This window comes from Cricetulus griseus, chromosome 10 (genome assembly GCF_003668045.3).
Source record: "Cricetulus griseus strain 17A/GY chromosome 10, alternate assembly CriGri-PICRH-1.0, whole genome shotgun sequence".
NCBI lineage: Eukaryota > Metazoa > Chordata > Mammalia > Rodentia > Cricetidae > Cricetulus > Cricetulus griseus.
In genome coordinates this window covers 2,909,147-2,981,235 of record NC_048603.1, presented here as the reverse complement: position 1 = coordinate 2,981,235, position 72,089 = coordinate 2,909,147, and positions in this window count along the sequence as shown.

Genomic DNA, 72,089 nt, shown 5'->3' with positions numbered 1-72,089 from the left:
GCCGTCCCTCCCCTGGAAGTTACAGATAGGGGCTCAGCCCCGAAACTCCAGATAGGAGCGCAGCCCGGCTGCTTCCTTGCGTTCTGCCTGGTGAGATCCTGTGGGATCCGGCCTCAATCAAGCACAAGATGGAACATTTGTAACTTTCTAAGATACAGGCATCAGAACATCATATGTTGGTTCCATTGTTGAAAGGAACTTCAGAGTTCTTCTAGTGCTACTGTGATGACGACGGGGCCAAGGCCAAGGCCAAGGAAGCGACTAACGGCGTCACAGGCTCGGTGTCCCACATACTCCAGAAACAGTGTTTCCATGTGGAAACAAGGAGAAGAGAACAATGGGCTATTGACATAATCATCATCATTTTACGCAGGAAAGCAAATTCAGGGGAATAAAGGAGCTCCACCAATGCCTCATATTTAGGGCTGTGGATTTTATTTGTCAAAGTATAAAAAAGTATATTTACAGGTATAAAAACAATGCATGCCATGAACTAACTCTGTGGAGCCCAATTTATATGGAGAGATACCTTGCTCAGACTAGGCACTGGATGTGTGTGGGGCTGGGCTTGATCCTGCCTCATGGAGGTAATGGGAGACATAGTTGATTTCCTTAGGGGAGGCCTTACCCTCTCCAAGGAGCAGACGGGAGGTGGGGCCGGGGAAAGGTGAGGGGTGTGGAAGGAGAGGAAGGAAGGGGACCTGACATTGGAATGTAAAAAATAAATTCAAAAGCAATGCATGCGTGTGAACAATAATAAAACTATGTTTCACAGAGGCAAGGAGGACTTGGGGGTAGAAACGCCAATTGCTGGTGTGTCCTACAACATTTCTCTTGAACCTGTTCCAGGAAAGACTTAAATTTTGCTAAACACTGCTCTTATGTGTTGAAATTTTAAACATTGCTCATCTGACACTTACTAAGAAGGTGCTTGTATTTTCTGTACTCTGAATGGGAAAGTCATCTAATACATCCACAAGGCCCTGGATCTAGGATCTGAATCCTGTGCTATCTGGGTGTAGACTCTGTGTTTGTTTGTGACGGCCATGTTTGTGAGCACTCCACTGGGATACTCATGGACACTTAGCCTACTTTTACGAGGGAGCAGCTGATACTCAGTTGGCCGTGTAGCACTGATGGGTTTACAGTGAGGCTGGAATGTGTGCCGATGTGGGCTCTAAGACCTTGTTGCTTTCTGATAAAAATTTCCATCTCAGAAAAGCACTGTCCATCAAAGGAAGAGAACTCAATGACTCCTGCTCCTGTTTGTGGCTGGAGAAAGAAAAAAGAGGAGGGAAAAAGGAAAGGGGGGGGGTTGAGAATAATACATATTTCTAACATTTCAATTAAACTTTTTTCATGTTAAGAAAACAAACTTTATTGGAATATATTTTTATAACATTTTCTTGGCACATAAAATAAACTGTCTTTTATGTTCCCATTTCTTAAAAAAAAATCTAGTGGGGTTTTAAAGGACAGAAATCTGTTTCTCTGCCTGTTAACAATGTGCTGTGGCTTCCCTGCAGCCTGGAGGAGGAGACCTGACCTCCAGAGTTGAGCATCGCTGTCTCACTATAATAGTGTTGTCTCTGCAAATATTGACCGGAGCTGGTTTCCCTTGCTCTTAGCTTTCCCTGATCTGTTGTAGGTATTTTCAGACTAACTTCACCATCTTAGGCATCCTTTTGTGAAACTAAAACAGGCTGGAGGGAGACAGGAGAGTAGCAGAGGAATTGTTAATATAAGCAAGGATAAGCCACAGGTGAAATCAGTCCACTCGGTCCCAACAGCCATCACTCTGTGAGCCAGGGAAGCTGGCCAGCTTGGACTCCTTAGGTTTCCCATGGATGATTTCTTGGATCAAAAGTGTTCTATGCAGAAAAAAAAAAATTCCCACCATGGTTTGGATAGGAAAGAATGTAGAATTGCAGGTTTAGGGCCCAAGAAAGGAATGAAATAAAAATATCACTCAAAATAATGAGAAAACAAGGCACACGTACCTTGTTTTTAGGTACGTAATGTACCTAAATGTGATTGCTTCACCCTGGGGAGATTTGGGAGACTGACCACCTAGTAGTAAGGGGAAAACAGCGCTGTGTTAAGTTAGGTAAAATGTGCTTTGGAGAGAGTGTAAAAGAAAGCTGGACAAGGTAAAGATTAAGTGGATGAAATAGACAGACCCAGTTCTCTTCCTGAGGAAATAGTTGCTTAATAACCGAATTCATTGCAGACTGGGAGGGGTGACGTTGGAGAGCTCCAGAGCAAATCCCTGTTGAACTTGGCTGGAACAAGCACACAGTGGAAGAGCCAGACTGCCATCCTGAGGCAGAGTTCAGGGAAGCAGAGCCGGGAGTGTTTGTGGAGCTCGTGAGCCCAACATGGCACCTTGCATGCTACCCGAATACCCCAAAGTCTTTTTCTCTCAAGGTTAATTGCATAAAGTTTTCTTGAAAAACTAATGCAGATATATGGTAAGAGAATGCAAGTGATCCAGGAAAATTTGCACAAGGCTTTACTTTAGCACCTGCATTTTCCTTTCCAGAAATAACCAGTTTCTAGTTTCGTGCATATGACACGCTTTTTCATGTGTGTGTGTGAAGTCTTTGAATTCGGTAATGATGTCTATCATTTTAAGACTTGATTTCAAATCACTGTAGCAGTGGGTCTTGGGAGTGATTTCCTTGTTTATATTATTTATTTGTGTGTGTGGGGGGGGAGACCTTGTGCCTTTATCTGCGAGGGTCAGAGGACAGCATTCAGGAGTTGGTTCTCCTTCCACTGTGCGGGTCTCCTGGATGGGACTAAGGTGTCCAGGTTTTGTGGCAAGTCCCTTTACCCATTGTGCCACCTTGCCAGCCCATCCTCCTTTTTTTATAAATTGCATAATCATTTTGGCTGAACATTCTGGAACATTATCATCCCTGCCCCGAGGCACATCTGCTTTAAGTATTTTGCCACATAAAATGTTGCAATGACTATATTTGGCCATAGATCGTTGTAATGTAGGTACTTACAGAAAAATATTTGAAGTGTACATAGATGTGTTCGGTATATGAATTAAAATTTCCACTAGATCCTAAAAATGCACTGGAAAGAGACGGAGTAATGCCATGTTCTCATCAACCACACCTGCCAGTACCCAGTGTGCCACACTTTCAGAAACTTCATTCAAACTGACCTCAGTTTTTTTCTTTATTTCTGTGTCTTCTGTCTTTTTTTCAGTGTAATTGTGAGGCCAGTAAGATGACCTTAAAAGGAAACAGGCTGCTAGGACAGTGCAAACACTTCAGAAGTGTTTCTCAAACCCTTTGCCCTGGTGGTCTCAAAGGATCTCCGAGAAACCATCAGAAATCCTTCTTTGCTTTAGGACTCTGAAATGGATTGTTGTTGATGGGGATGCTGTCAAGGACCAAGGGATGAGCTAAGTGTCACACATGAGTCGTAAAGGTGGGAGAGATACAGTGGGCATGGCTGAAAGGATACAGCCCCGGCCCAGAACTCAGAGAATTCATGAAGATTTATAGTTTTATTGTTAGACACTTAAGCATACCTATTGTGTACCAGACCCAGCGCTCCATGGGTGGAATAAGATCTATTTTCTGTCTTACGTTCAGTTTTCTTTCTCATCCTTTTAAACATCTCTTATGAGAGAAGGCATGTTTTCTTGACAACAGCAGGTACTTAAGTTTAGAGAGCTGACATGGTGTGCGCTTTTATCTCCTTTATAGTAGAGCAAAGTGTCCTAGCAAACAAGTGTTTCTTCTGAGTTTTGCTACTTTCTGTTTCCACATTTTTTTTTTTTTCCAGAGACAGGGTTTCTCTGTGTAGCTTTGGAGCCTATCCTGGCACTCGCTCTGGAGACCAGGCTGGCCTCGAACTCACAGAGATCCGTCTGCCTCTGCCTCCCTAGTGCTGGGATTAAAGGCGTGCGCCACCAACGCCCGGCTGTTTCCGCATGTTTTATAGAGCAAAAATCTAATCCTCACCCATGCCCTTGAGGATCCTTCAGATACTTGTAGATCTGGTAAAATATGACTCATGCCAGAAACAACTTGAAATGTAGCTGTCTTTCATTTGTTTCTCCCGACCAAGGTTTGCCTCTTTCAGGACAGAGATGATACGGTAACCTATTAAGAATATTCTCTACCCAAGAGGTCCCTTAATGGCAATTCTTGGGCTCTACTTAGCCAAACAACACATTGCTTTTGGTTTCTTTGTCCTTTTTTGGACTAGTATCCAGGCAGTGGGTGTTTAGTTAAGGAAACCTTTCAAAATGCTATGTGAGTTATAGGGCAGGCTCTGGGGCCATTTTTGATGGATTTTGAATTTTTTTCTAGTCTCTGGACCTTTGCATAAATCACCACAGTATGCCCGCAGTAACATCTGAAAATAAGATCCACTGCATTCCTCCAACTGGGGTGGCTTGTCTGTGTGCATACATTCACGGACATTACCCACACAAACACTGCAGCATGCTGAGCCTGAGTCTTCAGACGTCATTTCCCTGAATGCCTGTGACCAATTCAACACACAGGCGACCTTAGATAATCTTCTCATACAAGAGAAGGAAGCAATTTGTGACCTAACAGGAGGGTTCCCACCAGCTGGTCATAGTTTAGTGAGTTTAATTACTGGAATTTCTATATAATAACACCCCGAATGACATCTGGCTTGGAACTGAGCATGAGATTCCTTTCGGGTGAGCGGAACACAGCAGGTTTGGCCAAAGCTCTGCTCTGTCTAATCCTTGTGCTGATCACACGACTGAAGTGACATTTCTGAGATGGATCTGTGCTTAGCCAAGAGATGAGCTTTTTAATGAAATTGCAAGATAAAATTGGCATCAGCCACTTTGAACAAGAAAGTAAAATACACACTTGGCACAGAGGAATGAAAAAAAAAAAAAACCACTTTAACGAAAAAGATCAAAGAATTCCTCCGCACTTCCTGGCTTAACCAGTGTCCATTTTCCTCCTTAAGAAGGGCTGAAGTTAGAATGGAAAGGGGAGTTCTTTTTAATGGATATTTTGAATTAGGTTAATTTCGAAAGAGTTAAGAGCAAGCAAGCACACATTGAATTTCAAGAAGTCCCTCTCGGTGTGAATAGGCAGCTACCCTTTTCACGCCTGAGTGTGAATGGGCCCCGTAGTTTGTGTCCCCAGTGTCATTTAGAACAGTGGTCCTCACCCTTCCCAAAGCTGAGACCCTTTAGTACAGTTAGTGCCTCATGGTCCAGTGACCCCCATCCATAAAATTATTTCATTGCTATGCCATAATGGCAATTTTGTTACTGTTATGAGTCACAGTGTAAATATCTGATATGCAACTCTCTGTGAAAGGGTCATTCGACCTCCAAAGGGTCACGGCCCACATGGGGAGAACCACTGATCTAGAAGCCTTTCAGAAATGCAGTCTTAGATCACAATAGGTGTGCCTATTGGAATCCATATTTAGAAAGACCACCCGCTGCCAAGAGACTTTTGTGCACATGGAAATCAGGACTCATTGACCCATAATGCTAAGTTTCTGCTTCAAGGCTTTGTCTCACATAGTCACTGAAGGACCCGAGTGACATAGACTGAGGGCCAGACTTGAACATTTTCCAGCTACAAAGGAATGCAAGGATGTACGCCAGATCCCACAGTGCCAAACCGAACAGTGTGCCATTTGCTCTGACTGTTTTATTGCCCCGAAACTATGCACTTGGCTTCTTCTGCGCCTTCCAAAACACAACGGATCCGAAGGAAAATAAATAATGTAAAGATTTCTGAGGCTCTTGGCAGCTGAGTGGATTACTGGTGGGAGTGGTTGTCCAGCTGAGTTGAGGTGAAGGAGGAATTCAGACGTGAGGTAGAAGGGGTGTCCTCAGCTCGTGTTCAGGTTTCACCATCTAGACTGAAGGAGAGATCTGGATGTAACAGATTCTAGGACCTGCCTTTAAGAAGTTCTGGCTACTGACTGGGTGAGGGCCTAAGTCTTTCAAGCAAACATCCATTCCACACTGGTTTCTTTGTGTTTGAGGACTCCAGTGTTTTGGTGAGAAGTGAGTTGCTTCTGCCATCTATAGTAAGATCTATTTCAGTTTGTGTCTTCGCCGCCCCCTCCCCCTTGGTATTTTCCTTGCAACCACAGACAGCTAAAATATTGGCCAGTGAAGGAAACAGATTTCCCAATGAATAGCTCTACACTATGAGAAAATGAGATTAGAGGGATGCCTAAACTAATTTCAGGTTATTACACTCTTCATCCCCAGCCTAATTCTCTTTACTTTCATTTCTGGTTTATGGACAGAGATTTAAAGGCAGTACATTTTATCATCTGTATCATTTAGTTCCCTTTTGAGTGAAGCATTGCAATGTCCTCTTTAATTTCCATGAGAACGAATTCCACCTTTATTACATTCAAAGACAATTATGGTGTCTCCATGAAAAATGATGTCACCCCGATACCAGCAATAAAACAGCCATGCTCTAATGCCAATAAATGTAGGAGCCGTATCAGTCAGCTTTCGGCTTTGCTGGCTTTGTTTTGAGAATCACAGAAACCTTCAGGTTTTCTAATTTGTGAACTAAGGCAGAAGTGCAGGAGCGCTTTATATCTTCCACTGGTTGAATGGTCAGGAAATGGAGCAGGATTACTTGGTCAAGGCCTAAATCAGACAAAGTACCACACCCCATCATCTTTATCTATGTCTCTGTCTCTGCCTCTATCTCTGTCTCTGTCTCTCTTTCTCTCAGGTTTTTCGAGACAGGGTTTCTCTGTGGCTTTGGAGGCTGTCCTGGAACTAGCTCTGGAGACCAGGCTGGTCTTGAACTTACAGAGATCCACCTGCCTCTGCCTCCCATGTACTGGGACTAAAGGCATGCTCCACCACCGCCGGGCTATCTCTGTTTCTCTTATTCTCTGAGTGTGAATATGATTTTGTGTGTGTGTGTGTGTGTGTGTGTGTGTGTGTATGTGTGTGTGTGTGTGTGTGTGTGTAAGAGACATACACACACTGACAAAAAGTGACTGTAGACTCAGAGGCTCTCTGGGCTGGAGCCGGAGATTACCATGGTTTATTACGGCTTACTTTCGAAGACCTACTTTGGGCTGCACTCTCTGGGGAAGCATTGAATGTCTATTCAAGTGTGAGGGCACAATCCTCCTGGCATCAGTCAGGAGGTCTCTTAGAGCCACAGTTCTTTCTCTCTTCCAGTGCAGGTACTGCTCAGATTCGGCATAGGATAATAATAGATCATGTTGGCATTAATTTGGGGCTATGGATGAGTCATTTCATAAGATAACCTACTTTACAGGAACCAGTTTGGAGAGTGTTGTCGAATGTCTAGGGTCATAGTAGAAACTTTGTAAAATATAAAAGATGGATAGCAAAAAGCATCCCTTAGGTAGCCTGCTTTTGACTGTTTACAGGCAGGAAGCAATTAGAATAAGGGATGCATGCATGTTATACTTCTAGTTAGTATAGAATGTGTGTCCTAGGTCCTAGCAAGATCCATGCCACATAGTTTGGATCCTGATTTAGCAGTCGAATTTATACACAATTCAGGGCTATGCATTCAGAATTCAGAGATGGACATCGGTGGGGTTTTCGTGGTGAAAGGAGGCTTCTCAACAAAGAGAACGGAAGCGGATTTATGAGGTCCACTGGCATGTGGATGAACAGAGAGACCTCAGGGAGGTCAACCTAAGCCATTGTAATGAATCGTAAAAGTGAGGGGAGAGCGACAGACATCACAGCGTTTGGCACACCTGGCAGGGGGAGAATACTAATTGGGCGATAAAGATGACCCGTTAAATGATGGCCAATTTTTAGAATGACTTCATGTCAAGCAGGGATGTTTGAACAGGATTTTGTAATATGTAATACCCTTTTCTCCTTACAAAAAAATACACTAAGGATGACATTGTGAGACAAACTCCCATAAACCACCGAGAGGCTTTCACAGTTGTCCCCCCCGCGCCCCGCCACCACGTTTTAACACATACTAGTCTTAATTCGCGGTTGTAAGGCAAATTTTTAGTTTGAGTAACTATCGAGTAGTCAACTTTATACTGTGGGCAATAGCGAGTTGCAAGGTTAGAAGTTCTGACACGAACTCCGGGGAGAATGTGAGCCACCAGGATGGAGAATGGCAGCTCATTGGCCTTGGCTTTGATAGCTAACAAAGGTAGAGACACTCCGATAGAGAACCCAAGGGACTGGCGCCATCACCTGCCTGAAGAGACGCAGACAAGTGCTTTAGGTGGGAAGTAATAGCGCCCCCAAGGCACTGGGTGCTGCAGCCGCAGCCAAGAACTCACCCCTGCTTTCTAGACTGTTGTCATAAGCCATTGGAACTTGGTGCGGAAGGGACTGTGACGATATTAATCCGCACCAAGGCTGTTTGTCCTTAGCAGGGGATGTAATTATCTGAAGAGGGATAAAAATGGAAAAATCCACTCAGTAAAGGGAACCAAAAAAAAAAAAAAAAAAAAAAAAAAAAAAAAAAAAAAAAAAAAAAAAAAAAAAAAAGGCAAACTTAAGACCCCTTTCGATAAGCCAGCCAGTTTGAGAGGGCATTTAGAGCAGATGATTGGTGTTCAATAAACCAGCAATTTGGTTGGGAAGAGAAGATGCAAACACCCCCAGGGACGCGGCTCCCCTGCAGTGTGCCTCAGCAGCACAAAGTCGAGCAAACATTGCTCCGAGAGCAAACGCGGAGGGCTTTTTTTCAGAGCACAGGTCTGTCTTCGGGGTATAATTATTTGGCCCACTTTATACAAGTCGCAAGCAGGCCAGCCTTTGAAAAATAGGGCCGCTCCTCTTTTTAGCAGAGCTTGAACAAAGGGAAACTTAAAATCAATTAGAGGGAAAGAGGAAGCCTATTTCTGTCCTTTTGGAGACAAAAAGGCGAAGCACAATTGGTTAAAATTCAGAGGACTGAAACCTCTTGGGCGGTTGGGGGAAGTTTCGGAGAGCCACAGCAGGGATGCGGAGCCAAACGCAGGCTCGAGCTGCCATCTAGCGTTGGGAAGGCTGCTGGCATGCCAGGCCCGGCTGCTGCGTCGGCCTCAGCCCCAAGGCTCTCGGGTTTCAGAAGGACGCATTAAATTACTATTTATTACTATTGTTATGGTTATTATTATTAAATAATTACTAAGCTAAACAGGGAGCTTAACACTTCGTGTCTCCCAGGAATTAATTTTCCCACTGACAGCATCCCGGCCTCAGGATTCGGTTGCCTTCTGTTTGAAGGGGCAACTTTTTTCATTCTTCAGGCAATCTAACCAGGGGCAAGCATAGCACCCAGTGACCGAGCCACAGTTTGACCTTTGCAGCCAGGTTGGAAGGTGGCAGTCTGGACCATTAACCTTGTGGAAGGCCCTGGTGTTTGCATAGGCACAAGCTTCCTCCCCAGGGCTATTTCACAGTGAAATGCTATATAAAGCTGGGAAGGAATACTTTTGTCTTCTCACTGGGCTCTCGTTTTTATTGAATTGAGGTCTTTCATATTGGAAAGATAATTGGCAATTCAACAAATTACCTTTACTTAATTAAACAACTAATTTACTGCCAATCTGATATTGATTAGAGGCCCTGAATTGCCAATTACTTCTCCCACCGCTGTCCTGTTGCTGGGAATTACAAACCTTAACCAGGCTTAGCTAATATTGTTTGCCAACTGTAGGCAGGAGCTTTGATGTTCCACAGCTCACAGGGTCTCTGTCTCACCATGGGAAAGCAGGCTGTGGCAGCCTGCGAGCCTTGGGAGATGGCTATCACAGACCTCCAGCTCCCACGGTTGCTCTGTTGCATGGTGTTGGAGTCCCTGACCTAGAGGGCCGACTCCAAGCGACTGCAGTGTCCTCCTGGGCCACAGCCTCTGCTCTCAGCGGCAGGTCTTTTCAAACAGAGCTCTAAAAGCAGTAAACATCCCCGAGAGGAGCCATCGGCTTGTTTCACATTTGGGCTTGAAAGCAAACCTGATCTTACAGACCCTTCGACACCTGGTGGCCCCGGTGATCCCCCCATCGATTCCCTGTAATGCTTTGCTCTTGTAAGGAGGGAGTATGGGCATGATTTTCCCCTGCCTTTTTTTTTTTTTTAAAAGCCGACAGAGGAAAATAATCCCCAGAATTAAAGCTGCCTTTGGCTGAGCTGTCAGTATTCCCGTGACAGGTGATGGTGAATGCAAAGTCGGAGGACTGAGCAGGCCATGGGGACAAACACGTTCCTGCAGCCACAGGAGAGCTGCAGGAAGAGCCGAGCTCTGAATCCTCTCTTAGTCTGGGCAGATCCCCAGGGGAATAAACAAAGGAGAATCTCAGACCTTACTGCTTGTCTCTGCTGTGAATGCTGGAGTTGGGTGGTGCTGATGAGAGTTAAGGGATGGGGAGACCTCCTTGGAGCCGTTTGATGAGTGTTCTGCTATTGCCCTAAACATCCTTGTCACCTCTTGGCCATCCCTGTGTGCTTCTCATCTCCCTGTCCAATGCCCAGAAAAACACAAGCACCATTTTGGAAGATTCGAGGTCAGCGCTCAATACGAGGGCGTACAGAAAATGCTTAGCCCACCTTAGGTGGACAAGACTTCTTTAACCGAGTCTGTGCATTAAGGAATGGGCACCCTCACCCCTGTTGAGACAGACAGTTGAGTGTACTAGTGAATCAGGCAAGAGAAGCAACGTTTATCTAGTGCCTAATCAGAACCCTTTGTTCTAGCCAGGTCATCCCCTTGAGAAAGACACTATTGTAAGGCTCTCTCCCACTAAGCGGATTCAGCCCCAAGGCTCTGGAACCTGCAGGAAGCTGCGTCCTCTCCTCAAGGTCTTTCTGTTTTCTGTGTCTGCTTTGTTCTCCTCTTTCTGCACCAGCCTTTCTTAATCTCCACTTCAAGTACTTTCTGCCTGCTCATAAATTATGCCTGGCCATGACTTTGCAGTTTGCCACGGCAGGCAGCGAGGCAGACATTAGCTCCTTTTGACTTTCTTGTTCATTGTTAACTATCTCAGTCTCCCTCTTTTCTAAATGTAATAGTCCAGGAAGAAGAACTCCATGGGCCCAGCTTGTCAATATATTTGCTTTTGAGCCAGGCCTTTTGGTCATGGCTGCCAGCCGTCCTTTGGATTATTTGATTTTGCTTAGGTTGCCCTGTTGGTCTCATTATTATGGATGAGTAGGAAGTAAGGTCACAGGTCACCAACATGACACTTGGACATCAAGGATTATGAGAGGACAGTCTCCAGTAGGAGGGCATGTGGAAACTGGAAACGTATCTAGAAACCCAGGGAGTAGGCACTTAGCAACAGACTGCGGGTCAAGTAAGTGGCTTGTTCATCGTTTTGCAGGCTTCTGAACAAAGGAACTGATTGGCGGAGGTGACTGGACCCTTAGCATCTCAGATCTGCTTGATGAACATGGTGCATCAGCATGCCAGCTGCAAGCCTGTCTTCCTGCACTACGTTCTTCCATTTACATTCATTCAGGCTTGCTTCGCCGGTTGTGAAAAATGACACCAAGAACCACCAGCCGCTCTCAGCACCTAGCAGGAAATGTATCATCAGGATAAGAACGGGCACCGCCCACTGTGGGAAAAACTGGCTAAGAACTGCAGGCAGCAGCCATGGAACCAGTAATGGGAAACAACTTTAAAACTCGTCAGATGGGTTAGGGTAGCTCTGCTGGATGGGCTGCTCTACGTGGGTCTTGGAGCGCAGTGCGACGCTGTGGCTTGAGAACGGCTGATGAGATCAGGACTACTGAAAAGCAACTGGGATTTAGCCTCAGTGTGTGAAGGACAGAACTCATTTTCTCTCTGTATAAAACAGGAACTGCTGCTCTCAGGAATTCACGATGAGAGGCTTTTGAGTGATGGCTGGCGCCTTCTTGGCTGCCATGATTGGACCTCAGATGCGCGAATGCTCAATACCACCCGAGCATCGTCTCTGTCCAAATCATCTTGAGTGGTGGCTACATTCTGGTGTGATGGGTATAGTGATGGCTCCTCTGATTATTTTGGGGTTGCGGGGAAGAGCAGCTCTTTTTCTCAGAGCTGGATGTGCCACACTTGTGGGGGCCTGGCTCCTGTGGCCATGTGTGAGTTTTATTGAGTCTTCATTTGAAGGCTGTGATTCTTCCGCGTTGCACTGTGGCTGCTGCTACCTTGTGCTCAGTGGGAGTTGTGCTGGGTGGTTCTTTTCAGGATGCTCCTGTTATAGGAGTCTCAGAAAGTCACCAAATATATGCACCTAGTACAAATGGATGAATTAAGATGCCACTTATTTGATCTTTAGAATCTACAGAGATATATTAAATGTATTTGTGTGTAATTGCAACTATGCAATTGGAAGTGACAGAAAGAGATGAGGTCACAGCTTTTTTTTTAGTTTTGTAACTTTATTTCTTCTCTTTTTTTTTATTAATTCAAGTTAGGGAACAAGCTTGTTTCACATGTAAGTCCCTTCTCCCTCTCCCTCCCCTCACCCCCATCTCTCCTCCCCCACCCCCAACCTACTCCCACCCCATCCACCCACCACTCCCCAGGCAGGGTAGGGCCCTCAACAGGGGCTCTGCAAAGTCCACCAAATCTTCCTGTGCTGGGCCTGGCCCTTCCCCATGTGTCCAGGGCCAGAGTGTAACCCTTCATGTGGGATGGGCTCTCAAAGTCCCTTCTTACACCAGGGAAAAATGCTAATCCTCTTCCAGAGGCTCCCTGGAGTGCAGAGGCCTCCTTATTGGCATCCATGTTCAGGGGGCTGGTTCAGTCTTGTACTGGCCTCCCAGATAGCGTCTGGGGTCGATGTGCTCTCCCTTGTTCAGGCCAACTGTTTCTGTGGGTTTCTCCAACCTGGTACAGATCCCTTCGATCTTCATTCCTCCCTCTCTTCAAGTAGGTTCCAGATTTCAGCTCAGTGTATTTCTGTGGATGTCTGTCTCTTCTTCCATCAGCCACTGGATGAGGGCTCTAGGATGGCATAAAGAGAAGTCATCAATCTCATTTTAGGGGAAGGGCTTTTAGGTTATCCTCTCCACCATTGCCTGGATTGTCAGATCGTGTCATCCTTGTAGGTCTCTGGAGATCTCCCTAGTTCCAGATCTCTTCTTGGAGGTCACAGCTTTTGACCTCTCTGTTAATCACATATCTGCATGTCTTTCTTGTTGAACACAGGGTGGGTATCCTTTTTGAAACAGTATAATTTATTTACTTTTATTTTCTGTGCATCGGTGTTTGTGAATGTATGTGTGTGTGAAGATGTCAGATCTTATGGAACTGGACTTACAGATAGTTGTGAGCTGTCTTGTAGGAGCTGGGGATTGAACGTGGGTCTTCTGGAAGAGCAGTTATCGCTCTTAACCACTGACCCATCTCTCCAGTCAAGATGGACATTCTTGGAACTATTCCTGAGAGAAGAGAAGCATGGAGAAACAATGCTTTGGAGTAGTGTAGGATGTTAGATTCAGGTGAAAGTACACATGAGCTCCTCCATGCTTTTGCCAAATTTTGTCCTGCTGATGATTGGGAGGGTGTAGCAAAGTACTGTTTTAGTTTTGTTGTTGTTGTTGTTGTTGTTTGTTTGTTTTTGGTAGAATAGGAATCCAAGTATCAGGTATGGCAAAAATACCTACTTAAATAATAGGTCCTGGTTTAAACTTCAAAACATATCCCCAACTTTTCTCTAAATGAGATGGCATGTCAATAATATTTGTAAAAATATTTTCAGGTCCAATGTGGTTCAGGGATTTAGAGGCTGGAAACCCCTCTAAAGACTAATGTTATTTGGTACAGTTTCAGGTTGACTGATATCAATCCAAGTCCACCATGCTAGATAACCTGGAAAGGTCGCCACATAGTTTTTTATTATCATTAGAACTGGGATGTAACAAGGAACAGGAGGCGAGGGTGTTTATGTTGTTACTATTTGGGCATCTGGACTGACCCGCCTTTGGGGTTCTGACAGGATCTGCCCTCAGCTGCAGCCACTAAGAGTACCACCTGTGCACATTCACTATGTTCCCTTTTAAAAGGGCCCCTCCCACCTCCTATTCCCCCCCCTCTCCTGCTGCTCCTGTCCCCAAAGGCCAGTCTTCTCCCTCCCCTTTCCCCTTTTTAATATCCTTTTCCCCTAATCAAAAACCCCTCAGCCCAAACCCTGTCGCATGGTGTCTTTCTCTCATCTGCTGCTTTTCTTAAATTACAACACTGGCTGCAGATCCTTTCTGATCTTGGATCACTCTGTTCCAAGAATGGTCACACTGGATGTGTTCAGTGTGAAATTTCAAAAATAAATAAATAAATGAAAAGTGGCTTGAAAAAACATATGATTCCATTTAAAGCAGTGGTTCTCAACCTGCTAGTTATGACCCCCTTGGTGGGGGGCATCAAACAACCCATTCACTGGGGTGGTGTAAGATAGTTGGAAAACACAGATATTTATATTATAGTTAACAACAGTAGCAAGATTACGGTTATAAAGAAGCAATGAAAACAATGTTATGGTTGGGCTCCCCACAACATGAGGGCTGCAGCATGAGGAAGGCTGGAACCACTCACTGATTTAAAGTGACAGAGAGCTCTTGTATCAGACCAGGTGACTTCATAACATTTTGGAGTGGGATAAACAAGGTGAAAATAGGGACATAGTGATGGAAGAGAAATCTTTATCCAAATACATGGCAGCTACAGTGTCAGTGAGAACGAAATCCCCTACAAGGGAAATTTGAAGCATGAATTTTCTGCATTCCTAAGATTAAAACACATGGAACCCCATCTCTACTTTATCTACTCTGTACCAGTTTCTATAGATTTCCTAGTTTTCCTGGCTGATCCTCCATAATTTTGTCCATATGCCAGCCTACTGTAACCTACAACACCCTCTCAATACTCTTGTGAAGTACGTGTACTGTAGTCATAGCAACAAATGAAGAGACTGCTCGGCTTTCCCAAGGTGACAAATAGCATGCCTGTCAGATGGTAGAGTGCCGTCTAGGTCATGATGGCATCTGAACACACCTGCAGCCAAGCCTTCCAAAGGCTCTTTTCCCATGTAAAGCGGTGCAGCTCCACCATTCCAATTTGGATGCTGTAAAGTTACACTGAGCATTTCAGAGCCCCCAGAAACCCACCAGACTTCTGGAAGCTTTGGAAATATTCTTTTTACAAACTGACATCTTCTTTACTCACTTCCCATGTTCATGTCCAAGTGGACGCTCTTGAAAACACCCAACAAATCCTCTGCATCCTTCCACTGAAATGGTAGGTCTGTTTGTCAGAACAAGTAAGAACCCATCTTCCCGTTAGAAAATGACTTTTCTGGAAGTGAGAGCTGACACTCAGCATGAGACTGGCTAACCACGATTAAGAACAAGTCCATTGTCACTCACATAGGTGGCACCCTGCGTCAGTTTCCACAGGTTGCCTCTCTTGGTCTATGAACCAGTCTTCATGATCTATTGGGCTGTCTAGTATGGCCTCTGTTTTGCAGTGTTTGATGTATCCCTGGAACAAGTGCTCTCTTTGGCTCTGTGTCTCTTCTGTCTGGTGTTTCACTAAAACAGAGGGAAACTGCCAGGGCCCAGCACAAATTGCACTGACATGACCCTTGGAAGACAGCAGCCTCTTCTATATCATTCATTACTTTTTATTGTACCTCTGCCAGCGACAGAGACTGGAACCACAGTGTACGGCTTGTTCCCTGGCTGAATGACTGACCCTGCTTTGTCACGTCTGAGAGTGTTCATGACCTGCTAAGATATCTGAGCAGGTGCAAAGATCAGCTCTCAATGGCAAAGCAAGCCTTAGAGTCTAAGGGCTAAATTGTGGAGGATTATGTAAATTAAGGAAGGAGAGAGCTTGAATGAATGGAAACCCATTTCAGGCTTCTCCTCTGTCACTGACTTCCTTCTAAAGGTATAGCTAGGTGCAAAGCAGGGATCTGAGTTTTTGCCTGTCTTCCCACCTATTCTTTCCTTAAAAAGGCTAACGAAGGCCGGGGTTGCATAGGGAAATAGGAGGAGCAGAGCAGGAAAGTGACGTTTTTGGTGGATGGGGTTTCTGTTTCCCAGATGGTTGCGGATGAGTTTGGATGAGTCACGTGCTCTCATCTTGTACACTTTTTATTTTCTTGTGAAATGGAATTCAGGTTCAAGTTATTCATGATGAGGGGTCTAATGTAGACTGATGGTGGCAGAGGAAAGTTCTTAGAGGAGCCGCAGCTCCTCCCACCACCCTGCATAAGAGTTGTAGCTCCTCCCACCAGGAGCAGAAGAATTGTAGCTCCTCCCAGCATCCAGCGGAAGTGCTAATGCTGTCAGAATTTAAGCTGAAAACATAATTTGATTTACAGGCAGAGATGAAGTTTTGCCCAGCAGTTTTTAGAGTGAAGTAGGGGTCAAGAGAAAAGGGAAAACATATGAAGGTAGCTTGTAGCTTCGTGGTTATGTTAAGCTTCCACTGACTCATGGGGAAATGGGCGCTCTAGGGAGTGCTTCTGAAATTTGTGAGGCTGTTTTGGGTGCCATAGCCAGGAAGGCTCTTGGTTATATGAGGCTGGAGTGCTAGGGATCCTTTGATATGTGAAAGTCTTGCCAAAAAATTAATTCTAGATCTGCCTAGTTTCAGGTGTACATAAGGGGATTTATTAGAGGAATAAAGTGTTTTTATCCAAGCCTGAGATGTCATTACCAAGCCAAAGAACTGTGCTTGATGTGAGCACAATAACTTTTGGCATAGTTTCAGCGCACATTGAGTTTTCTACGAATGCGGCCACCGAATGAATTGAGATAATGTCAGACTTTTGCCTTATTCAAAACACCATTAGAATTTGTTTGTTTTGGAAAAGCCCATCACAAATAGGAATACCCCTTCCAGTGGTAGTGTTGTTGAAATTACAGCCTTGTGGGTGAGCTGGACTGTGTAGAGCTGAACGGCTCTGCTGACATCATCAGGCCTCTCGAGGTTGTCACCTCCAAGATTCTGTTTTAATGATTTCCCCCTTTATGTCTCCTTTATAACATAGTCAAGCCATTTTATTTATTTTAAGAAACATCATAGAGCAGGTAGCTTCTAATCTCTGAGTTTTATTTCAGGATGATAGGTGTGTGATGCCTTACTTTTATTGTGGCCAGTTGTACTTTGCAGTGGTTCTTCATTTATTAAGACTTTGATTTTATTTTTAAAATTACTTCTTTTATTTTTTTGTGATTATAATATAATTACATCATTTCCCTCGTCCCTTTCCTCCTTCCAAACTCTCCCATTTACCCCTCCTTGCTCTCTTTCAGATTTATGGCCTCTTTTGTCATTAACTGTCACACAAACATAGATACACACAGTTCTCTACCATCTATCTGCTTCTCTGTCATCTATCTATTATATATTATCTATCATCTATCTGTTGTCTATCTATCTATCTATCTATCTATCTATCATCTATCTACTATGCATATATAAAATCTTCTCAGTCTGTATAATGTCACTTGTATGCATGTTTTCAGGGCTGGCCATTTGATTAATTGGTGAGACTTCAACCCTACACAAAGAACTACAGGCAAATAAAAAATGCTGAGTGTGGGGACAAGACTTTTGTTCACTAAGGATCTGCTATTTTTTCTTACAATCTGGTTTCCATCGATACTGAACCATTCAGAAAGTCATGTCTGTATAAAGTAGTCTTTCTCTTATCTGTAGTTTAGCTTTCTATGGTTTCAATGACCTATAGTCAACTTCAGCCCCAAACACAAGTTTAGAAATAAATAATTCAGCCCCAAACACAAGTTTAGAAATAAATAATTCATACATTTAAAGTTACCATTACAAGTAGCTTGATGAAATCTTATGTTGCCATAGGCTGTCCTGCCTAGGATACGGAACATCCATTTGTGTGGTAGAATTGTTCTTTATATACTACCAACTTCATGGCTGTCAAGATAGATAGATGGCTAGTCATCAAATTTGCATAAATTTTATTATTACAGTGTATTTTTAATTGTTATATTATCACTTGTTTAATTTTTTACTGTACCTAATTTATGTTAAACTTTATCATTGGTATGTGCATACAAAAGGATGTTATCTGAAATGTAATGTCCAAAGATAGCATCTATCTAAAGTTTGTATGCATCCATTTAGCTTCCTTGGATAAGAGGTATTTGAGCTGTGCTCATAGATATGGATAATTTTTCCCTGTGTGCTTTGCAAGTAGATTGTAAGTACGAAGTGTTGGCTGTGTTGCCTAGATTCTCATGCTGGTGGTCTGAGATCAGCCCCTACTCAGCTCTTAAGGGGCCTCTATTATAAGACACTTAATGACCATACCTATAAAATGGAGACAACGAGGCTCCACAAGGCAAACCTGTGATAGGACTGGAATTGAAGCCTACTGTGTTTTAGCTTCATACTCTCCAACATGAAGGTAATGAAGTTAGTGATGTAATGATGACAGCAACTGAAAAAAAAAGTCACTCACCTTCATACATGACTGTTTCAAATAGACCTGCAAACTACCAATATATTTGATTCTTCTTAAAAGTTTGAGAAGATTTAATAGATACCAGAACTCACAGCAGAGGGAGAACATTTATATCCAGTCTGGAACCTAGGTATCTGCATCAACTCAAACCTTAAGTTCTTTCCACTCTAATGCACTAGAGATCTAAAGTGGCCCTGTGTAGATGCTAGCCAATGGGGAAAAATAGCTAAACCAGAGACTGTGGCCTACATCTATAATCCCAACACTAGGAAGGTAGAAGCCAAAGAATTGTGGGTTCAAGACTACCCTGGGCTACATTACAAGATTCTTTATATAAAACAAACCCAAGCAAGCAAACAAACAAAAATCCAAATGAACAGTATGTGACAAAAATTGTATCTAAAAGCTGGGGCAGTGGTGGTGCACACCTTTAATCCCAGCACTTGGGAGGCAGAGGCAGGTGGTTTTCTAAATTCAAGGCCAATCTGGTCTACAGAGTGAGTTCCAGGACAGCCAGGGAGACACAGAGAAACCCTTTCTCGAAAAACCAAGAAAAAAAATTGGTAGCTAACACTTAACAGACTCTCAACACACACCACATTCATTCCTAAATCCTTTTTATACATTTTCTGGTTGAATTCTGTGAGCTTAAAACTCATTTTGCAGTCGGGGCAACCGCTGAAATCCAACTCTCTGAAATTCTAGTAGAACTCAGTTTGTCATTGTCAGTGTGAACACAGACAGCACACCCAAACCCTCTCAGCCAGTGCAATGAATAGCACTTGACAGATTTCTACCTGTGATGGATAATAATCCCCTCTGACTTTCATCACGGCAAGGCGTCAATAATGGAGGATGGGTTAAACTTGCTGGAGGCAACACCAAATAGTGTTGGGATGTAAGGTTTCCCAGGAAAGTGGTAAAGGGTTGCAGATGATAAGAGACAGAGTTTTATCCCAATCGGAGGAGGTTGTTTTCAATAGCGTGACAAAAGGCTTTAGATAACAAAATCTCACTTGGATTCTGTGGAGCATTTTACTCAGAGCCCTAACCCTCATGCTATATGTCTGACTTAACTGCAATTCTGTCACAATATTTTGATGAAGGGGGAGAGAAAATGAGAGAGAGAGAGAGAGGGAGAGAGAGGGGGGAGAGCAGGAGAGAGGAAAGGAGGCAGAGGGAGGGAAGGAGGGAAGGAGGGAAGGAGGGAAGGAGGGAAGGAGGGAGAGGGAGAGGGAGAGAGATTTTTAAAGGGCAAGCTCAGAAACCTTCGGTTCAGTAGTTGTGAGACGTTGCCAGCTAGCAAACCTCACTGGACCTTAATTTGGCCATCTGTGAAATGGGGTGGATAAAATTGAGCTGCAGAATCACTTTGGCAATAACAAGCTTCAATCAGTGCTTGGAATTGCTCAGTCCCTCTCCAGGGTGCAGAGCTTAGAATCGAGCCGAGGCTCAGAGCTGGCAATTTTCAGATATGGCCGGTAGGTGATCATTTCTTTCTACTTGATGAACTCTCTAATTGCAAAAAGATGACAGAGAGCAGAAAAACTGTGGCGTGCACCCGAGGCTTCTGCCAGGGGGACAGAAATCTCCTTGCTGATGTGATTGTGGAGTGTTCAGTTTCAACCCCCAATGCCTTTACTCTTAAATTACAGCTACTGAAGCAAATCTCCAATCGAGCCCCCTAAAGACGGCAGCAGTTGTTGGGCTGTACAACACAGTTTCTAATATCAGCACCAGCAATCACGGGGCCAGCAGGGTACCCTTTCCAGCTCTTCTTAAAATGTCATTTTGATGTAGAGTCCAAAAGCTACTTTGAGAGCCACATTCCTTGACTGTTTTTTTTTTTTACCTTCAGGGTTATATTTCTTTATTTTCCAGATTCTAGATGTTCTGACAGCAATGCAAATAACTCTAATTAACAGAATAGCCATCATCTGGTATCCCTTATGAAGTGATAAGATAGTGGGAAAAAATGGCCATTGGTGTAATGAATGCTTGTGTAATGGATGCATGCATTTGTCCTCTAGTAAGGACTTGTTGTGGGGCCTGGGATCCTGTAGCATTTAGGGATGAACAGAGAGAGATTCTGCATATATGAGCTGGTTATTGAACCGTAGATTGGCTAGTGCTATGGAACCCTCATGTACAGATTCTAACGGTGGTCCACGCTGACTTTGTAGCCATCCCTTAACATTTCCTGAGTAGGCATTTAGAGGTTTTTCTTTTCCCAATGAGATCTTTGGGACTTTCTCAAACAGGCAGAAGGACATGAACAACACAGTTGAAAGCTTATTTTTCTTTTTTACTTATTGAATGTTTATAGGAGTGATGTCTACCCGGAAATGCTGATGCCTGCCCTCAGGGAGAAACACAATTCAGAATTGTGTTGGGGGGGTAAGGAATTGCAAATGTAAGTTATCAACAAGGGGGAGACAGTTAAATCTTCGGTAGCTTTCAAATCTAGAAATGCAATATGAAGAAGGGAAGTCTGTGCTATGTTTTCCATAGCTGAGGGTAAGGTGTTGGGCCGAGGGAGAGAAGACTGCAAATCCAAGTCTTATGGGAGGCAAATGATATTTAACACACAGAACTCTGGTGACAGAAAGGACGACTAATGACAATGGGAAAACTTATTGCTCATAAGGTCTCAGCCCACTATGGAAGGCTAGACAATGTTAGCAGCCATTCCAGTTTTCTTACAATGTTGGTAGTAGCTAGGTCTATGGGGCACATAAGCTAAAGCAAGCCCAAGGTTCATGAAAAAGAATCCCTCAGGAGGACAAAAGGACTGAACCGTTTCTGGTCCTCCCCATTCCAGGATGCAGGAGCATGAGGAAACCCTTGATACACAGAGCTACTTAGTGAGTATCCCACTAAAATAGTATCAGTCACTATAGAACACTAGGTGCATTGTTGTTAGCAGGTCATTGGATGCCACTAAAGATTTTGTTGGTTAGATATCCTATCTTTATAGTCATAATACTTGATACAGCCTTGCTCTGATATGCTGGCCAATCCTTATACTTACACAAAAGGTGAGAGTGTGGTCTGCTTTTGTAAGACTGTCTTTGAATTGTTTCTTGGAAGATGAACTCTCCTCTAGTTGTAGAAATCCCAGACAGGAGCAGCTAAATCCTAAGAAGAAGGAAAATAATGCTTATCTTAGACAGTTGCTGGCCAGCCATGATACTGGTGACATAATCTTTAAGCAGCTATAGCCCAAAACGCAAGTCAATACAGGTCCACCATTTCTAGCCTGGGTCAGATAAAGGTGTAATTACAGCCACAGAGCAAGAAGAATCTGAAGATTTCAGTAATCTTCATGTTCTTCTTGGTGGTCTGACTCTGTGTGTGTGTGTGTGTGTGTGTGTGTGTGTGTGTGTGTGTGTGTGTGTGTGTGTGTAATACGACTAGAACCAGCAGGAATAAAGGTCCTAAATAGGGAGGTGTTGAGTGGGGAGACTGGGGATAAGAAATAAAGAGGACAAAAGCTGGGACAAGGAGGTCTTGCATAAGCTGATGACTGATGCCAATCAAGTTTATTAAGAAGTATATCATATATAGGCCTTGCAGGGAGAAAACGGCGGCCAAAGTAAGGAGGGAGCTAAGTCAGACAATGCTGGCAAAGAGAACGCAGGGAACCTCAGGTGCAGCTGCCTTAGGACTGATCACCACAGCCCAGGAAAGAGTCAGGTCACCAGAAGTTGTAACCTTGACTCCTCCGAGGCACTTGCTCGAGTATCAGACAGACCTTGCCAAATTCATTCCTGGGCAAGGACATGGAGCTAAAGTTCCCCTTGTCTTGTCAGCAGGGGAATGTCCTGGGACAGTATGGATGCCCACAACAATAATCTCATGTCCACACTCGGTATTTACCTATTCAGAAATAACACATATTTGATATAGTGGTTTCTTTCTGTTAAATCCATTTCTTAATCCTGTCTCTTTCGATTTCCAGTCTTTCAGTGTTGCTCAGTGCCCTCCCCAAGCCAACAAAGCGTCTTTGCAGATGCTGTATAACATCTCATCAAGGGCAATCAAATCAATACCATTTGGAGGAATCCTTCAGGTTCAGATTGCTTCTGGAATGATGGTTCTCCTTCTCTCTCTCTGGATACCTTCATTGCCTTCCGACATGATGGTGACCAGTGGACATTCTCACTTCTCAGCGCTCACTTTCCATCTCCACAGAGAGGGTTGTGAGGATGAGTGAACTTCTAGACATGGCCGAAGCTCTGTGGTTGCCCTTCCACTGAAGTCACCATGGGGTGTGGCATGGATCTGTGTCTGCCTTCTCTAAGGGCACCATCGTGATCCTAAGATATTGGGAATATTTTGGGAGTGACAGAAGCTTAGTTTTTTTTTTTTTGCAGATTTTTTTATTTGAATTAGAAACAAGATTGTTTTACATGAGAATCCCAGTTCCTTCTCCCTCCCCTCCTCTCCTACCAACCCCCCAGCTAAAACCCTACCTATCACATATCCTTTCTGCTCCCCCTGGATGTTGAGGCCCAGAAGCTTAGTTTTTGTCACCCTCCTTGCATCCCTTGTCCCCTTCATTTTCCTTTTCCAATTTCCTTCATTCCGTCTCCTATCTTCTTTCTTTATTGTTTGCTCATTTATTTATTTGATGAAATCTGTCTAACTCAGTTTTCCTTCATTCTTCTTTTGCTAAACTGTTAAAACTGCAGTCCATGAAGGAGACTGGAAAAGAAGCAAGCACAGGGAAGTTTAGCGGAAGCCTAGTTGGTTTTACTATTAACCCTGATGCCATCTTATATGATTTCAGACACAAGTCATATCAACTTTTGAGCCACAGAAGTGTCACCTATAGAGTGAGGAGAGCTCTTCTTTTGGTCCATTCTCATGGGTATAAGAAAATGCCATATGTTTTGTGAGGTATAACAACAGGTCTTTATTTCTGATGGGTTTAGAATAGGAAGAAAAGCCCATGATCAGGACATTAAGAGATTCGGTGCCTGAACATTTCCTGGCTCACAGATGGCGACTTCTTACTCCATGCTCACAGAGTGGAAAGTGCTTTTAAAGGTTTTGCATTGGCAGAGATTGTCTAATTTGAAGGCATTCACAATGGCTAAGACTGTAGGTGTGAATAATATCATAGTAGACATGGGAGTGAGGGTAGTGTTTTATGTTTGGATCTAAACCCCTTGGGATGTAGACTCATAGGTGGGGTTGTATGAGGACTTGATATCATTGCGCACTGTATGATGACCGTAAATTAATTAATAAGCCTGTTACAGATCTGCTTATAATGGATGCCTATGATTTGTTTATCTCTTAAAAAGATTTATTATCATATATATATTATATTATATATTATCATATATATATATATATATGCCTTTGTGTGGGTATGTGAAAGTACATCTAAAAGAGCATTCAGACACTTTGGGACAGAGGTTGGAAGCAACTGTGAGCCACCTGATGCAAGTGCTGGGAACTTAACTTGGGTCATCTGAAGACCAGTGTGCTTCTCAACCACTGAAACATCTTCCCAGCCTGGAACTTGTGTGATAGCTGGAATTTGTTCCTCTGATTCACATCTTCCAATTTCTTCCATCCCTTAGCTCCTACAAATAGTATTAATTTTGCTAACTATGAGTTTAGCTTGTTTGGACTGCATGCATGAGCAATATCACATGATTTGTGGTAGGAAGCCAGAGTGGAGTTGACTGGTTGCAGCAAAGAGTACATGGTGTGGAGTAGGAGATGCAGGGTAGCAGTTAAGAACACTGACTGATTTTCTAGAGGACCCAGGTTTAGTTCCCAGAACCCGAATGGCAGTTCACAACCTTCTGTAACTCCAGGCAAAACACCCATACATATAAAATAAAAAATGAAGGCAAAAAAGTACATGGTACACAAAGCCCCAAAAAGTGGCTATTTGGCTTTTCAGAGAAAGATTGCTAACTTCGCCACTAAACTTTTGCTTAACTTAAAATGGAAAATTATTGCAACTATTATTTTTTTACTATCACCACATTTATTGGTGTGTGGATATCTAAAGCATGACTAAGCAGTTTGAAACTCTAGACACTTCATTGACAGAATGGAGGCATTGTTAGCAGAAAGATGAAAGGAAAAGGCTTTGCTATTATTCATAAAGCTATGGTGAAAGCTGACTTTTCTTTCCTATCAAAAATATAGATGAGTTTTAGTTTGCGGAATGCATTCACAACACTGTGTATTAACAGAGAATAGAGAATAATAAGCTACATTGATTTAAAAGGGCAAAAGGAAACATCTGCTCTGTGGCTGTGATTGGTCCAAATGTGAACCCCTGGCTTAAAATGCAGAGAAGGCAAGCTGCCTAACAAGAATGCACGGAGCACCTACTATTTATAGAGAAATGGGCTGCGGAAAGACAGATGCGATTGGCAGGTTCTGTCTTGAAAAGTTCTTTTTGCTGTTGAGCCACTTCTTGATTTTATTATACTCTCTCCAGTTCGGGAGCTCTTTTGATTTTGTCTCCTTTGCGTTAGTTTAGTTTAGTTGGATGGTGGGTAAATGTGAATATACGCTTTAGTTCATTTGGAAAGTTCCTTGAGTGGCAAGGTGAAGGATTTGTTGTTAATTTCAAAGACAGTGAGTCATTTTCAAGTTATATGACTGGGGGTGGACAAGGGGATTGGAGGTGTGCTTTGGGATGATTAATCCGTAGCTCTGGGTAGGATAGATTGGCGTGGGTGAAGGCAGAGAGATCAATGACGTCGTTTTCCCTGTAGGCTAGGCAAAGTATAATGAACTTTGAGCTGGAATGGGGGCAGGAGGATGAAGAAAGAGACACAAGGCTTGGCAGCTGCAGTTGATAAAATGTGGGAGTCGCCGGAGAGGTGTGAGCTTGAGATGCAATTAATGGAAACAGGGAAACTCAGAGGAAAAACTGGCTCAGAGAAAGGGTAATGGGTTGGTGGACAGGTTGGGTTTTATTGTCATCAGGACATCAAGGTTGAGTAGTCAAAATCATGGATGGACTTGCTTTACCAGAGTGCTGGAGATCACGGGACAACATGAAGCAGACGCAAATCTACTGTGACAGAGAAGAGGGTTCTGTCCCCAGATCAGATGCCAACAGCTTAAAAGCAAGAATCAGGGTCAGCGTAGCTCCGAGAGCCAGCGCAGATGCCACGGTTCATTTGAAGAAGCCTGGTGAATAAGGGAAGGACAAGAGAGAGGGTTTGATGTTGAAAAGGAGGCATTAGTGGAGAGAATTGACAAAGACCTCGGAGGACACAAAGACGGCAAAATGAACAACGCGGCTCAGAAACGGATATAACACAGCTAAAATATAAATCGATGTAGGAAACAAAGCCAATTTGTAGTAAATATTGTAATAAAAATGTCATTACCTCTTGCTATCAGTGTTGCAGAGAGAAGTAAATAGTGTTCTCCTGATAGGCTCTGTAAAAATGATTTTCCCACTCTCAGGATGTCTTCCCCTCCCCTATGTCTGATTAGACTCTATAGGGCTCCCTGTAGACTTGGTTATATCTTTGTTTTATCACATGTGTCTTTCAACCTCCCCCCCAAAATGGGGAAGGAAATGTTCTCAAGAAAAACATCCCTTTCTTGGTTTCAAACCACTAGACAGTTTGTTGTGTTTTGGTTCCCCCAGGTTTCTCTGCCTCTCATCACTTTATTTTTATTCTTTTCATTCAAGATATATCTGGGGAGCAAAATATTTCAGTGAACTTTATGCCTGCATTTCTTCAACTTTGGTTGCATTTGTTTCCTTTTCCTTTCTTCCTGTTTTCAAAGGTAGGGTCCCACATAGCTGAGTCTAGCCTCAAACTTGCTATGCAGCTGAAGTTGATCTTGAACTCTTGCTCCTCCCATCCCTCATCCCCACAAGTGCTGAGATTACAGGTAAGCATCCCTGTGGCTGGTCTTTCTCCCTATGTTTGAACAATAGCCAGGAGGTCTTGGGTTTGTAAAGAATTAGAAGATTTCTTTGCATTGCTTCTGAACTTGGTTTCACTCAGGAAGGCTTCATTTAGGTACAGACAGGAAATTGGTGTTTGTTATCAGTAGCTTGAGCATCAGAAATTGATGAGCCTCTGGTCAATTGAATTAGATATTGTTTTCCGTGATTGACATTCTCCTTTCCAATGGTTGTCATGGTAACTCCAGTTTGGCCTTTCCATGATAAAGGTCCAACCAGCAAGACTTGAAACTATCAAACGCCTATGATCTATTCAGGTTTGTAGGAATTCAGAGGAATAGGATGTGCATGCTTCACATACATGAACAGCTTCTGTACATATATGTCATTGGTAAGGAGTGTTCAAATCTTCCAGATCATTCTCTTTTGTTTTTTAAAAAACTGATAAATGGAACACTGATGAAAGTCACCATCTGAGGTTTGGCCTCTTTATTTTTACAATGGAAATGAACACCGTCATCTGACCTTGAGTACAGGAAGATTATTTTAGAAGTAGAAACTGACCAGCTCATAAAATAAATTTTAAGCATTTTTCATTTAAGACTATAAACATTATTTTTTCCATTGGTGAATAATACCAAATTACTAAAACCACCTTGGTCAAGGACCTCCTTCCAGGCCATAATGACAAGCACATTATTTTCTAACTTGTAAGCCAGATCTGTCTGGGCTTCCTAAGCGGAGGGCTCCATTGGGGCATGCAAAGGCTTGGCAGAGACATGGGTGTGTTTTCAGCCACCAGCTTTTCCTGGGATCTGGAAGGCAGCATCAGCACATAGCATTCTTCACTGTTCATTCTCTGACAGTTGTTTAAAGAGGGCTGGAAACATTTGAAATGGCAAGATGAGGAGATCTATTGAAGGAAAAGCTTGAAGGTGTATCACACACAGAAAGAATGATCAGACATCGGGCTGTGATAAGGGCTATTGCTACTTTCCCAATTAATTTTACTAGCACCACCACAGAGGTGGGAAGCCTTATGTTACCATAGACATGAAGACCATATTTTTCACAGATTGTGATGAAGCAGAATAGAATAAGACAAAAATTTGCTTATATCAGAATCACAGTTCTGAGATATGGAAGATCTAATAACACGAGTACACGCTCCTAAATGGTTTGGATTTATACAGATTTCATTGTGCATTCAGTGGTATTCCCAAGCCATGTTTGGAATGAATGGTGCAGGATATTTAGGATGGCACAGAAAACTGGAACATCTATCAGTAAGACCCAGATGATGTGATTACTATGGCAGAACATTGCGGTATTAAATTTAAGGCCAAACCTCTTTCCTGGCTCTCCTCTGATATATTTTCACAAGTTTTGCCTGCTGCCCCAAGCTGTTAACACAGACAGAGCAGTTATTTGGGGTTAGCTGTTGGAAGAACTGGCATCTTCCCCAAAGCTATGGTTGCTGTAAGAAACACAACATTCTTCTCAAAGAGAATAACATAGTTTGTTACGGAGCCAAATATCAGCGACTATGGCTTGGAAATACAGAGCCAAGTCATCCAACACAATGTTCCAAAATGGTAAGTTTTAAGAAGTGGTATAATAACTATAACCTACAAAGAAAGTCACTATCAAGAAACATTTAATTCACACTGGTAGAATCATCAAACAGACAAGTTCCAATAAAGTTTGGAAATCTCTGTTTTCTGCCTCAGTGCTATCTGAGCACATTCTTAGTCTTTGGGTTGGAGGAAGCCAGGGGTCTTGTTTGTACATTCCAGAAGGATTTACAAATTGCAAGAGTGTTGCATCACACACAGAATTAGGCAACAGCTAGCTGTTTATGAGGCTAAGATAGCTCAAGATAATTAGACTTTGAATTTACAGCATTCCAGCCCTTTACATGTTACATACATCCTTTTCAGTCTCCTAGCCTTGTGGAAAATTTTACATAGATGTGATTTTTTTTTCTGGGAACTTCAGTTCACACCAGCCAGGACCAGGTAGGGAGATATTGAGAGTATTCTATGGGTCTAGGGCACAGGGGAAATCTTACTTCAGTGAAAGGCATCGAGTTAGCATAGTGGTGATGGGACTGGTGTGGCTTCTGTCTTCAGAAACACACACACACACACACACACACACACACACACACACACACACACACACACACACACACACAAACAGTTTTGAGACTGAGATCAGAGCCAGGAAACTGGACAGAAATGAGGAGCCTGCACACAGCCTTTAAAGTCTGATGGAGACCCCAGAGGTGGCTAGATGATAACGTTCTGTTTTCTGACCCGGGGGCTGGGTTTCTTTGATGGCTGTGATCTCATTTGGGATGGAATCTATTGATTGTGTCTGCAGCAGTCATGTTAGGCAGGGTTTAAAGACCTTTCCTGGCTGAAACCCCCTTATATGAATTTCCTCTATCTGCATGGTGTGAAACCTTTACTACAGATTTCCATTAAGGGTCTTCAGGCAGCAGATGCTCAGGACATAACACTTAGCAACTTCTTGCCCAGAAAAGTGAATTAGTGGGAAGTATTTGGAGATCACACAGGCCAGAGTGCACTCTAGAGTGTGTCCCGTCCATAGACAAATTCATAAATATTTGTTCTTAGTAGAGATGTTTTGGATGGCTGCTCACCTACTTTCCAAACATGCTTCTTTATTTCCAGCTACTTTAATTACATTAGGAAGAAAGTCTCTTTTGTTTTTCTCCAGCAGTTTTCAAATCTCTGTCTTATCAGGGAAGCTATAGCCCAGGTAGAGCTGGTCTAGGGTGGGTCAGCCTTTGGTGTCCATTTGTAAGGGGAGTATTTTCTCATGAGAATAACTCAGAACATTCTACATGCTCCTTTTATACAGATCTCCACATATGAATTCTAACGAAATAGGAAAAATATACATGTGGCCAACTCCTTCCAAACGAGGCAACAACTTCAAATACAGAGCGAAAGGCACCGCCAATAACATTGGCTACTCCTTGATATAAACGCAGGAATATAAATGGGAACACATTGATTGGCATGTTAAATTGTTTTTGGTTCTCCATTCTTCTATGTCTTATTCCTTGACAGCCATCTGATCTTCTACCCCAGAACAGAAAGAATGTAATATAGAGAAAGTTATGGCTTGGAAGTGATTCAGAACTGTTAACTCTTTTGTCTCCTAACTGGTTGTCAAAAGAAAAAGAGAAGTTAGGTGGAAACAGCAGTGTGGAAAGATGCCCACCGACCTTTTCTTTCTGGATGGAAACCTTTATCTTAGAGATGTTTAAGTAGAGTAACAGAGGTCTGAAAGAAGTGCATTTGGGCTTACATTTCCACTTAAGAGGGAAGTTGTTGCTGGTTTTTCCTTTCAGCTTGATCCCACAGCTGCTTCAGCCCCAAATAAACACACAGACACTATCTTAACCATTAAACTGTTGGCCGATGGCTAGGGCTTCTTATTGGCTAGCTCCGTCTTAATTATTAACCCATTTCTATTAATTTATATGTTTTCACGTGGTCTTATCTTACCAGAGAAGGGTGTGACTTGTCCTGTAGTGGGAAGCAGCCAGTTGGGACTTCTTAACACATGACCCTTTAGACCAGGGGTCCTTACCCTTTTTAAAACTGTGACCCTTTAGACCAGGGGTCCCCATCCTTCCTAAAACTGTGACCCTTTAGACCAGTGGCTCTCAACCTTCCTAATGCCACAGTTCCTTGTGTTTCATTGCTACTTTGTAACTGTAATTCTGCTACAGTTATGAATCATGACGTAAATATGTGAGTTGTGCCCCTGCCCACAGAGTGAAAACCCTGGTCTAGACAGAGGTAGTGGGATTGCTCTGTCTTGGATACCGGCTGAGTCAGTTTTTCAACATTTCACCGACTTTGGAAGCATCTCTCTTCTATGTCTACTGTCCATGTGGAAACTGTCACTTTCCTTCCTGTGTCCCACTCTGGCTACGGTTTGAAGGTCCACCATAGGCTCATGTGCCAGCTCAGGGCAGCCAGTTTCTTTGCCAGGAATTTACAACCAGGAAGAAAAGACTGATCCTAGTCTTAGCTGTGAATTTACACATGCCATAACAACAGGAGAGTAGATTATCCCATGCTACATGGGATCAGCTGTGCAAGCCACAGATATGGAAGGCAGCACCCACAATTATAAATACAGCAAAGCCTGGGAAAGCCTGGCTGGTCCTGAATAAGACTGAGAACACTAAGAAGTTTGCCATGGATGGATCCCATCATCCTAGCGGGCATCCCCTTTTAAGTACTTCACTGGGACTTCCATGTATGCGTAGAACATAGAAAGCAGAACACAGGAAGGTTTTTATCTGAAGGACAAGGGGGTCTTCCTCTTTCCAACACTCAGAGACATGAGGAATGTAAAATGTTGCAGGACTCTGGTCAAAGAGATGGACACGGAGGCTTCTCCAGGAAAACAGCTTTTAATTCTGACAGAAGACTGACTCAAGAGAACTCCTGTTAGAAAGATTAGTGAACAGGGCTTTCCTGTGATTCTTTTTCTCGGTCTCCCATGCATGGTGACATAAAATTTGGTTGACAATTTGTCACCATAAGATGGGGCATAAGGGGAGGAAGAAGAAGCAGACTGCAGGAGAGATGCCACGTTGACTTAAAGACACATGCTTGCCTGGGCAGTAATTTTCCTCTTCCTTGATTCTTTAGGAGCCCTATTACAATCCAATCTCACATCAAGGGGCCTGCAGTGTGGTGAATGAGACTCCAAGGAGACCAGAGGCACAGTGAATGAAAGGATGAGCTCCCTCTAAGTCTGAGCTGCTTGTCTAGTGGGGTGCTCTAGAGCAGTTCCTTCAGAATGGAAACATTCTTTTCAGGACAGAGGAAGAGAGTCCATGATGAAGTTTTGGTGATGTTTTTGCATCATCCTTGCTTAAATAAGTAATCCTACACCCATGCTCTCCTGGTAAGTAACACCATTGAAAACTCTTAGTTTTATCAAGTTGGGTTTTTGTGCAATTGTTATTTGGTCTGTTGGGGATCCCTTTCTGTAGTGAGTAGGTGTGTGTGTGTGTGTGTGTGTGTGTGTGTGTGTGTGTGTGTGTGTGTGTGTGTGTTGCCTCCCAGGAAAAGCTCCCATGCAACATGGTGTTGAGCAGAAAGCACAGTGTGAATGGTCTGTCATTTTTGTGTTCACTCCACTGACATCTGCAACCATTGCTTGTTGACCTGCCATCTTTTCTTTAAAGCTTGTTTAGAGATTTTAAGTTTCAAGGCAAAGAATGGCATGAGTAGCTGCACTCCGAAGTCAGTGTTCCTGTGATCACAGTATTGCTTGGTGGATGCTGTGCACACCAATGTTTTAAACATCTAAGATCTCATAGTACAGAAGAACTTCTTCCCACAGGAACCACCTGAAATCATTGTCTTTTCATCTGTGGCAGGTGAGGTTTGCCTAAGAGTATTGTGGACTGAGCCAATCAGAACAGCACAATGACAGGACCAGAAGGATAGTCACATGACCCAATTGGTGTCGATGATAGCCAATAGAGTTATATCTGATGACTTTGGGGGAAATTACACATTTCTTTTCATCCTGCTGCTTTTGCCAATGAGAAATAGGCTTATTTGGACTTCTGGGGCTACCAGGTAAAGTCTCCTTGTAAAACCAATGACCAGGAAAGACACAGCTGAGAAATAAAGAGAGGCCAATCTTTGGAGACTACTTTTACACTCTTGTATCCAACTGTGCCAGGGAATGTCTTCTACCAGATGTTTGCTGTGTGAATCAATAGCCGTCACTCATGATTAAGCCAGTTGAAGAGTTGTTATGATTCTTTATTTCTTTGAAACATTTCTTTCTGCTACCTATCTCTCTGTGATTTTTGGAAAATCTGCAAATCTTTCTAATCATCAGTGTTTTCAATTTTTCATTCATCCAAATGCATCCAACTTATAGATCCAAACACACATCACTCATCCCATGTGCTCAAAGGACTTGTGGAAGGGAAGGCCTGTATGAGACCCTCTCAGCCTCATTAGCCCCAGTCACCATATTCCACTGACTTGGTCACATTCTCATCCTTGACTCAATAACTGAGTGTGATGATCTGAATTTAGCATGTCTGAATGTGTGACTTCCATGGCCATTTTAATTCTACCTTCCAATGTTTGTGGACAGGTTAGACATTAAGTTTGACTGGAGTCCACCTTCACAGTGCAAGGCTGGTCTACACAATCTAAAGTGGCCATGCAGTCTGGGGCTCACCATCATTTAATTCCTTATGAAGGTGGCTGCCTGTGGATGAGTTATTCTGATGAGGTATTATGGGTTTTGTTGACACTTGGAAATTGCTAAGTAATCATTTTCTAAGTTTTAGGGAACGCACACAGGCAATGAACTCAGACTCTTGAGGGCTACCTGATCCTTTTTTCTGCTCAACTCATCACCAGGAGAAAAGGAGCTATGCAATGTCCTGGTCATAACAAATGTCCATCTACAATGACATTTTACTGAGAAGAAAGAGGCTTTTCAGTTGAAGGCAATTTTAGGCTGCTAAGTTTCACTGGAGAATGGCATATTTTAATGTGACTGCAGTGGTGAAGGGAAGAAAATAGTATAATGCTGTACCTTCTGTTTCGAAGCAGAGTTGAAAATCTTGCACTTTATATGATTCCGAGCAGATTTATTTTTTATACAGAAGTAAGAAAATGTTGAAAGTCATTCCTATGAAAATCAATCTTTTTGTTCTATTATGCATTGATGAAAGAAGTTTCAAGATCATTAGAATGATTGAAGTCTGAATTCTTTTTAATGAATATTACATGGCTATCCATTAAGAGGAGGCATCACAGCCAGGCAGACTGGAACCCACTTTTTATTCCTTGTGTTGTTTCCATCGGAGGTTCCAGGTCAGCTCCTCTGAGCCTGCTTGATGATGGAGAAAGGGTACCTCACTAGCAGAACACAGTGCCATACACAATGAAAGCAAGAAATGGCTCTAGATCCAAGTAGGCCTGCTCAAAGAAAACAAATGGGGCTATGTCTCTAATGACAGATGATCATGGTCTTGATTAGCTGAGAGAAGGGTTCTGGTGGGACAGGATGCTCTGCCTCCTTGCATGTCCCCTACATGCAGCAATTTGGTACTTAATTAAGGTCTCCATCCTCTCAGTGGGTCTCCTCCCCGTGTTTCCCTTTTCAGTGAATGACAAAGCCTCTCTACCAACTGCTTAAACCAGAAGCCCTGTCACTTCTCTTGGTCCCCACCATCTCATCTCTAAATGTCATCACTTGGGCTCTCTTGCCTGAGTTTATGCAACATTCCTTCAAGCCATCCCTTCCTACTGTGAATTTTGCTAGTTTCCTGGCTGAGGGAATTAGCCATAGAAAACTTTCAGACTTTTGTATACTGGTTGAGTGTTTTTCTTTTACTTATTTCATTGCATTGCAACACAGACTCATTATTAAAAAAAAAACTCAAGAAGATATTCACAAGAAAACTATTAAGAGTAGTTATAATCTCATCTATATTTCAGCTTCTTATTAAAAAGGAATTAGAAAGGAGAGTGTAAAAGGCCAACAGAGTTGCTTAAAACTATATGAAGTCTTGCAAAACATTCTATGGTATACCAAAATTAAAAATACTGAAGATATTTATTTCCAAACAAAGAGTTATTTCAGTAATTGCTAAGTACCTCTTTACAGAGGATTCATCTATTGGAAGAGCTTACTATGCACATGTTCAATTGAAAAACAAATGATGAAGATAACATCAAAAGTGAATGTGTGATAGAAAAGTATATCTGATGGACCCTTTTATAAGTTCACCCTATTTCAGTGGGCAAAGAGCCATGCTTACCTTTCATGGGCTTCCAGAGAAGGCAAACTCAACCTAGGTAGGTCTAAATAGTTTAACGTTTTAAATCAAATTACAAAAGTTTAATAAACTGTGGTATCTTGATGTCTTGGCAAGCAAATATATTTCCATCCTACGTTTGAAGTCCAGTTTTGAATTTAGAATGCTTGAGTTCTTTAAAGTTCTGCTCTAAAATGTGACGGTTCTATGGGGAGCTTCATGTCTCCCAGCTTATCTCCTCACGGCAACTGCATCTGTCATCCTAAGATGTCTCATACATGGGAGTGGGCCCTGTTCATGACCTCATGGTACAAGGAAGAAGTCTCTTGGCATTAGACCATTTTCACTTCAGTTATAGATACTATATATTCATAAACACGACTTGATCTTGTTAATTTCTGAAACAAACAACCCTTGATTTTGACCAGCTCATGCTCGAGCCACATTCAAACTCAAACTATCTCATTTTCCTCTGGGAGAATGTTTTTTTGTCATCTATGCTGCTTTCTGTTTTTTCATTTTAGGTGGATGTGATATAAATCAGCAATACAGACATGTCTATTGTCTCCTACAACTGTTAAGAAACAAACTGCCCCCAAATCAAACGTCTCAAGCGAACAGTAATTTACTTTCCATCCTGAGTCTTTGGGGTGCCTGTGAGGTTCCACTGCTGGTTTTTCTCAGGGTTTCTCATGTAGTTGCTTTTGGGCAGAAGCTTAATTGTACTAGAAGACCCACTGAGGTATCACTCACATGCCTGGCTATTGAGTGGCACCCTAATATCACGTGGTCTGAGACTAGCACAGAGTTCTCTTCAACATGACATCATGGCCTCAGCAGGCTGGACTAGCATCCTTACATGTATGCCAGGGCAGTGCTGCTCAAGAGTAAAAGAAGCTGCCACGTCTCAGAGACAGTAGACTCCGGAGTTCTGGAGAATCACGTCTGCCACATTTTATTTGTTTGAAGCATGCGAGACTAACCCCAAGTTCATGGGATGGTGAAACGGAGCCACTTCCCTCTGGGAGTGCCCGTCATATATCGTAGCTATGTTTTCCCAACCTACCATTGGATCATGGTTTCTTTCTTTACGTACCCAAAGAATAGGTTATTTAAAAGGTATCAATCAATGAGACCATCCCGGCAAACCTACTATCCGCTTGTATTTCCATCTGTTTTTAATCTAGGTTTGCAACAACTCATTTCAGGTGTCACTATAGGTTATATTAAAAATTACACCTAATAGTTACAAAACAACAACGAATTCTGAGGTTATATAATGTGTTTTTTGGGGAGGTGGCAAGAGATCTCAGTGGGTAGAAGAGCTTGCTGGGCAAGCCTGATGACGGAAGTGTGCTCCCCAGAATCTATTGTAAAAGGAGACAATTGACCCACAAAGTTGTTCACTGAATTCCACATGTTGTGTGCATGTGTCCCCAGTCACAAGTACTGCACACATATACTCATAATAATGACAAATAAAATTAAAGTACTTGTGTGCTTTCAATATTTAAAAATATGACGGGAAGGCACACCATTTAGATATTTGTAACTAAAGCAACTCGAGAAAAAGTAGCTATCACCCAAATTAAAGGAAGAACCAGAGCAAGATAGGAAGCAATAATGGCATTTACAATACATTTAGCATTTCTAGTAATAAATTACAAGATGGATGGTTTGGCCATCTGGGAAGAATTAAATGATATACCCATAAAATATACGTAGGTTTTAAAATATTAATAGAAGCTCTTTTATTATGGTGATATTTATGGTTGACTTTTACAGGCTTATCTTGGCATATTTACATTTTTTACTTGAAGAAAACATTACAGAGCATTAGAAAAAATGAGTGACACCACATTAAGATTTTGTCCTTGTAGCTGGAGACACATTTTATCTTTCGTTCCTCACAATTCTATGTAGCAAATGGGTAAAAATTGTCTTGATGATTTCACCTATCCAACAGAGAAACTCAGAGAAAGGACAATTTTTTTTAACCCCCTGTTCTTCTGTTGATGGACTTGTTAGGGTTCTTTAGAGGAACAGAAGCAATAATAAATGTAGAATTTTAGATAAGACATCAGAAAGGATGTATTTGCTTGGCTATGGAAACCGTTCAAGTCCGGCATCTGCTGTGTACAATCTGGAGGCTTGCGCATCCTGGCACCAATCCAAATGTGGAGGCCTGAGAACCTTTGGTCCTGATGGTGCCAGTGACTCTGCAGGCCTGAGAACCAGAAGGGCCATGTGCCAAAGAGCTGTGAACACATGAATGGCCAAGTTAAAAAGGAGTGGGGAGGGAGAGAAGAGGGGGAGGAGAGAAGGATAGAGGGAGAAGGGGAGGAGAGGGAGAGAGAGATGGGGAGGGGAAGGAGAGAGAGGGAGAGGGGGAGAGGAAGAGAATGAATTATTTTTTTTTTCTCAAATTTTTGAGCTTCTTGAATCACCTGAAAAGAGAGTCTCAGTGATTTCCTTAATTAAGTTAATTGACAAGAGAAGAGTGTCCCACTGTGGGTGGCACTATTCTTTGTATGGGGCAGGGGGCTGATGTATATAGGGGTAGAGAAATTGAACTGACGACAAGCAAACAAGCAGCTAAGCAGTGATACACTCATTTCTCTTGCTCTTGACTCTGATGTGATGTGACTAGTTAAGCTCCGGCTGTTATGACTTCCCGGAAGTGATGACTGGAAGTCATGAGCTTTAGCCTAGAACTGTGACTTAGCTAGAATAAATGTCTTGTTGCTTTTTTTCATCCAAGTATTTGATCACAGCAACAGAAGCAAAAACTAGGACACATTAGGGATACATTAGATGGTGAGGAAAACCTTCATTATGATCACCTTACTGATGATAGAAATTCCTTCACAGAAACATTCAGCAATAATGTTTTACCAGCCATCCAAGCATCTCTTAGCATGGTCAAGTCGACACAGTAAGTCAATAATCACAGCTGGAGATGGGAATTATGTCTTTTGGAATCAAGACATTTTCCACTACAAAACCAAACATACCAGCTAGGAAATGCAGGCACAGTGAATACAGTTTTGAAAATTTATGACAATGAAAGCCTAATGGCACTGGCACACAGAATACGCTTGTAATTACATATTTTTTTTTGTATTTTCCAAGGAAACTAGTTCTTCCTTCATGCAGAGAGTTTATTTGATCAAGGATAATATTCTCCAGATTGCCACAATAAGGCTTTTCAATTATTCATGTTCCTCACTTACTTTTAAGTTCTCATCGAACTCTCCAGCAGTGTCCTGTTCTTCATACAGGGCTTTATTGTTGTTACCCACCTTTCATTTCCTTGTCTTCATTTATCCCTGGATATTCTAATGACTCATTTACATGAGCTGTTTTGTCAGTCTCTACATTTAAAGGCTATAAAAAAAGATGTCCAACTGAGAATACCCTAATAAAACAATGGTAATTGACAACCCTATCAAATAAAAAAATAGCATTCAAACTCCAAGTTCTACTTTCTCAGAGAAACAGGGGACCTTCTGGTCAGTTCTTGGGATTAGAAATTTAAATCTTCATGTCATGTATTCAAGCTCTAGAGTGCTTGGTGTGTAAAATTCCCACGCCAGGCATGTGCATTTATGTGTGGCATGAGAGCGGGAACTTATTTCAGATGCTGAGATCACTCATATCTTTCAATTTCTAGATCATTTTGCTGCATTTCCCACCATATTGCTCCACTTGAAAATGTTCACGTGCCCTTTAGTTTTAAAATGCAGATGTGACTCACGGTTGAGCACACACTCATTCCAGGATGAATAAAGAATATTCTCCTCCTCCTCCTCCTCCTCCTCCTCTTCCTCCTCCTCCTCTTCTTTGTCATCATCATCTTCTTCCTCTTCTTCTTCTTCTCCTGATCCTCCTCCTCCTCCCCCTTCTCCTTTTTTTCTTCTCCTCCCCCTCCTCCCTCTGCCTTCTCCCTCTTCCTCCATCTGGTTCCCTCAATACTTGTATCTTCTCTGCAAAGTTCTTGGGTTTTTCCTTGAAGGAAACCCCCATTCTTTAAAAAGCTTCTAAAATATCACTTGTTCTAAAGAGTAGCATTTTGCCTGACATATGTACTTTCTCTATGGAAAATTAATAGCTTCAACCAGTTTCTCACAAGAAATCCATATGTTGCTTAGAGAATGCAGTTTGTTGTTAGTCCTCATGAGGTTTCCAGGACCACCAAAGGTACCAAAATCTGATGATGCTTATCTCTTTTACAGGCAATAATATAGTATATTTAAGAATAACCAAACCTGTGTGTATCTTCCTATCTGCTTCAAATGGGCTTTAGATTATTTATAACATGTGCAATACCTGTGCTACACTGCATTGGTGAGGGGAAAAATCACAGCAAAATCTATACCTTTTTAATAGAGATGCATTTTTTTGTTTCCAATATGAACTATTTTGTCAGTCTCTACATTTAAGGGCGAAAAAAAGATGTCCAACTGAGAATATCCCAATAAAACAATGGTAAATGATAACCCCACCAAATAAAAAATAGCATTCAAACTCCAAATTCTACTTTCTCAAAGAAACAGAGCCCTTCTGATCAATTCTTGGGATTTGAAATTTAAATCTTCATTTCATACATTCAAATTCTAGAGCATGTTCTTTCTTGTTCTTTTTGCTTCTGTTGTTTAACTGCTGTTAATTTTTGAAATTACTTTTATTTAATTGTTTATGCATGGCCAAGTGTGGTAGTGTGGTGGTTTGAAGGAAAATGGCCCCCAAAGGGAGTGGCACTATTAGAAGGTGTGGTCTAGTTGGAGGAAGTATGTCACTGTGGGGGCAGGCTTTGAAATCTCTTTTGCTCAAGTTTCCCTCAGTGTGACAGTCAGTTGACATCCTGTTGCCTTCAAGATGTAGCACTCTCAGCTCCAGCACCACGAATGGCCATGTTTCCTGTCATGATGATAATGGACTGAACCTCTGAAACTGTTAGTGAGCCACCACAGTTAAGTTAAATGTTTTCTTCTTCTTCTTCTTCTTCTTCTTCTTCTTCTTCTTCTTCTTCTTCTTCTTCTTCTTCTTCTTCTTCTTCTTCTTCTTTTTCTTCTTCTTCTTCTTGTTCTGGTCATGGTGTCTCTTCACAACAATAAAACTAACTGAGACATTTGTGCACATGCCCATAACACATGTGCCTGGAGAAGCCAGAGAACAACTTGAAGGTGTTAGTTGTCTTCTTTTATTGCGTGGGTCCTGGGAATGAACTCAAGTCATCAGACTTGGTGGCAAGTGCCTTTACCTGCTGAGCCATCTCTCTTATTTTCAATATTTTTGACATGCACTTAAGTGAAACTTCAAGTGGGGATCTATAGGCATGGAAGGCTGACTGCATTCTGATCTGAGTCATTTGAATAGTGAACCCCCATCGTGAAGGAGGTAGCACTGAGTAAATGAGATTTCATACCTACCCACATTCTTTAGCATGCCTTCATGAGCAGTACTTAAGATGTAACAGCCTTTAACCTACTATCTGTCATCTCTCCTTCTTTATGAATTAGGACACTTAGGGCACGTTGACAATTCTTCTCTTATACAATACAGTTTCCCAGCCACAGTTTTCCCTCACTCCACTCCTCCTAGCTCTCCTCCAGATTTACCCCCTCATTTCCTCTTCAGAAAAGAGAAGGTCTCTAAGAGATGACAGCTGCCCACCTAAGATAAGATATTATTGTATGATAAATGTTCTTTGAGATTTGCTACTGCTATATAATAGAATGGATTCTTTTGGTGAAAATTGTTGGCATAGCCATCGTTATCACTAATAAATTAACCTTTAATTTTTTTTTTGCCAATACAGCTCTGTGTTTTGACTTCATATTCTGTTGAATGAAACCAAAGACACATATTCAACTTGACTCACTTTAAATTTGACTCACTATCCACCAGAGCCACCCTTTGTCCTCTGAATGGCATCACTAAATTCCTTGGTACTTAAAATATCTGAGTACTGATGAGCGAGCTCAGTGGCTAAATGCCAAGACTGATGGCCAAAGCAACTAGGTAACATTTTTTCCAAATGTACCTGGTCAAATATCTCAAGAGGTGTTGTTTTTCAGTATTTACTGGAGTAGAAGAGCCATTGTTTCATTCCTTTGGGAAAGAACACAAAAACTAATCAGATATGAAATTGGTTCCTCTACCTTCTCTTGGCTTCAGAAGTTGAAACTACAGTGGATTCTGAGAAAGGCAATTACCTATCAAGAGGGGTGAAAAACTTTCAGATCTATCTATTACAGTCACATATAGCTTGCCCTATGCTCTGATTTCTCTGAGAGGAGTAGATGAAGCACTTTCAGGATAAATGAGGCTGGAAGTAGCCACAAGATAGACTCTGTCCTGCAATGCCCATCTATCCCAGTTCTTAGGTTTGGATTTAGTCTCTTCCTCCTCCTTTTCTTCCTGCTCTTCTCTTTCTTTTTCTCCTTCTCCATCTTTCCTATTTATTTTGAAGAGACCAGCTCCCCATTTTGGCAGCCATGACAGTAACACATGCTTGCCTGACCTTGTCTTGGTCACTAGGAGGTCAGATGCCTGCCTCGTGGGTGTGCTTTATGGACAAGTGCACAGCAATGATGTGCAGAGCATAGCAACTGCCCTGGGAGGGCCTATGGGCCATAACAACCAGTTGACCAATCAACACAGGGCAAACTCTCCAAGCCTGGAGGCACACCAATCCTGAGCCTGTGCGTACCCCTAGACAATCCCCTTATGCTGCCCTATAAGATCTCTATGCAGTGGCTAGAGATCTTATCCATGGTGGATGGATGAAAGGCCCAAGCTAACATGGGATTAGCTCATTAAACAACTTCAATAAAGCCTCTTGCGTGTTGCATCAACTGGACTGGACATTGAGTTCTTGGGCGACCGTCCAGGTTGGCGATTCCTCAATCTGAGGGTCTTTCAATTTATATTCAACTACACATGGCATTGTGTTTTCCGGGGTCCAGCCTGTATCAGTCCCACGCCAAAGAGGCCATCTATTCCAGACTGATGTCTTAGGGCTGCAATCAGAACCAGCCAAACAGCCCCGGGTCCATCCCTGAGTGGGGGAATGTGGATTGGGAGAGCCTAGCTACCCAACAGTGTTAAGGATGAGACAGAAACATCTTGTCATCTCAGGACAGCTCTCAGTTCATACTGAAGTTTATGGTTTATTCAAGCATCCTCTCAGATAGCTTTCCAACAGTGGGGGTGATAGCAGAAGACCTCTATTATCACGTATAAAGCTGATATCAATATTTCCTTTAATCCCAGAGACAGTCTTGGAACTGCACATCCTCACCAGCCTCTCACCAGTTCCTAGGCATGTACACAAGCCCTCTGACATTCTACAAGGGCAAGTCTTGCTAGTCGCTTACTAGTTTCTAGGAATGTTCCACCAGTTCCATGATGGGTATGCATCCACCTGGGGCCTAGGCTTATTGTTACACAAACTAGGAACCATTCTCCACCTAGGCTATGTATCCAGAGGTAATCAGCCAGCATCTGAAAGACAGTGGGACATTGCACTCCAAAATATCACAATTGATATTTTTGGGCCCTGGAAGTCTTTTAATTTCTATCTTACTTTATTCCTCTACACTAGACTCTGATTTCTTTGAGATGAAGGTATATTTTAATATATATTTTTTTACTTTAGTGGTGATTGTTGCCTGACTGATGAATTAAATTAATTGTCACATAGCAGAAATCCACAAAGCTGATCATGACTTTGCAAAGTCTCTTTAGAAGAGACATTTTGCCATTTCTAGCTACTATGAATAAAGCTGCTGTGAACATAGTTGAGCACGTGTCTTTGTGGTATGATGGAGCATCCTTTGGGTATATGCCCAAGAGTGATATATTTGGGTCTTGAGGTAGAGCAATTCTCAGTTTTCTGAGGAACCAGCATATTGATTTCCATAGTGGTTGCACAAATTTGTACTCCTACCAGGAATGGAGGAGGGTTCCCCTTGCTCCACATCCTCTCCAGTATGAGTGCTTGTGATTCTTAGCTCTTCTGATAGGTAAGAGATGGAATCTTAAAGTAGTTTTGATTTTTTATTCCCCTGATGGCTAAGAATGTTGAACATTTCTTTAAGTGTTTTTCAGCCTTTTTAATTTCTTCTATTGAGAATTCTCTGTTTAGATCTGTACCACATTTTAAAGTTGGATTATTTAGTTTGTTGATATCTAGTTTCTGACTTCTTTACATATTTTGAATATTGGTCCTATATCAGAAGTGGAATTGGTAAAAATCTTTTCCCATTCTGTAGGCTGCCACTCTGTCTGATTGGCAGTGTCCTTTGCCTTATAGAAGCTTTTCAGCGTCATTCGAGCCCATTTATTAATTGCTGATTTTAGAGCCTGTACTATAGGTGCTCTGTTCAGGAAGTTGTCTTCTGTGCATTCGAGGCTATTCCTCAACTTCTCCTCCGTCAGGTTCACTGTATCAGGCTTTATGTTGAGGTCTTTGATCCACTTGGACTTGAGTTTTTCACAGAGTGAAAAATATGGATCTATTTGCATTCTTCTACAGGTAGATATCCAATTAGACCAGTATCATTTATTAAAGATGCTTTTTTTCCATTATGTATTTTGAGCTCTTTATTAAAAAATCAGATGTTCACAGGTCTGCAGATTTATGTCTGTGTCTTTGATTTGATCCCTTTGATCAAAGTGTCTGTTTTTATGCCAATACCATGTGATTCTTACTGTTACAGCTCTGTAGTATAGCTTGAAATTAGGGATGGCATTGCCTCTGGAAGTTCTTTCACTGTTCAGGATCTTTCTAGCTATCTTTTTTTCCTGTATGAAGTTGAGTATTGTCCTTTTAAGGTCTGTAAAGAATTGTGTTGGAATTCTGATGCGGGAACAATCTAGATGTACCTCAAATGAAGATATGGTACATTTACACAATGGAGTATCACTCAGCTGATAAAAAAATGACATCATGGAATTTGCAGGCAAATGGATGGAACTAGAAAAAAAATCACACTGAGTGAGGTAACCCAGACCCAGAAAGGCAAACACATACTCATTTATAAGTGGATATTAGCTGTTAAGTCAATGATACTCACGCTACAATTCACAGACCTAGAAAGGCCAAGTGCCAAGGAGGACTTTAAGGGGGACACGTGGACTTCATTGGGAAAGGAGAATAGAATACATTTTGCAGGTGGAACGGGGTGGGGGCAGGTGGGGATGGGAGTTGGAGGGATCAGGTGGGGTGGGGAGGGATGGAGGGAGACACTACTGGGAGAGATGACTGGAAATGGAGGGTATTTTGGGGTGGTGATTGGACACCTAGTCCAGTAGAAACTCAGGATATTATGAGGATGACCCTAGTGAGGACTCGTAGTAATGCAGGAATTGGAGTCTAAACCAGCCATCCTCTGTAATGAGGCAAGGCTTCCGGAGGACAGGCCAATTCAGCCACAAAACCTTCAACCCCTAATCTATACTGCCTGCAGTGGAGACACAGAACTTGTGGAAGGAACTCATGCTTGACACTGCCTAGGTGACCAGGAATTGGAGGTGGGATATCCCAGAGACCTATAATAGAAAACAAATCAGTAAAATGATTCCTAACGATATCCTTACATACTCATAGATGCTTGCTTAGCCCAATTTTCATAAGAAGGCTACTGCTGGCAGCTGATGGGAACAGATGCAGAGACTCACAGCCAAACATGAGGTGGAGAGAGAGCCCAATGGGAGAGCTCCACTGAGTTCCTCCTCGGGGACTCAGGGAATCCAGTGGAAGAGAGGGAGAAAGGAATCCAGAGGGGTCAAGGACACCAGCCCACAGCCCACAGACATCCACTAAGTGGGGCTCATAGGGGCTCACAGAGACTGAACCAGCATCATGGAGCCTGTATGGATCTGTACTAGGTCCTCTGCATATATGATATGGTTGTTAGGTTGTTCTTGTAGGACACACAACAGTGGGGGTGGGGGGTGTCTCTGACTCTTTCAACTGCTCTTGGGACCCCTTTCCTCCTACTGGGTTGCCTTACCCAGCCCTGATGGGAGGGTTTGTGCCCAGTGTTATCAGTTCTTGTTAGTCTGTATTCAGTGGATATGCTTTGGAGGCACGATCTTCTGGGGGCAAAAGGGACAAGGAGTGGATCTGGGGGAAAGGTGAGGTGAGGGAATTGGAGGAATGGAGCAAGGACCGAAGGGAAACTGTGGTCAGGATGTATTGAAACAAAAATAATAAGACAGGAGACATTTTGGCATTGATAAAAGAAGTCCTATTGTGACAGCCTTTTGGTTGGCATGGTGCTCCATTTCTGAAGTCTTCCTGGATGATCTAGGTAATCGAGACTTCTGAAGAACCACTGGTGTGTGTGTGTGTGTGTGTGTGTGTGTGTGTGTGTGTGTGTGTGTGTGTATGTTTGTATGTATATGTATGTATATTAAACTTTATGACCTATTAGTAGATGAAGCACTGGAGACAAACTTCTTTCCCTTTGATTAACTCTGAAACACGGACAGTCATTGCTATTCAATACTGGCGTTGTCTAATGAACGTCAGGAGGTTTCCAAAGTCATTCTGTCAATGATGTTACTCTTCTTTAGTCTCCAGTTTTCAACCAAAGAAGCAAACCTAAGATCACTGATTAAATAAGCCAGAATAAAAGTTTACTTTTTTAAAGGGGGAAAGATATTAAAATTAAGTCTGAGAACCACAGCTCCCCTTGCCAGCAGCCCTCCAGGCCCTAAACATGAAGACAGAAACTCGTGCTCCTGGAACATCTCCAAATCACTTTTCTCTGTACCACTGCTCTCTTCACTCTGGACGGATCAAGTTCTGGGTTTCACTGAGGACCTTGTCAAAGACACCAAGGTTAGTGTTTTACTGTGTGTGACAGAGCAACAGCCTTGGCTGGACATTTACTGTTTCTGAACATCAACCCTCTGAACTGACCACTTTAAAGAGTAACTTGCCTGACTAAATCTCTCCGCTTGTTCCTCTAACAATAAAATAAGACATCTTTTCCAATTGAACATGTCTGGTGTCACTTTCCTTTAACTTCTTGACTGGCCCTGGCAGGTATGCGGTGGGACACTTGTCCTGCTCCTGGCTATTTATCCAGTATTCGGTCACTTCCAGCATATGATTTTGGCTTTACAGACAGACAAAAAAGAGAAAACCTAACTATTAAACAAGACATTTTTGTTTCCTAATAAGTGAGAATTACATCCCCCCCCTTAATTTTGGTTTTTAAAGACAGGGTTTCTCTGTGTAGCTTTGGAGCCTATCCTGACACACACTCTGAAGACCAGGCTGGCCTTGAACTCACAGAGATCCGACTGCCTCTACCTCCTGAACGCTGGGATTAAAGGTGTGCACCACCGCCACCAGGCTCCCCCTTCTTGTATTGAAAATACATTTTCCCTCTCATGTAATAATCTTCATTATGCTTTTCCGTTCTTCATTTCCTCTCAGTTCCTCCCTATGTCCCCTCCTGTGTGGATCCACTATGTGTGAAGGAGAGAGTCTCTGTGTTTTGTGCTTTTCTTGGGCTTTCTTCCTTCCTATTTGTTTTGTTCTATTCCGATGTGTTAGTTTTTGCTTTATCGTATTATATTATTATAATAGTATTATCCCTTAGAAGCCTGTTTTCCAGTGAGAGATGGAATGAGATGCACATCTTTCTCCCGTTAAGATCTTTAAGCTGGGAAGGCATTTTTAGCTGATGGTCTGGTGATGGGGGATGTCCTTCGGTAGGCTGTGAATATATGTTTCTCTTATTGGATGATGAATAAAGCTGCTTTGGCCAATGGACAGGCAGGATGTAGCCAGGCAGGAAGTATAGGTGGAGCTACCAGACCAAGAGTTTTCTGGGGAGAGGAACAGCAGAGAGAAAGTCGTGAGAGAGATGCCATGTAGCTGCTGAGGAAGAAAGAGACCTGGGCATCACTGGTAAGCAAAGACCATGTGGAGATACACAGATTAATAGAAATGGGTTAATAATTAAGAGAGAGCTAGCCAACAAGAAGCCTGAGCCATTGGCCACACAGTTTATAATTAATATAAGCCTCTGTGTGTTTATTTGGGACTAAAGTGCTGTGGGACCAGGTTGGACAGAAACTTGTGTCTACAGCCTTGGACTCTTAAAGAGGCAGAAGTAGTGCAGGGGCTGGCATGACCTGAAAATGCATTTGAGGTGTCAACATCAAAAGCTGCTAGATGGATGGTGAAGGCTTGGAAGAAAATCCTGAACCATGATTAGATCCCCCCCCTTTTAAACCACCAGAAACCAACTATTGGGCATTGTCTCTGTTCTTTCTAGAGTCAAAGAAGTTGAGCTCTGTGTACTTACATAACCACGTGAAGATGACTCAAAGCATGCATTTCTCATAAATTCTGCATTTTGGAAATGCTTAGTATGGTCTTTATCACCAGTGTTTTCTCATTGAAGATGTTGCTGCTGGGTGGAAGACCTTCTTCACTGTTATGGTAGAAAAGTGAAAATGAAGACTGAATTTTTTAAGTAACGTTTACATTACCTTAACAATTCATTTCACTTTCACATTTCTCTTTTAAGTATGCATAAGGCAACTTAGGATACAGTACATGTCCAATGAAGATAAATTGATTCCTTCAACAACTACACTGTAGAAATCCTAAATGGAAAGTAAGTTTTAGGTTATAGTTTAATTAGAAGCATTTTTCTTTCATTTTTGATGATACACAAAACACATTACTTTCCCTCAACAGACCTGAAATTCCATGAAGTTATGACAATGCTTGTGCTTACACCTTCCTGACCTTGTGCCAATCCCCATCAAATCATGTCAAGATATTGACTAATTTTTTCCCCCATGGGATTTTTTTCCTTGTTTTTTCAAGACAGAGTTTCATTGTATTACAACCTTGGCCGTCCTGGATCTTGCTCTGTAGACCAGGCTGGCCTTGAACTCACAGAGATCTGCCTGCCTCTACATCCCAGTCTCATGGAATCTTATGAGCTACTATCACGCCTTTTATCTTAAACAAAGAAATGAATTCAATAATGTGACTCTAACTTTTGGCTTTTTTTTTTAAAAAAGATATTTAACCAAGGACACACTTCTTTTTTAGCAATGCTCACTTCCTTATGTATAAAGCAGGTATCATAAAGTCTGTTTCAAAACTGTTGACCAAACTGAAGGTTAAATTAGTTGATTATATTTATATTACATTATAGTACTTAACACATACCACGTTTAAGTAAAATTTTAATTCTTTAAATTGTGAATTTTCTTCACTAATAAAAACTTCAGCAAAAACTCAAGTCTTAGTTGCCGACACAATTTCTATCATCCTATGAATAAAAGGACCCCGATTTTATTCATAAATGTATAACCTCTGCCAAATAGCCAGGGAGCCTCAACAAAACTCATCTGATCAGAACTATTCAGTGATCTTTGATTATTTGTGGTTTCTGATCTATTCTTTAGGTTGATGGGTTTGGGATAAAGTCAGCCAGATAATTACATTCCCACAACAATAAAGCACCAGGGGCTTTTAACTCAATGGATTATGAAGAAAATGGTTATGGGAACTTATGGAAAGCTAAGTAGAGAAAACCTATTGTTTCATTTGGAGGAGATCAAGTCCAGGGCTCGACATTTAGCTATCAGACGAAAAGGAAGGTGGCTTATGACAGAGGAAGAATTAAGAGAGCTGTGTAGAGATAGAACCAGATGTAGCTGCTGAATTAAGTCAACCCTGAGCTCCAAATCCAACTTGGGTTTTCCAGGTGTCAAGCCCTTGGTATTTAGATGGCCTTGATTTAAAGTTCCTGATGGTTGTAGTTAGAAATATCCCAATAGAATAAATAGCTCCAGTGACTTTTATCTGCTTAGACTCTTTGTTAGGCATAATGCATGCATCCTTGCTTCATTATGTTTATTTTAAAGCTGAGGAAATGGAGGCCTGCTAGCACTCAGAGAAGGTATGAACTTAGGCTTTCCTTTTCTTCTTGTTTCACAGTCAGGGACCTTAACCACTGAATTCTTTTAAAATTTGTATCTGTTGAAATTTTGTTTCCAGTAGCCTATTTTTTGGCTAGCCAAATCTCTCTTTATGGAAACTGTTTTCACCTAAGTGCTTAATCTACTAATATTAGATCTATGTTAATGTCTTCAGTGGGAGCATAATGTCAACCAGGCTTGTTGTTTTCTGCAAAGCCATCAGCATGTGACTGCTCTTCAACTCACATAGAGTGAGTGGAAAGATGAGAATACAGAGGAAACTCTCTAGGGCACAGGAGAGTTGAAGGTACCATGGGTGCATTAGTTTGCATGATGATATATGTTGAAGGTACCATGGGTGCATTAGCTTGTGTGATAGATGTTGAAGGCACCATGGGTGCATTAGTTTACCTGGGCTTCCAGAAGAGAGCACGAGAGGCTGCATGCCATAAGGAACAGAAATTTATCCCTCACAGTTCCAGAGGCTTGAAGGCCAAGATCAACATTTCAGCAGGTTTGTTTGGTTTCTCCTTAGCTCCTCCTCATCAGCTTGTAGATGACATCTTCTTGTATTCCCATGTATGTAGCATTTCTTTTTCTGTGCACAAACACCGTTGTGTATCTCTCTTCTCAAAGATATCAGTTGGAATGGGTGAAAGGTCCACCCTAGTGGCCTCACTGAACCTTGATTACTTCTTTAAAGGGTAGATATTGGGGTAAGGGGTTCAGCATGGGAATTTTGGGGGAGCACAATTCATTCCACAGGAATAGAAGAAAGTGGTCTTCATGACCTGGAAGATGAGTGCCCTGATCTTCCAAAGGAGAGCCATTACTACTCAGGAGTCTTCTGTCATTGCCCTGGGAATGAGGGCATGGCAAGTCAAGTCTGAGTTTGTAGTTCACACCCAGATCACAAAATTTTAAGTGAAAATTTGCAATTTCAAAAAATTGTAATTAAAAAATTTTTAATGTTGTTGGCCAGTTGTCTTGTTTAGAAAATATGGATTCAATAGGCAGTGACTGGATTTACAATGAAGGTTTGTCTCATCAATACGTTATAGTTTTGCCCTCTCTAGGTTCAATTTCGTTGGAGATATTGATGGAGCAAGGAGTTGAACTCACATGGATCTTAGTGAGCCATGGACCGAGGGTTGTACAGTTATCATGAGTTGTCTCCCAAGTCCATGAGACAAAGTTAGTCAAGTTTTCAGAAGTCATCTGTTCTTCAATAGACTTACAAACTGTAATTGGTTCCACCAAGATGGAAACATACAGTTATGAAAAAAAATCAATAGCTTCAGTCAAATATTAAAGTATGTTAATAGCTACTGAGTGTTCAAGGACTAATGCCACGTATGCAGTGATCCATACCCTGCCTTAATGGTAATTGCTTTAGGTCCTTAAAGCACAGGACACTGTCTAGATGAAGTATGCAGTGACTCCCTAATGATGAAAAGTAATGTGTACATACAGAGCCTGCTAGAAAGAACCAAGTGATTAAAAGAGAAAAAAAATAGCTGACCAGAGAAAATGCAATTTTGAATAATTTTAAGGCTGAGAAGGTATCTGTTTTGTTTTTATACAAATTTAGTAGTCTCAGCTGAGTCCTAGTAATATGGGGTTTTCTAGTACCAGAAAGCCAATCATGTGTGTGGTTAGGGAGAATAATCTCGGAGCTCTAACAAGAGACAGTTGGGAGTTGTCCAGGAAGGAGCATGAGAGTGGGAGACTTGAAAAGAATGCAATGCCATGTTATAGATAACCAGGACTCCAGAACTCAGAATAAATGGAGAGAACTGACGAGGGACAGATGCTCCCAACTTTGGAAAACTATGGTAGAAGGTAAGCACTCTCTGGCTTGCGTTTGACTGGTGTTTATCTGAATAAAGCTATCTTAATCTTACAGACTATGGTTTGGCTCTCGCTATAGGTAAGGGCACAGTCACTAGGGAATAAGCCTCCTTTTTTCTTGTTTATTTGAACTGGAGTGAGTACAGTACCACTATCCTCAAGGTTCTGGGATACATACGAAAGAGGTGGAAAGGTTATAAAGAGCCAGAGATGATGGATGTCTCCAAGCAACAGCCTCTTCCAGACAACAGAGCTGATGCCCATATAACTCACAAAACCTGAAGGCACGCACAAGACCTGCACAAGTTCATTCTAGACAAAATTCCAGCATGGAGAAGGGGACAGGGACACAAAGCTCCACCAATAAATAACCAAGTAGTTATTAGCAATTGGTACCTACTGAGAGAAAGAAAACCAGTTTTCTTCAGTGAAGTGACTCTGGGCATAGCAACCACATTCCAGGTCAGGCAGTGTGTTAGGAAATAGTTGGACAACACAAAAACAGACCTTATTTTTGTTTGTTGGTATTATTTTATGCTTTTAAGAAGTTGTTTTTTTTTAATAAGAGGGAAAGAATATGAATTTGGGTAGGTAGGGAGATGATCAGGTAGAAATTGGGGGAGAGGAAAGAATATGGCTGAAATATATTCTATAAAAAATTAAAAAATAAAGAAGAAAAGACGTCAGATTGTCTCGGTGTCCAGATAATGTGATAGGAGAAGTCTCTGATCTTGCAGCTTGGAGAAAGGGAGCCTGAAGGGTTTGTAGGAAAATTGGAGGTAGAAGATAGATAGGTTATTACAATGTCTTGGATGCTGAATCTCACCTGCAACAGGCTAGAAGGTAGACAGCATTAGCAGTGCAAATGGGTAGGTCCAGAGACATCCCTTCAACACTGTGGCAGAAAGAACAGCCACATCGTAAATATCAGAGTCAGATTTCTGAGATTTGGTGGGACTATGCTACTGCTCTGGTCATTGAAATGAGATGATAAAGCAAGGTATATGTCTCTCCTAAATGGAGGCAATGAAACACACACATGCACACACACAAACAAGCATACACACACACACACACACACACACACACACACACACACACACACACACACACACACACACAGAGAGAGAGCTGCCCAGTCCCTTTGTTATAGCTGCTGTCACCTATCTCTCAAATCTGTACTCCAGGACTCAGGGAGCTGTCAGCTCAAAGATCTCAGCCAATTACTCTCCAAGAGTTCTTTCTCCATAGATCAGAGCACATCCCCCAAGTTCAGACCCCGACTTTGGAGTCAGGTCCATCAGTTGACTGGTTTAAACTGAGAAATAAAGGTCCAAGCCCTTTGGGCTAAGATGAAATGGTCACAAAACCACTGTGGCTCCAGCTTTCCCTTTTGGGTTAGCATCACTGCATCACACATGCCAATTGTCATTTCACAGCCTGATAATCTTTCCATACACACATCTTCCTCCATCTACTTTCCAGATGGCCTGACCAGAGACATTTCTTTTCTCTCACTGGTTAAAGAACTAAGATTTCTAGACCATGTAGCTTTGTGACAGCAAAGAGTCTTCAACCAAGTCAGCTCTAATAGTGAAAAAAAATCTTACGGATCACCAGTGGACACTCCTGAGAGAGAAATACAACTTTACCGTAGTAAGTTACTGGGTCTTGGTGTGACTTTACTGTCAATAGTCTAAGCTTGCTTAGGTTCACGCACGATATCGCCTGTGCTCTTGGCCTCCCAGGGGAGCCCCTTCCACGGCATCTGAATCCCTTGTGTTTTAGCTCACTTCCAGGATAACCCAAATGGAATTTGCTGGTCCCCAGATAAGAGGGCACAGATTAAGTAACAGAGCCTTTATATACTCTGTGCTTTCGAAGACTTACATTATTCTGGCTGCAATTTCTTTCTGAGAGTAGCGTGATGGCTCTATTTAACAAATGAAGGCATTTCAGGCCAATGGCATCTAACACGACTCCCGTTTCTCTTCTGCACCATGTCATTCTTTCCAAACTATAAAGTTGGGAGGACAAGTGAGGAAGAGATGGTTACAGAAATTGCCCTTCTAATATCTCATTTTTGTGGGGTTTGACAGAATTGCTTGCCAGACTCCCCCACAAGGAGGCCTTGGATGCCCCACTTGCCAAACATGAGACAGTGTGAGTTTTATCTAACTTTTATAGTGGAATTAAACCAATGCTTTGAAGGATACAGGTGGGATATTATGGCTTTCCATTTCAAAAAATTAAGAAAGATGTAATTTTTTTTCCAGGATTTTTTTATTAATTTATTTTTTATATTCTAGTCCCAGTTTCTCCCCCTCCTCTCCCCCTGATCCCCTCATTCCTCCTTCCCATCTGCTCCTTGGAGATGGTAAGGCATCTCCTAGGAAGTCTACTAAGTCTGTCCCGTCATCGTTGGACCAAGGCACCTCCCCACCCCCCACACCCTTGTGTCTAGACTGGGCAAGGTATCTCTCTGTATTGAATGGGCTCGACTAAGTCAGTTTGTACATTAGTGTTAGATCTTGGACCCATAGCTAGTGGCCTCACATATTGTCCCAGTCACACCATTGTCACCTATATTAAGGGAGTCTAGTTCAGGCTTATGCAGGTTCCCCATTTATCAGACCTGAGTCAGTGATCTCTCACTAGCTCAGGTCAGCTGATTCTGTGGGTTTCCTCATCATGGTCTTGACCCCTTTGTTCATATTATCATTCCTCCCTCACTCTGATTGTACTCCAGGAGCTTGGCCCATTGGTTAGTTGTGGATTTCTGCATCTGCTTCCATCTGTTTCTGGAAGAGGATGCTAGCATTTCTGGGGTTGTGGATTGTAGTCTGGGTATCTTTTGTTTCATGTCTGGTGTCCACTTATGAGTGAGTCCACACTATATTTGGCTTTCTGGTTTTGGCTTACCTCACTCAGGATTTTTTTTTCTTTTAGTTCTGTCCATTTGAAGATCTACACTTTTATTAGACTGTTCCAGGAAGATGCAACCATGCTGTGGTTTGGATCTGAAATCTTCCCTTACAGGTCCTGCACTGATGTTTGGTTACCAGCTAGTGACATTTCAGAAAGTGACTGGAGAATCAGGGCACTAACCTCATCGACAGATTACTTAGTGCATAACTGAGTAGGCTTTTTAGGAAGTAGTGCCAACTGGAGGAGATGGGTCACTGGGGTACACTCTTCCTTTCTGCTCTTTTGGCTTCCCGGATGCTATGAGGTGATTAGTGTTTTTCTACCATGCTCTTTTGCTAGATGTGTCTACCTAAAGCACTACAGCCATCCAACTATACATGGAAAACTCTGAACCTATGCATCAAAATAAGTCTTTCTTCTTTTACGTTGGTTTTCCTTGAGTATTATGTCATCGTTTTAGAAATATGACTCATGCAGATGTCTTTCTTTTGACCCAGTAGGTGGTCCCAGATTTCCTGTGTGCCCCTTGGTCAAGCCCAGCCTCATTCTATAGAAATTTTCTTTCCTTGGGGGAAGTACTAATTTTCACTGGCTGCGGTCTCAGATGGGCTTTTAGTTTCTCTGACTTTTAGATTTATTCTAGTTTTGAAGTTCTACCCAGAATCAGCATGTGAGGAACCTCCAATGCTAGTGGACTGTATTTATAGTTCATTCCCACACGAGCTACTTAAAGCCAAACACATCTTGCCACAAGGAGTATTGACGAAAGTGTAGCCCTCATGTGAATAGAATGTGCTCCTCTGACCGTGAAATAATAGCCATAAAAGTATTGGGTTAGGAGTATTTGACTCCTTCTTGATGATGCTGCAAGGGTTTTTATCAAGCAAAATGTCCCTGAGCTCTGTGACACAAGAGATGTAGCATCAAAGAAAGTGCGATATGTTTCTATACCCAAATATTTGCTTAGAGGAGATTCTGTTCCAAAGCAGACATCCACATAAAAGAGACAGAGGGATAGCTATGGCTGTACAATCTTCATCTCCCCCTGGCCTTTTGTGAAATTTAGAGAGTCTATTGAGCAGTTGCTATGTGCCAGGAAGTTTATATACCTTTTAAGTATTCATGAAAATTCTGTTTCTAAAGACACAGAAATTATCAAGTTATTAAAGATTGCATTGTTACTGATAGTTCCAGCATATCATGGATCCCAGATACAGCTCATTTTGCAATGATGGCCATGGATCTCCATAATGAATATGACATTGTAGAAATCACTTATCCCTTAGCGATTTCATTACATCTTATGGTAAATGGAATTGTAAGTTGTAAGTTTGAATGTGAGTATACAGCATTAGAGTGATTGGATCTGAAGCAATATAAAACGACCTTGAGAATGCTCAAAGACACGTGAGTGTAGACAGAAGGAGGCCCAGAAAAAAAAAGAGTTTTATCTGAATAAATGCTATCAACACCATAATTACCTTCACTTATTAAGTCTTTATGTCTTTGTAATATCAGTAACGTCTTAAGGAATTCCTAGGGATAATCCTATTCATTTTCAAGATAACTCTAGCAAACAAAAAATATTATTGTTCGTATTTGGCAGGCAGCAGAACTGGGGAAGAATGTACTACTTTATGTGTCTGCTGGCAAATGAGGGACATCTAAAACTAACCTAGACTCTACTCTACAGTTTGCTGCAGAACCCAACTTAACCCAGTCTAGAAAAACTAGCCTTTGGCTAATACATTGATACTTGAGCCAGCAATAAGGTGTCTGTTATGGAGAGCTGGTCATGCATTTGTTGCAACAGCTGACTCTGATGATGTGAGAACTTAAATGAAATATGCCTAGACTTTTAAATCACAGGCCTATTTCTGGAGTACAGATACAATTACAAGTCAAACCTTCTGATTAAGAGCCAGAATATCAGTCTTCCCTGCTGGCATCGAAGAGAGGGAGGAGGGAATATATGAGCAATGAGGTCAAGATCACGATGGGGAAATGTACAGAGACAGCTGGACCAAGTTCATGGAAACTCATGAACTCTAGACTAACAGCTGTGGAGACTCCATGGGACTGAATTGGGCCCTCTGTATGTGGGAGACAGTTGTGAAGCTTGGATTAGCTGAGAGGCCCCTGGCAGTAAGACCAGGATCTATCCCTGGTACATGAGCTAGCTTGTTGGAGCCCATTCCCTAGGGTGGGATGCCATGCTCAGACTTAATATTTGGGAGAGGAGCTTGGGCCTGCCTCAACTTAATGGGCCAGGCTTTGTTGACTCCTCATGTGAGCCCTTACCTTCCAGGAGGAGTGGACAAAGGATGGGAGAATGGGGGTTGGGGGGGTAGGTTGAGGGGGAGTCAGGGGAGGGTGGGAGGGAGAACTGAGATTGGAATATAAAATGAAACTTAAAAATAAATTATATATAAAAAGAGCCAGAATATCTTGTGTAGTGGAGCCCATGTATCATGGGTAAGCTTCATTGTCCCTGCTTCCCAGGAAGATACTAAAGAGGTTGATGGAAGATTCTGGCATCTCTGGGCTTATCTGATAGTCAAATAACAACCTTGATTCAAGGAATGGCATATGTGCTTATAATTTGTCCTCCATTTTTAACACCACATGTGGTGACCATTCCTAGAGGAGCCTTGACTTGATTCTACCATCCCTTGGTCAACTACTCAGACTCTGAGAATTATGGCTTGCCCAACAAATGGCTTTCTTTTCTTATTCACCCAACAAGAATTTTTTTGTAATGTCTTGGACTCCTTGCAGAAACACAGCTTAATTTTCTGTTTATATCACGCCCACATTGTGTGAGCCCAGGTAGGTCATTCAAGCAAAAATAAAGTTAAATGTCAGGAAGGGTTGTTTGACTTCCATGATGTCGTGAATTCAATGTGTGAAGAATTGGGACTCATCTGTGTTAGTTACTTTTTGTTGCTATGACAATGCCATGACCAAGGAAACGTACAGAAGTTTATTTAGGCTTACATTTTCATAGGTAATATGAAAGGTCCATAATCTGGTGAAGGCATAGCAACAGGAGGTCAGCACGGGAAACCACCGAGAGATCACATCTTCAACAGCAAGTGCAAAGCAGAGAGAGTGAACCGGAAGTGAGTTGGGACGATGACCTCTCAAAGCCCGGCCCTGGCAACAAATTGTCTCTAGTAAGGCTCCGTCTCCTAAAGATTCCCAAACCTCCTCAAACAGCATCATCAGCTGTTCAAATGACTGAGCCTATGGAGAATGGTTCTTATCCAAACCGTCATTTCATCTCACCAAATTGAACACAAGGTATCAACATTCATGCTAAGAGATACAATTAAAACCTGTCTTAGACAAATCAGTTGTGTGGCCAACTCATCGGCATTGACTTCTAACTGATGTGTATTTACAGCTTTCATATGAGCCCTTCCTCCTAGATCCAATAATTAAAGTTAAGTACAATGGAAAACTTTTCTCAAGGAAGGCAAGCTGTGCTATGATGAGATTTACCAGTAACCGGTTCCAGGAAAGAGAAAACAGTATCTGATCAGGCATTCAACCCACCCTGCCCCCTGCCTCAAAAAAAAAAAAAAATCTAAGAGGTACTGTAGCCACGAGGAGAGTCCAGAAAAGGAATTTACAACAAGGAGAAATAAGAACCATCTCACAGGGAACCAGATGTGTGAAGCCCAATGACAAGGTTAAGTTATATAATAGCTAACAGTGGGTGTTGAATTCACTGGTGTGGCAGCCAATAAACCAAAAGGTGTAGTAAGAAGTACATTGTCTTCTTCTTGGGAGATAGTTTTCTCTTGACTTTCACTTGGGATGTCTCAACATCTTCCTTTCTTCAGGCTTTCCCTTTTTGTGGTCTGTTCAGGCAACTCTACATGCCCTCATTCCACTTTTTCAAGCAGGGCTCATTTTATTATCATCTGTCTCTCCACGGCATTACTCACATACCTTATTTGTCCTGCTAAATTTGGCTTTCCAATTGAATTCCTGTAACTCTGATCTCCGGAGTTTTTGATTCAGGAACTTTTGACATTTTCTTCCTCATTATATGCCATACTTAGCAATTAATGTTTAATGATACTTTTCTCTGGCTCAATAGCAACTGAACTTTCTCATACTAGGGCAAGTAGTTCATCTTTCTATATCCTTAGGAAAAAATCTATTCAATCATTCAATATTTCAGAGTTCTAGTTCTATAAGAAATGTTCTTCTCGTGTTTCAGTATAATTCAAGGTTTGTTGAATACAACTCACAGAACTTATACAATGTTTTTCTAGTATTTTTCCTATGTACTTATCTCCTTATGTTAAGATGAGGAAACAGAAGGGGGGAGGGAAAGAGAGAGGGAGAATAGATGGAAGAAGATGCTGTGTGAGAGAGAAATGTAAGAAGATATGACAAAGAATGGTTAGATTGAAGGAGAGAGAGAGAGAGAGAGAGAGAGAGAGAGAGAGAGAGAGAGAGAGAGAGAGAGAGAGAGAGCCACATAGAGAGAATGCATGAGTCAAAGAGACAGAAAGACAAGAAAAGTTGAGCAAGAGGAAAAGTTGAATACAAAACTGGTACCTAGAAAATTCATTGTGGGACTGGAGAGATGGCTCAGAGGTTAAGAGCACTGGCTGTTCTTCCAGAGGTCATGAGTTCGGTTCCCAGCAACGACATGGTGGCTCACAACCATCACAACCATCACAACCATCCGTAATGAGATCTGGTGCCCTCTTCTGACATGCAAGCATACATGCAGGCAGAACACTATACACATAATAAATAAATAAATCTTAAAAAAAGAAAAAAAATCAATTAAAAAAATTCATTGTGAAGCTAATCAGGATCTATGATGCTTATATATAAAATATTTCCCCTCACTATACTAATGTAAGGAAAAGTGTTAGAGGAACTTATAGACATGACCCCATAGTGGAGAGGAAATCATGGAAGTTTGTGGGCACCCTAAACCACAGACACCCAGGTTGGTCTTTCTCTTTTATTCCCAGCACATGCTGTCATTACACATTTCTTTCAAATTACAAAGCTGCAGTTTTCCAACCATGAACAGTTTTGAGCCGAGTGTCTGCTGAGAGCTGCCACTTGGTAAGTAGGCTGTCACTACCCTAAATTGCTGACAATTGAAACCACACGCATACTTCCTCAACACCTTCTTCAATTATCTAGACTTTCCAGTTACACCTGTTAAAGTATAAACAGCTTACAAACTCAGGGTATCCAAGGGGAACTCGTTTTCCTTTCCACCCTCTACTGAAAAGACAACAAAAGTAGTTCAAATAGACCCTACTATGGTGTTGGTGTGTTTAGGTAAAATACATATTTTGAAGACGGTGGTCATGAGTCCAGATGTTGGCTAGAGAGTTCAGAATCATCTTACCATGTCATGTAATGATGATATTTGCTGGCAGGTGGAGCCTGGCAGCTGTATGCACTACACATTAATTTTGGCAGTGAGCCCAAGCCAAGAGGGCATATGAATTTTCTCCTCAAGCCAACAAGAAAATTCATACTCATATCTTGTTAGTCTTCACTGTGTATTTCATCTGTTTGTTTTCTTTTGCCCAGACAACCTTCTTTGGTATCGCCTTCTTTTGTTTTTTCCTTTATTGCATTATGTTTGTATGGATATTGTGGTTTCCGGCTTCCTTTGTCTTCTTTACAATCACCCTAAGTGATCTCTTCTAAGTTTGTGACATTAGTATTTATGGAACTACAGAATCTCTGTATTTCTAGTAAAAAGTTTGATAGCCAAGTAGGGGCTAGTTTTAATCATCAACTTAACACAAATTAGAGTCACCTGAGTTTCAGTGAGGGGTTTTCCAGTTCAGGCTGTTCTGTGGCCATGTCTAGGGGATTGTCTTGATTACATTAACTGATGCAGGAAGTCCACTGTGGGCGGTGCCATTCCATAAGCTTGGCATCCTGCACTATGTATGTACAAAGCGATCACTGAGTACAAGTAACACTCCTTCTCACTCTCCTCTCAACTGTAGATGTGATTAGCAGTATATATTCCTGTCTTGAAATAGTGAGCTAGAATCTGAAATTGTGAGCCAAATAAACCCCTTTGCTCTTAAAGTTGCTTCATCACAGACAATAGAAATGAAACAGGACAAGTCCTCAAACTCATATAGCGAGTTAATTATTGGCTTTCTCAGTGTACCCTTGACAACCTCCAATCATGTTTTTGACTGAATTTTCTACCAACTGCTTCCTCGACTTGTACCTCTCTTTTTTTTATGTGGTGTCTATCAGCAGTCTATACTGAACACTGAAGGCAGAGTGAGTCCCTAAAAAAAGTCATCACACTTTCTCCAGTCCTGGGCTTCCAGGGGCTCTTCTTGCTTTTTGTGCAAAGTCCCAGAGTGACATGTGGAGCTCCTGCTTGCTTGCCACTTGCTATCATATTTGGATAATCTCTTCCCTGTGCAGGACACAGGATGGCCATGCTTATTTCTTCAGAATTCACCGCATGTGTTATGCTAGCTTGCATTTGTTTTTTGGTGTAGAAAAACTCTTTGTTTTGCATTTTTGCTTTTTTGATTTCTGGAGTTACGTATTTAATAAATTCAATAAACAGATAAGCACTGATATATCAAATACAGGCATTATAAAGATTTTTCTAAAACAAATGTTTGTTTAGGATAGTGTGCTGTTACAAAAAACAAAAACCAGAATTGGTGTCTAATAAAACAATTTAATAAAACAAGACCTAATGTTCAAGGCAAAATTCATGAAGTTTATAAAGTTAATATAAGATCACATTTTTTTCATGTCCTTTGGGTGAGGAGGCACAAGAAATTAAGTAGTTTAAACTTTCTTTTTAGAATATTAGCCATTATAGGGTAACATAAATTTGATACAATAAGACTATATCTTTTCCAGAAAACAAACTCCATTATTGATTTCTATATCTGAGTTACATTTTAATTGTGTATATACCTATACAGAAATTTCTAATACACAAGACTTTAGGTACTGAAAATTAAAGAAGTCAGAGCAATATAATAATTTGACCAAAGTAAAAGTAACATCATCTTTTCAGCATCTTTTGTTGGTATACAAAGCCCCCAACTTTATGAGAAGCTAAGGCTGGTTATGTAGAAAGTCTTTCCCATTATGTTCTGTTTCTAACAAGCACCAAGTGGACTCAGAACGCAACAAACCTCAACACAAGTCTATGTGTGACTGTTAGAAAGAAAGTGACTACTGGGGTCAACACTATTTCCCAGGAACACACTGCTGACAGTGTGAAACACAGTGCTGACAATGGACTCTCAACCATCCCTGTACACAAAACAACCTTCTTGATAACTGTCAATCATTCTCTGTATGTTTCTGGTGGTGCTGGGATGGAACCTAGGACTTAGACCATACTTAGCAAGAATTATACCATTGACTCACATTTCCAGCTCCTAAACTATTTGTAATTACTAAAAATCCATAATCTCTTCTAAGACATCTGTTCATAACTTGCTCAAGGATTCATGCATTTGCTAAATATTTGTTGAGGGCCCACTGTCTGCCAGACATTTGCTTTTGTCTGTCTGACCTGCTCTTAAAAAAAAAGCTTCCACAAAGAGAACGGCTCATAAGCAACAGAAATTTATCGTTCACGGTTTGGCAAATGGGAAGTTCTAGGTCGAAACATTAGTAGGTTGACATCTTGGGAGGTTGAAGTTCTGATGTGTAGATACCCATCTTCTTGCTAAGTCCTCACAGAGTAAGAGGGGTGAGAGCGATTTTTGAGGCTTCTTTGTAGGAACACGGCTCTCATAATCTATCTCAAAGACTTCACCCTCTGCTACCAACCATTTTATTGGGTATTAGGATTTTAGTATATGGATTTGGGGAGATACACACCACAATTTTATAGCAGAGACGTTAACAGCCTGGCCACTGTATTTGATGCCAGCCCTACTATGTCTGGCTATTTTTGCAGTGTATCTGACTCCCCCCTTAGCTGAAAGTGTTCTCTGTACAAGTCAACATCTTACTGGTTGTTTTGTTGCAGTATGTGGCTGCGTATACAAGTTTAGAACAATATTTCTAAAGTAAGTTTTTAAAAACTTACTTGTTTTCAAATCCCGTTGTCTCTCTAGAGAAAGAAGCATAAAACATTCACAGTGATTCTGAAAACCTAGTCTCCCTTCTCCTTCTCTTCCTCCACATCCTCCTCTTCCTTCTCTTCCTTCACATTCTGCCTTTTCCTCTCCCCAGGAACCCAAGGATCTCTAGCCAGCTCTCTGCATTATAACCTGTCCAGTGTTGATGAGTCAAGATGCAGACAGCCAATGTTCTCTTAACATAACACCCCTCCCAAATGTCATGTGTCTCAAGAGACGTGGACAAAGCCACTTTCAGGAAGAGGGAGTGTGTAATTGCAAACCCACCAAAAATGACAATATGTTTATATATATAATTGCTCTCATACTTTTCAGGAACTATTCTATTTTTTAAAAATATCAATATGATGCCTAGGGAGGAAAAACCTCCATTTACAGCCAATGTTCACTTTCTGCCCTGTCTCATTTGCTGATCTTGGCACTCTAACAGCAAACATATGGTAAAACTCAACAAATATTTGTCGAATTGAATTGTTTTGTTGGTAAGGGAAATGAATCCTGTAGAGCCCTACAAAACTGCTTTGGTCAGGAACTTTGCCGGTATTTAATCACTTTGGAACCTTCTGGATTATAAATGTCATGGATAAATATTAGCTTCAGATCTCACCATCAGGTATTTTCCTCATTGCCTTTCCCCATTTTCTTTAGCCACAGAGGCCAATCTTACAAGGTAATGACATGAAGGTATTTCTCAGGGCTTTATGAGAATAATTCAGTTGACCTAGACTTTGGTCAGAGCTTCAGGGCTGGTCCAGTTGCTAATTCATTGTACATATTACAGAGAAATAGAAGGAACACAAGTTCTCACCATGATTCCAAGAACAGGCAATGCCATTCAAGGAATTGTAACACCATCACTTTTCTTTCTTCTTTACTGCCTTATCCTAAAACAGTGTTACAGAAAGAGTGGGAGAGATGGAAATTCTCACCTTCTTTTTCTTCTTCTTCCATAGTCAGCCTATGCAATCAATGAGCTGAAGGGAGCAGCCATAGATAAGTTATAACAAGAAGTAAAACAGAATCAGTTGGGTTAGTGTGGGTTTGTGTTTCAACTGTTTCACGAGACTGAAACACTTACATAAATTATGAAATAAGACTGATATTATTTCAGTGATTCCTCAAATACTTTAATTGTTGCATTGAAAACTGTTGTTGGATGAGTCAAGAGTACCATTCATGCTAAGAACTTGAATGCTTAATTTTTCTTAGAACAAATTGAACAGCAAATTAAAACACACTAGAAATGAGGGCATGGAGAAAAGAGCAATCCTTATGTATCTAAACCTTCAATGGCCACCTTTCCCTGGCTTTTTCAATAAGAAGCCCTACATGGCATTTTAATTTTATGCTGAGCCAGGTGAATCGTGTAGCTTTCCCTTCGTGACTTTCAGACTGATGGTGTGAACATTCACCCACATGACAAATATTGACAGAGTACCGATTAGGGCATAGATCTAGAAAGATAGCTTAGTTAGCAGATAACTGCAACTGAGAAGTAGAGATTAGCTTTAACCTGAACAGTCCAGGCAAGTGCACTTAAGGTGATACCCTGTTGTATGCTGGGGAGGCTCCTGACCGTGTGTGTCACTGAGACAAGGCTCCCATAGATGCTGCCTGAGCAAGCTCCCTTGGGTGCTGATGGAAGCCTTGCTACCCATTCTTTGCATGGGAATATAGGAAGGAACTACTAACCTGGGCAATTAACATCTTTATCAGGCTACAAGGCTTATTCCGAGTTCTCTGCTTAGTGGTGCTGGTCCTCCTGGGAGGGATATTAGGTATTCCCTATATTAACTAAAGGGATTAAGCAGTGAGCTATTAGTCAATAGCAGTCTGTTCTAATTCAGAGGCCGATGGAATTAATCTCTTAATATGAGGTTCTTTAAAAAAGGACAGGCTCTTGGAACAGGGGAGATGGCTCAGTGGGTATGAGAGCTTGGTGTACAAGCATAAGGAGCTGGATTTGAATTCTTAGCACCATGTAAAAAGCTAAGCATGGCAGGACACACACTTTAATTCAGAAATAAAGCAGAGAATGATAGCATGGGACATGTGGTTCCTTTCTTCTGGTCTTGGCATATCTCTTCCAATACCATACATGCATGTGTACACACACACACACACACACACACACACACACACACACACACACACACACACACACACAAAATAATAATAATAATACATCCTTGATTTTGCTAGACAACATTCTAATTTCCCACTGTTAGACATGAAGGACATACTTTCAGCCCTGGATTCTTCTTTATCTTTGAATGAAAGTAGGTGATGACAGTCACATTTGTAATTCCTCTTAGATTATGGCTTGAGGCCTCTACATCTATGACTTTATTAGGAAGGAAACTCCAAGGAGTTAAGACATGCATTAAAACTTCAACCAATGCTGGCCATTGTGTCTACATTTTAGTTAAACATCTCTTGATGCGGTTCTTGGTTTCTCTACCATTGTCCTTAATGTTCTTTAACTACTCAAACACTTTTATAAACATATTGGCCTATAAGCTTTTAAGGCTTGGCCATCACTCAAATGTTTCTGTATTACTAAAATAATTCAAGAACAGTATGAACCAAAACTTGGAGCATTTTGATTTTAGAAAAATTTAAATTTTTCTTAAATGGTACTTGTGTGACACAAGCAAACTCGCTCGTTTGGCTTTCCTCAGCTCTCAAACCCAGGCAATCAAAAAGAGAATTAGGCAAAAAGCAACAAAAACCTCACAAAATGTTCCTCCATGATATTCTGCACTGTTCACAGCCCCTCAATAAGGTTTTTACAAAATCCACAGCCTTATCAATTCATTTGGCTATGTGTGCAATATTTATTAAGGTCCATGTGCTTTCTAGGCAGTTGGACAGGATGAGATGTAACGGATGCTAGCTAGTTTCCATGCTCAACAGACTTTGCTGAGTCTGGTGGAAGATACCTATTTTTGTTAATTGATTATCCACACAATTGCAAATTGTTCTTTTTATTTCTTTTTTTTTTATTTGAGTTACAAACACGATTGAATTACATGACAATCCTAGTTCCCTTCTGCCTCCCAAATTGTTCTTAGCACTATGAAATAAAATACCTCAACATTTGTATTGTAAAAGAGGACATCGGATCTAACTGGCCAGAGACTTAGGAAACATGTTTTAGGTAGAGTCTGTTCAATCAGGATACTGAACTGTTGCAGATAGGCCACAAGGTCTGAGGATTTCCCTTTTCATTTTCATCATCTCACTTAACACCTGTTCTGTGGTCCCAATGAGGGCCAGCGGTCCCACAAAGGAGAAAAAATAACTGACGGTTGGTTGTCTTTCCCCTGTACTATCACTATTTGAACTCAGGCTGTCTAGCCACATGGCTCAAAACTCCCTTTGCTTTCTAAAAGTGTTGGTTTTCTTGAAGATGTTAGGTGCTACCAATCCTTATTGTGTATGAAACAGAAACTGCTAATCCACAATGCTTTGTATTGCTGAATCTTGATGAATGGCCATTGCAAAATGTCTATATCTTTATTTCCCAGTGGTTTGTGTTGTACTGAGTATGGAGTCTTGTCTTTTCTCCTTCCTTCTTTCCTTCCTTCCTTCTTTCCTTCCTTCCTTCCTTCCTTCCTTCCTTCCTTCCTTCCTTCCTTCCTTCCTTCCTTCCTTCCTTTGTTTTTCTGAAACAGAGTTTCTCTGTATAGCTTTGAATCCTGTCCTGGGACTTGCTTTGTAGACCAGGATGGCCTTGAACTCACATAGATCCTCCTGCCTCTGGCTCCCAAGTTGTGAGATTAAAGGCATGTGCCACCACTGTCTGGCATACTTTTCTTTTGACATCCCATGATTCTGCTTTGCTTATAAAGTGGACACAACTGGGCTGGAAAGATTTACTCAGTGGGTAAAGATCTTTGCTACCAAGTCTAATGACATGAGTTAAACTCAGGGACCCATGTGGTGAAAGGAAAGAATTGATTCCCAAAAGTTGTCCTCTGATCTCTGCACACTTTCTGTGGTGCTTATGATGGGTGTGGATGCACATACATTCACACAAATAAATGAAGCAATACATTGTTTCTTAAAAAAGCAAGAGAAAACAATTGGTTCCAACTGTGCTTGGCTGAAATTGGTGCTTCTGATTTCTTGTGTCTTTCTCTGATTTAAGATTCTACTACTCCAGTCAAGGAAAAGTTCTTCCTGAGATTTGTAAATCCAGCTCCTACAGACTTCTGGTCTCCTAAAGTACAGGCCACTTAATTATTGAATTAAATAGTGTAAATTGATTAGAGTATCATTTGGTATATACTATTTAGTAAACAAAGAGTAAATACCATTTGCAAATTTCACCATTAGTGGGAGCCTCTTGAGAGAAAGGTCAGGGAGCAGAGTAAGACCTGCAGGAAGAAATGCATGGAGGGTTAAGAGAAGGGAAACTTGCTATGTGTTTGCTTTCAGGCTTTTCCTAGTGATCTTTACCCCAAATTCTACTTGCCTCTGAAGATGCGGCTCTCCCAGTACCCCTCTTATTTACAGAGCAATAGGGGCCCTGGGCCATCTGGTCTTCTTTGCTTTCTTAGTGTCACCAGAATCTTGAGAAGTTAGATGTTGATAAAAAACACCCATGGCCATTGTCCTCATAACTGTCAACTCCTAGTGAGGAGGTAGAAAGATTTCAAACATAAATGAACAGAGTCAGCCTCATTCTTGCCTTTGTGGAGCTTTCAGCCTGGAAGAAAAGTATGAAATAAATGAATAAACAAGTAAACAAACAAGTAATTTTAATGATGCTAATAGTGTTCAGGAGTAGAAAAAATAAAAGTCCACTCAACATGAGCAAACACATTCCCGGTGCTGTGAGTCTGGCCAAGAACTCATGGCTGTTTAGTTCCCAGGCCCAGGGGCAAGCCTACTACTATGATTTTGCAGAAATGAGCATTCTACCAAACTGCATTCTAAATTTGTAACTCTGTCTCCACAGATTAATGCAGCTCTCAGACCTCTTCAGGGAGGTCTCTTTGTGCAGTGAGTGAATGGTTAAAGCAAAACCTCACAACTGGTCATAGTGTGGAGACAGCATCTGTGGAGTGCTCCGCCACAAATGAGACATCTGTGTTACTCACCCTTCCCCAAGGCTTAGGGACCACGGAAGAAGAGAGGGTGGAGAGATCAGAGGAGCCAGAGACCATGGAGATCGGAGCAAAGCAGTGTCTTCCGGATGTCACAGAACCGCTGTCTGTACTCATGAACTCACAGTAGCTCTGGCTGCCTGCACAAGACCCCAACAGGATCAAGCAAGCCAGTATTCCAGTGCGGAGTGGGCAGGGATTGACAAGTCCCTACCCTATCTGAGGCTCAATGAACAGTTGATGGCTTCTGGGACAGGGAGAGTTAACTGTAGTTAAAGAATGTGCTCTAGGGGCTGGTGTGATGTTTCCAGAGGTCTTGAGTTCAATTCCCAGCAACCACATGATGGCTCACAACCATCTGTATTGAGATCTGGCGCCCTCTTCTGGCCTGCAGGCATACATGCAAGCAGAGCACTATATACATAACAAATAAATAAATCTTAAAAAAAAGAAAAAAAAAGAGAGACCATGCTGTAGTGAATAGCCTCATAGTCAACAATGTATTGTCAGCATAAATTCAGCTCTAAGAATTATTATATTTTTTATAAGGAATTAAGTTGGGTGGTGGTAAAGTTGGGAGAGTGGTATCTGAGAGGATTGGGGGTTGAATATTATCAAAATACAGTACTTTTTAAATGGACAATCTGGTCAATGATGATTCTTTTGGGAATAGAATCTAAAAATGGTCTCAGTTTCCTGGAAAAATATGCTTTATGAAAGAGGGTTTTCTCCAGGTAGTTCAATGGTTTAACACACACACACACACACACACACACACACACACACACTGTGACTAGATATTTGGATATCTAGAGAACACGCTTTCTTTTGTTCAGATCCCAATGGGAGAACTGGGATGTTGAAAACACCCTACTCTGAACTTCTGATGCAGCACCATTTTCTCTGTCCTACTTTATCCTTTGTCTTCACACAGAACCAAATTCTCAGGAGACTGTAGCTTCTCCATACGCAGACATGGGTGTCAAGGATAACTGCTTCTGGAGGGATTATATGGCTGGACACGGAGCATTCTGTAATGTTCTAAGGACGGGTGAATGCTATAGTCAAAAAAATGTGGATAATAGTTATAGTTGACATGTGATTTGATATTGACATTTGATATGGTGTGATATGTAAATAATTACACTTGGTGTGATATGTTTCATGGCAGAAAGGTTTGGGTCATTTGTAGGAGGAGATGTGTGTTAACGGAAACAACTGTGAAGTTAAAACTTCTCTTGCTGCAAAGCCAAGAGAAAACCTTGCAGCCATTGCTCATTGCTAAGGTCTCAGTGTTTAGTAGAGCCTCAGCCACTGACAGCTGAATTCTCGTTTTCTCTGCTACTTAAGTCTCATTGTATTCATTTCTTCCTCAACTTTCACTTTATTCCTCTTGGAGCTAGGGAGGAAGGGGTCTGTAGACTACCCAGTCCAATGCTTTATAAACTTCATTTGAGTCTTCTCAATGATCCATACATGTCTATCAAGGGGACAGGCACATGATGAGTTAAGCAAGCCTCAGCTTTCAGTCCCAATAGTGCCATTCTTGTCCCGTGAATTCAACTGAATTCTGCCTGTGTTTAAAAAGTACACATTGCTACACTGCGATTCGTCCAACACATATAGAGTTTTCTTTATAAAATATCTGCCACCTATGGTCTTCTTCCCATCTGAGGAAGAGCAGCTTGACTGGAAGATGTTGACCTGGGAACACCACAGTTAAGAATTTCTGGTTCTTTTCATTTAGGATTACATGCTCACAGTTGGCTGGATTCCCCCCAAAGATAGCTGGGGACAGAATTGAGAAATGTTCCCAGACATAAAATGCCTGAAAATGTGGGCAGAGTTGAAGTAGAAATCCAGCTCAGAAAAAAGAGCAGCACTACCAGGGGGCAGGAGATCAGAACCAGACTCTAAGTCGGTGAGACAAATCCTAAACACTTACTGCAAGAATGGCCTGGAAGCAGCAGGCAGAAAAGCAGATTTGATTTTACAAGGGTATCTAGTCACAGAAAATAAGCCGACTGTTTGGGATGGGAGTCACACAGAATGGGATGACAGCATGCTAGGGAGATTGCCCTTCTGTTCTTCAGTTATGCAATTCTTAGAGAATGGGCTATTCCTTTTCGACAGCAGAGCAGTGAGTGGATAAGCAATTGGCTTTCAGTGAAGGAATTGACAATGCATAATGCTTTTAAGTGACCATCATCATAGTTTCCCATTACAGTGCTAGGAACAAGAGACACCAAGTGTGGAATGAAATTACTTGGCTGCACAGAAATGTAGTGGAAGATGATTGCATATGGTTAAAGATATCAGAGAATAGTTTAACCTTGGAAGAATCAATTTATCAACAAAATGAGTAACCAAGCAAGAAGCAGGAACAACTTAAGCAAGTAGAAGTTGGGTATTTTTCCTTCATATACTCTCAGCTATAGGCTACCTATGGTAAAACTATATTCCCTTTCCCTTGAACAGTCTTTGTTATTTCTGAAGACCTTTGAACTTGCTTTTTCTCTTGTCTGAATTAATCATTTCTCACCTCCTGACTCTTCACACCAGATCTTCAAATGGCTAGCATCTTCTTGTTATGCATATCTCCTGTCCCAGGAAGAACTACAGGCAACTAAGAAATACCAAGAGTTGGAGAAATAGTTTTATTTTTTTTCCAGGGAAAAGAACATCAATTGGTTATCCAATTCCAAATGGTTGTCTCTGCAAACATACAGACAAGTAACATGTAGGTAGAGCAGGCTGCATTTTTGTATTTAGGAATGTAAGTGTATATGTATGTAATAACAATTGATGAATTAACAGTTTATGAATTTGAAATAGGAAGGAGTGGTATACGAGAGAGTTTAGAGAAAGAAAAGGAGAGGGAGAATGATGTAAATGTATTGTAATCTGAGAAAAAAATGAAAGAAATAATTTTTTTCTTTTTTCTTTAAATTAGAAACAATCTTATTTTACATATCAATCCCAGTTCGTTTCCCTCCCACCCTCCCATGCCCACCACTGACCCCCCATCCCACTCCCCAAAGAGAGTGAGGCTTTCCATAGGGGATCATCAAAGTCTGTCACATCATTTGGGGCAGGGCCTAGGCCTTCCCCCCATGTATTCAGGCTGAAAGAGTATCCCTCCATGGGGGAATGGGCTCCCCAAATCCGTTTGTGCACTAGGGATAAATACTGGTACCACCCCAAAGGGGCCCCATTTTTAAGAGCCCATTTCAGTCGTAGAGTGCTTGCCTAGCATGCTCAAAGACCTATGTTTGCTCCATGACACCACAGCAAAGACAATTATTCCATTCCTTAACCTTGTTTCCATATTCACATGCTCACAGACAGGAATGAGAAAGTGGTTTCCTAGTTTGGTGGATACGTTTTAGAGAGTAGAGTTACAAACTCCCATAACTGAAATTGAATCTTACATACCAAAATTTAATCTCACACTACATGAATAAATAAGGAGTTCTATGTGGGAATGATCTGGGGGTTCTTATGCACAGTATTTCCCTCTGGGGAGCGCCTCAGTTCTCTACACCTACGTAAGTTCATCAGCAAAACCCCGTAAGCAAGAGACCGAAGCCCAAGTCCACAGCCACGGTTTAACTCAGCGTGGCTATTACCAGCCATTGAACAAACTTGGGGAAAATTCAAATTTAGATGAATGGAGTTTGAGAATCACATTTGCTTATATATGTCTTATGAAAGAATATAACCCTGCTGTATCCTGTCTGCCTACATATCAGGCCACTGATGAGTTATGGGATTTTGGATTGGATCTCAACTTGTTTGATTGAAAAAAAAATGTCTTATTGATGAAAAATACTAGTAATATGAACAAGCAATTGTATACCTGTTGACAAGGATTAATGTAAACAGAATTCTCAAACTGTAGCTCCTTTCAGTGCAGTGTCCCACATATTCTCTGCTTGGTGGTTAAAGTGGTTCTCTGCTTCAGTTATCTCTCTGAAAGTGTGCCAGTTCACACTCTAAGGAATGTCTTTTAAATTAAACGAATGAGTTGCTTACATAATGTATCACCACATAAATTTACCCTACATCATTTGTTTTCTTTGATCTCTCTGGCTTTAAAAAGGTTCTAATGTACCTTGATAGAGGGAGCCATTATGGGGTTAATGAGAAACCTGGCACTAGGGAACTGTCCAAGGATCCACAAGGATGACCCCAGCTAAGAATCTAAGCAACAGTGGAGAGAGTTCCTTAAATACCCTTCCCCTATAATGAGATTGATGACAACCTTAATTGCCATTGTAGAACCTTCATCCAGTAGCTGATGGAAGCAGAAGCAGAGATTCACAGCTGAGCCCTGAGCTGAGCTCCTGGAATCCAGCTGTAGAGAGGGAGGAGTGATGAGCATGCTGGGGAAACCCACATAAACACCTTACCTGAGCAAGTGAGAGCTCATGGACTCCAAACTGACAGCTGGGGAACCTGCATAAGACCAAACTTGTCCCCCTGAATGTGGGTGACAGTTGGGGGGGGTTTGAGCAGTTCATGGGATCGCTGTCAGTGGAACCAGTATTTATCCCTAGTGCATGTTATTGGCTTTTTGGAGTCCGTTTCCCAGGGAGGGATAGCTTGCTCAACTTAGATACAGCGGGGCGGGCCTTGGTCCTGCCCCAAATGATGTGACAGTCTTTGATGATTCCCCAAGGGAGGCCTCACCCTCTCTGAGGAGTGGACAGGGGTGGGAGTTAGGGGGGAGACGGTAGGGGAAGTGGGAGGGGGAAGGGGAGGGAACTGGGATTGCTTTAAAAATGAAAAATAAAATATAAAACAAAACTATCAGAATTTTAGAAAAAGACTCTATTTGACAATTTCTTTCCCATCACCCAGCATTCAAAAATCACTACAAACTGGGTGACTTGAAGTAATTGAAGTTTGTTCTCTCTCAGTTTGGGGATTTCAAAGTCTGCAGTTACTGGTGGCAATATGCTCCCTCTAAAGTTGGGAAACGATGACCCCGCTCTGCTTCCTTTAGCTTGGGTGGTTTCTGTCCAGCTTTGCCACAACCTTGCTTTTGACACCGAGATTCCAGCTTCCATAGTTTACGTCTGTATGCGTGTGTGCATGAGTATATGCATGCATCCATGTGTACATGCGTGCGTGTGTTTATGTAAGCATATACCCAGGTGAGTGGAAGTCAGAGGGCAACTTTAGAAATCCCTCTTCCTACAGCATAATCCACCAGTTTGTTTTTTTTTTGTTTTGAGACAGTCAGGTTTGTTGCTGGGCTGGGGCTCACTAGCCATCTAGCCTCAGGGACCTGCGTTCCTAAACACTGGTTACACGTTGTCTTAGTCCGGGTTATTATTGCTGGGATGAAACACCATGATCAAAGCAACTTAAGGAGGAAAGGGTTTATTTGGCTTACACTTCCACATCATAGTTCTTCTTCAAAGGATGTCAGGACACGAACTCAAGCAGGCCTGGAACCCCCAGGCAAGAGCTGAATCGGAGGCCATGGAGTAGTGGTACTTACTGGTTTGTTCTCCATGGCTTGCTCAGCCTGCTTTCTTTTAGAACCCAGGACCACCAGCCCAGGGATGGCACCGCTCACAATGGGCTGTGCCCTCTTCCATGAATCACTAATTAAGAAAATGCCCTCCAGGGTTGCCTGTGGTTTGATCTTATGGAGACATTTCTCAATCCAGGCTTCCCGATCTCTGATGATTTGTACCAAGTTTACATAACACTAGCCAGTCACAAGTGTGCCACTACACATGGCTTTTTAAGGATGAGTTCTGGGGCTAGAACTCAGGTCTTTAGGGCTGAGCTGTAAGTACTTAACCCCAGTCCTCTACTTCTATGTCTTCATGGCTTTCTTTTCTTTGTATTCCTGA